Source organism: Macaca thibetana, chromosome 8 (assembly GCF_024542745.1).
Source record: "Macaca thibetana thibetana isolate TM-01 chromosome 8, ASM2454274v1, whole genome shotgun sequence".
NCBI classification, from domain to species: domain Eukaryota; kingdom Metazoa; phylum Chordata; class Mammalia; order Primates; family Cercopithecidae; genus Macaca; species Macaca thibetana.
The window spans coordinates 119,395,142-119,467,230 of record NC_065585.1 but is presented as its reverse complement, the minus strand read 5'-3'; the positions used below and the strand labels follow the sequence as shown (position 1 = coordinate 119,467,230).

The 72,089-nt window shown below is 36.6% G+C and overlaps 1 non-coding gene and 1 pseudogene across 2 annotated transcripts; one reads left to right on the top strand and one right to left on the bottom strand.

The window, feature by feature from the left end:
- The first annotated feature begins 44,437 nt into the window (after positions 1 to 44,437).
- LOC126961881 (U6 spliceosomal RNA) lies at positions 44,438 to 44,541 on the top strand. The gene has a single exon (XR_007728467.1). It is a non-coding gene; the product is annotated as a U6 spliceosomal RNA (small nuclear RNA).
- A 2,808-nt stretch (positions 44,542 to 47,349) lies between these two features.
- LOC126960584 (60S ribosomal protein L6-like) lies at positions 47,350 to 48,262 on the bottom strand (annotated as a pseudogene). Its single transcript, XR_007728064.1, has one exon. The product of XR_007728064.1 is annotated as a 60S ribosomal protein L6-like (transcript).
- Positions 48,263 to 72,089: the final 23,827 nt, after the last annotated feature.

The following is a 72,089-nucleotide window of genomic DNA, read 5'->3' as shown; positions in this document are numbered from 1 at the left end:
GCTCAGGAGCCCCCTTGAACAATTAGCAAGCCTTGTTGTGACTTTAGTAAATGCATTATCTTTGATGCTGAGAATCTTCATCACACATTGTGTCAATATACTCCTATCTCTACTGATTACCCATTATCTGTAATTTACTCATAGACAAGGACATGATGCTATTTTGTTCTTAAGTAACCAATTTTCTTCTTATTTTTGACATTATAGATTAAATCACTATATTACTTTTCCTTGACTCTAAATATATTTTGGAAGTAGCACCATTTAAATATAATTTTGATATTCTACTTTTTGAGTCGCTGAGAAAAAATATTTCCAATTATGCCTAGCCCTGGAGAACTGATTGTCATTATTAGCAATCTTGCAGCATGAGAGAGATTTTTTTCTTATTTAATTCCTAGTCATCTAAAGGAGACAGATGTTGATTTAGCAGGCAAATAACACCAAATAATTTCAGGCCTGGTGTCAGGCAGTTTTTTCTGTTGTCAGCTTATGAACTGGTGTGATCCTTCCTCCACTCCCAACTTCTTTTTCTCTTTTTGGGCACATTAGATTGAGTTAATCTGCCTCCCTCTGAGGCACAGAAAGGAAAAAGCCAACTGTATCCAGTTGACAGAATTCATATGAAGGCATTAGGATACTTGAGCAGAGTTTCTAACAGGGAAAAATCTCAAGACGTTTATGTTTGCAAGTATCTTTGGAAGCCCGATACCACAGAAATTTGAGGGTAAAAGGATATGTCCAGGTTTCTTCCAGACTGGTAGTTTTAGAGTACCTATCTGAATTTAAAAATCTGAATTAATAATTACTTCGAGGGAATGAGTATGTGCTACAAAAAGAACACTTGGATTGCTGTGGGGAATCAGATTATCATTCATCCTAGTATTTGTTTTTTAATAACCTTCCTAAAACGTATCTGTTGGGTGTCACTCCTCACACCAGGCTTAGCTGGGATGCATACTGGGCAGTGTACAATCAGACAAATGAGAGAAGAAATGGACTCAGCTGTGCTGCTGGCACCACATGGGCAACCAGAGTCAGGCATGCTCTGTGTAGTGTCAGCTGGCATCCATATTTGGGAAGGCTTACTCCAGCAGGTTGAATTAGCATTGAGATACAGGGAACAGGGGCCAATGGCCAGCAACTGAAGGTATTTGGGAGCAAGACCAGCTCTTCAGGAGGATTTCAAGAATGTAGAACTAGATAAGCTGGAGTCAGGGAATGAAAAGCACAGTATTCAAGGTGGGATCAGTGGACTGGGAACTTGGGCTAGGGGAAGGCTATTTGTGTATAATAGGGAGGTTGGGGGAGGGAAGAATGCACAAATGGGAACAGAGCTCGCTTAGACATACTAGATACCATTTGATGAGCATGAGGCTACTTTCAATTGCTGCTGCTGATGTACTATCCTTATAGTTTAATTTGGGCTTAGAGACTAACCAGGGGTAGGCCTGCAAAGGTGAAGGTAAGGCAGCCCAAAGTTGACTTTAGGTCTTATTCTAGCATCTAATTTCCCTCATATTCATTATCCTCACTCCTTTTACATTTTCTATTTCTTGCTTGGATTACATTTTGCTGGTAACAGTTGGCCGTGAAAAGTATAATTTAAACTCTTCCCATTTGGAGTGTTTCTCCACACATCTCTTTTCAAGACCTGCCGAGGGCTAATTTTCCAATCTTGTTTCTTCTAAGTCCCTGAAGTCCAGCTAAACCATTGGTCACTGTGCTTGAGTCACATACTTCTGGCCATCTCTGCGACTTCAAGATGTGCTTAAAGTTTTTCTTTTATACCACTTTATTTGCTGACAGAATGCTAACTTTTTGGCTTTGTAGGTCAAACAACCCCAGGATATGATGGGCAGCTCAAGTCGCATGGTGATTTAAAAGCCCACGGCTAAGCATTCCTTCTCTACCAGGGCCCAGTAGTAAGCCAGAAGCTGTTTCTCCAAAAAAAAAAAAAAAAAAAAAAAAAAAAAAAAAAAAAAAGATATCCATAAAGGATGGTATAGTTTTGCTTCAAAATTCTAAAAATCTGCAGTGTGATTCACCTAGAGATTCTTGCCAAATGCCTATCTGCCCCAGACATTTCAAGCACCATCAGATCTGCTGGGTCGTACAGCCTGACTGACAGAACAGCTTGCTTGACAGCTGGACAGGTGCAGAGCCTTTTCTTATTCTGCTCCCCACTCAGTATGCTGACAACAACAAAAAAATCTGGGGTTGGGCTTGTGGCCAAAACTGATCTTTTAAAATTCAGTAGGCTATGAAATACCTCATGAAGCCTTTAGAAAAATAGCTAATAGTTTTTCCTTGCCAATGAAATAAATTTTTTTTTTTTCCCCTGAGAACTTGGAGAGTTATGTTTTTATTATTTTCTATGTTTTTTTGAGTTTGCTACCAACTGAAACCCTTGGAGCATTTTTAAAAGATGTCATTAGGCCTGTATAGTAATCCTAACCAAGGGCAAGTGTTTAATCCTTTAAATTTGTTGAATTATTGCATAAGCAAAGAATCAGCCAATAAATACTTAGGAGACAAATGTTCATATTGCACAAATAGGTAGGATATATGGATTCAATATATATAGAATGGTTTATATAAATACTGATACCCTTAGATACCTAAAGAAATAATTCAGTTTTTGAAAATTTATAATTTGTGTTCTGTTATACAGAATGGATGTGAAAGATTGTTTATATATTTTAAATTTTATTTTTGGTTTTAGATTTACAAAAAAGTGTGTCAAGATAGTACAAAGAGTTTCCATACCCCACATACTGTTTCTTCTCTTATTAGTACCTGTCAGTACTATAGTACATTTGTTACAGCTAGTGAACAGATATGGATACATTATTCCTAACTGATGTTCAGATTTTTAAAGATTTACTTAGGGTTTTTTTTTTAAACCTAATGTTGCTTTTTTTGTTACAAAATCCCATCCGGAATACCACATTACATTTAGTCATCTTGTCTCCTTTGTCTGTCTTGGCTGTGACAGTTTCTTTGTTTCTGATAACCTTGAAAGTTTTAAGACATCCTGCTCATGAATTTGGTAAAATGTCTATCAGTTGGAATTTGTCTGATATCTTTCTCATAATTAGACTGGGATTCTGTGTTCTTGAGAGGAATACCAGAGAGGTAAAGTGCCATTTTTGTCATATCAAGTTCAAGGATATATACCATCAACAAGACTTATCTCTATCATATTAACCTTGATTATCGGGCTGAGACAGTGATTGTCAGATTTCTCTACTCTGATATTGTTCCTTCCCCCTCTTGCTCTACTCTACTCCTGGGGAGGAAGTCACTCTGCAAAGCCCACAGGTAAGGCATGGAGAGTTATACTTCCCACTTGAGGGTGGAGGATCTACATAAATTATCTGGAATTCTTCTGCATGGGAGATGTGTCTCTTCTCCTTCCATTTATTTAAAATGAATTCATAATTCAATTATTTATTTAAATGAATATGTATTCATGAATATTTATACTTTGGGTTGTAATCTAATACCATATTTTGTTCAAATTGTCTCAGCTTTGGCCATTGTTGGCCTTTGTGTTCCTTTGATATGCCATAGTCATTATGGGTTAAGTACTTCCTTACTTTCTATCCCTGCAAGATGCACTGGTCTCATCTTGTGTGTTTCCTGCCTTAGTCCTAAAATCAACCTTTTTTCCAAGGAGTCTTGGTAATAGAGGATGGTATTTTTGTTGGAGAATGGTATTGGAAACCAAGATCTGGATTCTAGGTGTACTCATTACTATTTGGGTGTCATTACTTTTAGGTCTTTTTGGCTGACAAAGCAAGAACATACATGTGTGCATGCTATCCTGGCACTCTCTCTCTCTCTATATATATATATCTCTCTCTATATATCTCTATATATATATATATCAATATTGTCTCTCTCTCTCTATATATAGATATTTATCAATATCTCTATATTTATTATCAATCTCTATATATAATTATCAATATTTATATATATAAATATATATATAAATATTGCTGTATGCAATCATTTGCATTTATATTAAGCTAAACATGAGGTTATACTAATGTCTCTATACCTTGCTTATCTGTAAATACCCATTCCAAAATATGAGAAACTTGACTTCTACCTTCTATCATAAATTCACTTAATTGTTCTATTCCTGTATATGTATATAATGGTTTGGAATTGTTAACCATGGGAAATAACTTATCAACTGGAGTGCAGTGCTTCTGCACACTTTCCTTTGCTTTACTCTTAGTTACTCGGGTCAGCACTTTCCCCCCATTACCATCAATGAGATTATTTTACGTATTTGTAGTAAAATTGATTCTTTTGTGACTGTCTACTTCTATCATAGGATTCCTCAACATGCTAAATGATTTTTAAATTTTTACATACATTAAGGTTCAATCTCTGTGCCATAAAATTTAATGTGTTTTGACAAATGCATAGTATCCTGTATCCAGAATTACAGTATTACACAGAATATTTTACTGCTCTGAAAAAAATATCCCCTGTGCTTCACTGATTCACCTTTGTCCACCCATAATCTACTGGCAATCACTGCTCAGTTTACTCTGTCTTTTGTTTTGCCTTCCCCAGCATGTCATATAAATGGCATATATTTGGAATTATATAGACTGATTTCAGACTGATTTCTTTTACTCAGCAATATGTATTTAAGATTTATTCATGATTTTGCATGACTTTTATAGTGCAATAACCATATTTTCTAGTTTCTGTATTTGATACTTTGATATCTTGAGATCCTGGAAACCCTGGAGGGATCTGCTGTGTCAAGCTAATTCCTAGACATAGCAGATCAGTCTTTACCTTTCGTATGGAAACTAACCCATCTGGACCCTATGCCCCACAACCTCCCTCTTTATCCTCTCACATTACAAGCTACAATCTCTTCTCTAATCATTCTAGGGCAAAGTAATTTAGGTCTATGATCTACTTGGGTTAATATTTGTGAAGGGTAAAAGGTGTTTGTCTATGTTTTTTTCTTTCCCCCATTTTTTTGCATATGAATGTCCAATTGTTACAGCAACCTTTGTTGAAAGGTCATTTTTTTTCTTTGCTGAATTGCCTTTGCACTTTTGTCAAAGATTATTTAGCTACATTTGTCTAGATCTATTTCTGCACTCTATTATGTTTCACTAATCTATGTGTCTATTTTCCTCAATGATACCACACTGTATCTGTATTGTAACTTTATAGTAACTTTTGGAATAGAATAATATGTGTCATCCAGCTTTATAATTTTCTCCTTTTAGGATTGTGTTGGCTATTCCTGGCGCTTTAATTTTTCATGTAAAGTTCAAAATTAGTTTGTCAACATCTAAACATAATTTGCTACAATTTTGGTTGGGATTGTGTTGACTCTATAGATCAAGTTGAGACAAATTGCCATCTTAATGCTACTAAGTCTATTAATCAATGAACATGGAATATCTCTCCATTTATTCATGTCTTCTTGGATAGTCTATTATTTTTCTTATTCCTCCTGCCTTTCTCCCTCCCAAGAGAAGTTCTTGGCCTTCTGAAGCTTCACTGAAAAATCAACTCTCAAAAGGCACATTAATAGGAGAAAAGACATACAAATTTATTTAACATGTATACACAAGAGGCTTCAGAATAGAGACCCAAGCCCCCAACAAGGTACAGAAGTTTATAGACCATCTTGAGGTTAAAATAATGGTCTCAGAGCATGGCCAAAAACATGTTATGGCAGTAAATCAGATTTGAGGGTCAAGACAGGTTATGGGAGGGAGAAAGGAAGAAGCTATGCTAGCAAAGTTGGCCTTGTTACGTAGATGAAGTCTCATAGGCCATAGCCCTCAGAGAGAATAGATGATAACTGTTTCTTTTCAAACTTTGAAAGATATCAGGCTCAGTCTCTACTAGAGCTTGGAAGGGCTGAGAAAAGAAAGACCGGGCTGCATTAATGGAGATTCTCCACAGATGCAAATTTCTTCTGCAAAAGAGAGCTTTGCAAGGTTACTTCTGTCTTCCGACCCCCACCAGATGCCATTTCAAAATGTGTCAAAGATAGATATTTTGAGGTAAAATACTTTTATTTCCTTCAAAATCATTTTTCATTTAGGTTAGAGTTTTTTATATCTAGTATTCCCTTTGATTCTTTCTTAGAGTTTCTCTCTGCTTACCTTTCCTATTTGTTCTTGCATGTTGTCTATTTTTTTATTACAGTTCTTAATGTATTAATTATAGCTATTTTAAATTCCCTGTTAGTTCCAAAGTCTGTCATATCTAAATTTGGTTCTGATGGTTGCTTTGTCTCTTCAGACTGTTTTTTCTTCACATTTATCATGTTTTCTAGACAATGTATCAAGTAATAGAAACCAGTTAAACCTCTAATGTGACTTTTTATGTTATATGGGTAGAAATTAGGTCGTGTTTAATGTTTGGTGTAGTTGTAGGTGCCAGAGTCTTCACATTCCTATAGTAGCTTTGTTTTTGTCTTGTTTTGTTTGGGATTCTCCCAGAACTCCATTTTTTTTTTTAATTTTGTTTTTGAGACAGGGTCTCACTCTGTCACTTGGGCTGAAGTGCACTGGCATGAACACACCTCACTGCAGTCTTGACTTCCTGGACTTACACATCCTCCTTCCTCAGTCTTCCATGTAGCTGAGACCGCAGGTGCTTACCACCATGCCTGGCTAACTTTCTGATTTTTTTGTGGAGACAAAGCCTCATTTTGTGGCCCAGGCTGATCTCAAACTCCTAGGCTCAAGCAGTCCTCCCATCTCAGCTGCCCAAACTGCTAGGAATACAGGCATGAACCACTGCACCCAGCCAAAACTCCATGCTTGATAGAGTCTATATCTTGATATTCTTTGAACTGTCGTTCACTGCTACTATACTGGAGATCTAATGGTGTTGCGTAAAGTCTGAGGGAGAGGAAGTATTCTATAATCTTATGATAAAATCTCAGTGTTGTAGTGGGCCTACCTCCTCAAATTGTATTCTTCACAAACGTTTCTTAGCTTCCCCCTCTTTAGATTGAACATGAAAGCTAGAAGGGGCTTGAGTCAGAGAAATGACTTTTTCCATGTGAGATGAGACTCTGGTAAAGTCTTTACTTTGGAGAAGTAGGCTTTCTTATGGATAAGGCTCTGTGTATTTCACAATGTCTTTTCTTGTCTGACCCCTGCCACAGCCATCTTTCTTGAACTTTCACATTGAGAACCTTGTATTATTTATGGCAATAAAGCCCAGAAAAGAGTGACAGCCCTATCAGACTGTTAACCCCAGGAGTTTCTCTCTTTCATGCTAATCTGCACGTAGCCTCCAGGAATTCATCAAAGTTGCCATTGAAGTGTTCCTCCCAGCTTTTGACTCCAGAAGGCTTCTGTTCACAGTAAGCAGATATCAGCTGTAATTGTTGGGAATTACCTGTGTGTCCAGATTTTGCAGGGGTAGTTTGGCATGAAACCTGTCTTATGCATCCAGTTCATGTTTTACTTGTTGTAACATAGGAGGGTTGAGTTCCAAACTCTTTACACATCATAGGTGACATTAAGGGAATTACTATCTTTATACTATTGAGTCTACCAATCCATGAACATAAGATGTCTCTACATCATTCACATTCTTATCCTTTTTGATATAACAGAGTAATGCTGAGGAAACATGTTTTTGTTTCCTAATGAATATATTAATTATCCCAAGGAATTAAAATCAACTATAGTATTTTTTTTTACTTGATGCTTTACTTGGTTTTCTGACTTTAATAAAAAATTACCGCTTTCCTCTCCAAATGGTATGCTCAAGCATTTCTTTTCTCTGAACTGATGTGCCTATATTCAAAATGTTTTCCCAGTTGCGAAAAATCTTTATCCCTAAGTTGATTTATATCTCTAACTTGGGTTATAGCTCTAGGAAGTGCCTACTAACTTGGGGAATGTAAATAAAGTGCCTTTCCTATAAAGTTTATTTTTTAATCCTATAAAAGTTAAATTTGCCATAGGAATAAAGAAGAAATAAGCCAGAGGAACTAAAATCTAAAACACTTGAAAACTTTTCTCCGTGTGACAAAGCATACATCTGTGTCTTTATTAAATGAAATTATTGCCCAGCAGATCGTAAAATTACATGATATAATTTCCCTGTACCACGAAACTTCCTATGACTCACACACATGAACTACCTTGTGTTTAACTAGCACTTGTTTTTTCTAATACAAACCTACAGCCAAATTAGTTATTAAGCTTCCAGGAAAATGAACAAGATTGTCTTTGCTTTTATTCTCTCTCTTTAAAACCACAAATTTACTTAATGTTATTTCTTCTTTCTTTTCAAATAAGAATTCCTTGCCAATTTTGATAAAAATCCAAAGCAATTGGCAGACATTGGTATTTCCTCCCTCCTCTGCATGTCTTATGCAAAATGACCCACCAATATGTCTTCAAGTAATTTACCCTCCCCATCTCTGGAAGCACCATTAATAATAGGAGTCCTCTAAGAAATTTCAATAGTTTCCCCTGCTTTTCAGGTAGCTTAGCAGTAGTCAACCAGGACAATATTCAACAATCTTCTTGTTACAATAATTCTATCACACCTTTTTGTGTGGAGGATCAGATTTTTATGTCTTTAAGAGGACAATAATGATGACCATAATTCATTAAGCAACTCTACTCTTTCAGAAATTTTGCATATGTAATTCTTATTTAAGTTTCACTGTAATTTTATGAGTTAAGGGCTGCAGCAGGCCCAACTAGATATGGCCAGACATGTTTTAGCCAATATAATCCAATTTTAAAGATGAGTAAACTGTCTAGAGACTATTTTACCCAAGATCTTTTAGCTAATAGTCAGCAGAACTGACATCTAAACCGAGGTGTCATGTCCTGCCAGGTTATCTTTGAACCCTTCACTTTACAGAAAGCTAGCAGCTTTCGGTGGGCAGTAAGTGTTTCAATTGGGCTAAAGATTTAATGGCAAGAGTCCCTAGAATAGTAATATAAGTGCAATTTTTTGATGCAATATTGCAAAAGAAGAGTAGATTAAAACCATCTACCTGTGAATCGAAAGAAACACAATTCGTGATCAAAACCAAGACAATTTCCTTATGATCAGACTTACAACTTAAGATTTCTTGGTTGAAGAGAAATATGAGCACAACTTTCTTGAACTGTGGATTTTTTTTCCCCCTTCCCCACCTTTCCTCTCCTTTTTTTCCCTCTTTTTGCTTTCTTTCTTCCTCTCTGCCTCCTTTTTTTCCCACTCTCTATTTTTCTTTCTTTTTACTTCTTTTGACTGCTTTGGCTTTGACTGGGAAATTATAAGAAGAGACTGCATTTGGCTACGTGGGCTAGCAGTGGCTGATGTGCGAAGTTTGAGGACCAGAGCATGCGTCAGGCTACATACTACCCACTGCTTGTTTTTGTATGATTCTATGAGCTAAGAACGCCTTTTATATTTTTAAATAGTTAAAAAAGAATTATATTTTGTGACACATAAAATTATATGAAATTTAAATTCAGAGTTCATAAAGTTTATTGGAACACAGCCACGCTCATTCGTTTACACATTGTGTCTGACTTCTGTTCAGCTACAATGGCAAAACAGGACAGTTGCACCAGAGACCACACGGACTCTATAGCCTAAATTATTTACTCTCAGGCCATTTATAGAAAAGTTTGGTGACCCCTGTTTTAAAAGGTTAATTCTAGCCTCCAGATCTTAGAATTTAACAAATGCTTGGAACGGAACCAGTAGGCCTCCCTGTTTTGGAAAGAGGAATTTTTGTTTGTTAAAATGCAGATCTTTCTAGAAGACAATTAAGCCTATTAGTCACTAGAAATGGGTTAGACTTTATTGGTTAGATCCTTAGATGGCATGTAACAAACAGCCAGGACTAATAGATGAAATATGTTGGAGAACATATGGTTTTCTCTAGGCCATTCTGACAAGATGGGGTAGACAGGCTCTGGAATGGGGTGAAAAAATGCAAAACACAGACATTTAATGCAGACTTACGATGTGTCTAACTCACTATAGCATTTTAGTGTACATTTTCTATTTTAATCTTCATAATCCTACCATGTAGATATAACAATATTAATTTGTATTAAGGAAGAAATGGAGCATCAGAAAGATTCTCCAGGGTATCATGTTAGTAGGATGACAATAGTTTTGAAAAAGGATTCAACCCAGGTCTAACCAATTCCTCTGTTACCATGATCACAGGTATAATTTTCCTTTCCTGTTAATACAGTTTTGCTTAGAACTGACTCTATTTACGTAATTGTGATACTGGTGTAGTTTCTATACTATCAAATTGCTACTTGCGATAATGAACGTATTACTAAGCAAAGGGTTTTGCTTTTTGCAGGAGGGAGAAGAGACTTGACCCAACCCAAACAGCTTTGGTGTAGTACATGGTTCTCTGGGGGTGGGGATGAGAGATAATGACTTAAAAAAATCACACCGTGTCCCAGCCTTTCATCCTGTCTTTCCCAGTTTACTAGGTCGAATCTTACAGAATTCTCATTCGAAGATAAAAATGGCTTGAAATTCAAAAACAATTTCAGAAGATGCAACCTGATATATTTATGTGCTATCAAAGAAAATTAACATCAAGGCTTGACAACTTTCAAGAAGGTTTTGTGGAATTGAAAAAGGCTGAGTAATTCTCTTAGCATGTTGTTGAGGCAGTTTCAAATCCACACTGACGTCTCTTACTGCCGTATGCATACATGTTCTCTTTACTACTTTGATTTCTTCCCTAAGCCACAGGTTTCTGCAATATCTGTCATGTATACCTATCCTCCAAAAACCCAATGGACCAGAATAGTTGCTTTTATTTATTTGGCTATGATGTCCTATTACGATGGAAGTCATATGATCTAATGTGAATCCATGTCTGTAGCTATTTCCCACATTAAGGATGGGACATGTCTAGATTCACTGGACTTAATTTTCACACCATTTCCTGCCCAAAATGCCATGGATCGCCTATTGATGTCTTCTCTATGTTTAGAAGCAATTAGCAATTGAAGTAAATTATAAGGTGTTCCATAAGCTTCCTTTAAAAATAGTTCCTCCCTCTCTGTGTGTTATTCCTTATAACATCCTTTTCACTTCTTCCCCACTCTGTGTGGGGTCATTTGTCATTGCAGTTTTTCTCATACACTGTGTTTTTTTCTTTTTTAGCTAGTCATTAATTTTGGGCTGCTGCTACTGATTTAAATTGTGGTTTTACTTTTTTCCTGGTTAAAAAAATAAAACAACATGCAAGGGAAGTTATCCATACAGATGAGTTAATGTTTACAGATTTTTTGTGGAGATAGAAAATGCTTTGCTTGCTGGCACAGGGGGGAGAGCTGGAGGCTGTGTGGACGATGTGGATCTTGAGAGAAGAAAAGAGAATTTCTAACTTCTTCCTTGGTATGGGCTTCCCGGAGAATCACTATGGTTCAGCTTACACAAAACCAATCTCTGAAGTTTTGCTGTTCACAGCCTAGATGTGTGGGTGATGAGAACCTGATGTCTCAGCCAAATAAGATAAGTGAGCAGCCGTCAAGATTAAGTCAACCTATTTGTGATTTTAACTTTGCCGACTGGACTCAAGTCACTGTTAGTTGCTTTTTCTGTGCTCAAGGTTAAATAGCAGCTGCAGGTACTTACTTAAAATTCACAAATAAGATCTTTGGTAATTTTACCTAAAATGTACAATTTAACTGAAAAGAAATTGTATAACCTCTTCTGATTCTTTGTTTACCTAGAATCACTGTTTAAAACATAAAGGGCTTTCAAGATACATATTTTTGCACTTTATATTAAGAAAGTGTATTAACAGGACAATGCCTTAGTAGGGTGTGAAACTCTTAGTAAATCTCAGTATTTCCTTTTTTTTTTTTTTTTTCAACCTCAAGTATTAAAGTCATGAAATATTAGATAGAAAAGAGGTCACAGAACATGGGATCTGGCCGGGTGTGGAGGTTCACACCTGTAATCCTAGCACTTTGGGAGGCAGAGGTGCGCGGATTGCCTGAGCTCAGGATTTTGAGACCACCCCGGACAACATGGTGAAACCCAGTCTCTACTTAAATATAAAAAACAAGCCACGCATGGTGGCGGGCACCTGTAGTCCCAGCTACTCAGCTGGCTGAGGCAAGAGAATCGCTTGAACCCAGGAGGTAGAAGTTGTGGTGAGCTTAGATCACACCACTGCACTCTAACCTGGGCAACAGAGAGAGACCCTGTCTCAAAAAACCAAAACTAAACAACAACAACAACAGCAGCAGCAACAACATGGGATCTAAGGACAGGTTGGTGAGGAACCCCAGCTCTAATTTGTAAAAATCCCAGTGACAGGCTAGACACAGAGGACTGACTGGCTTAGCAGCTTTGCCAGTCAACCTTCCCTTCAACTGTCCATCTGAGCAGGAACTCAAGCTATTACACAAGCAGACAAGGAAAAGAGCTTTAACTTAGAGAGAAATTTGAAAGTGTTCCAGAAGGGGGTGTTGGGTCCAGAAAATGTGATATTTTTGTTTTCTAAAATAATAAGGAAGACACAATGTCTGTATTATTTAATCTGTTTATTTTACCAAATCATTATACTACAGGTAATATATTTTGGCAGAAGTAGCATAGATAAAGGGAAATACAGAAGAACTTCACTAGGGAATATGCAGTCAATTTTGCATAGTAAGCGCCAACATTAACTGGTGTTCAGATGACTTAGAGTGAAAGGTGAAAAGGGCCTGGGATCCATTTACCTGGTCAGTGGAGTTTGGAAACCAGCAGCAACTGGAGAAAGGACTTTTGTTTTGTAAGGGGAGTGACCAAGGCAAATGCTGAAGATGGAGAAGGATGTGTGTGTGGCTGATTTGCTTGTGGGAATGGCAAGAGGCTGGTGAAGTGGAGTGAGCAAGGGAGAGGACAGTAGGTGAAGTAAGACAAATACCAGGGGAGCTACAACACAGGGACCCTGTGCCACTCAAGTGTGATCCTGAAACCCCTCAGCATCAGCATCCTCTGCGAACATGGTAGTAATGCAGAATCTTAGATTTCATCTTGACCTGTTCAAACACAACCTGCATTTTAACAAGTCCTCAGGCAAATCTCAGACGTTAAATTTCAAGGAGCATCGTCCATTGAAAAACTTTGGATTTTACTTTGGGACAGTGGTTGGCTGCCAATGATTGTGGTTGGATGAATGGGGGAATGTGGTCTTTTAAAAATACTGATGCCTTAGCCCCACACCCAGAAATTCTAGTTTAATTGGTGTGGAGTGAGCCTTGGGCATTGGGATTTTTAAACTCTCCTGGTGATTCTTATGTGCAGTAAGGCTTGAGGACGGCTACTCCAAATAACATAATTTGACTTTGTTTCAAAAAGGATCACCTACCCTTGCTGCTGTGTTAAGAAAAGATTGTGTGAATTCAAGAATAGAGATAAGCATGAGAATAATGGGCAAAATCCAATTCATACCAAGAAGAAAACTTTTAAATTGGCATAAGACTTCTCTTACTATATCAAATAAAAGTGGCAAGAGTGGTCATCCTTCCCTTGTTCCTTATTTTGGAGCAAAATCTTTTTTTTTTTTTTTTTTTTTTTTTTTTTTTTTTTTTTAACAATTGAGATCATGTTAGCTGTGAGTTTTTCTTATACAGTCTTTACTGTGTTGAGGTAAATTCCTTCAATGACTGGTATGTTGAGATATTTTATCATGAAAGTGTGTTAAATTTTGTCAAGTGCTTTTTCTGCATCTGTTAAGGTGATAACGTGATTTTTATCCTTCATTGTGTTAATTGTAGATCTCTTGCATTAATGAATTTGCATAGATTGAAACCATCTTTGCATCCCAGGGATGAATTCCACTTGTTGTGTGGTCCTCTTTGTGTGCTGTTGAATTTGGTTTGCTTAGCATTGTCTTGAGGGTTTTTGCAGCTATGTTTCTTAGGGATATTGGCTAATGGGTCCCTTCCTTCCTTCCTTCCTTCCTTCCTTCCTTCCTTCCTTCCTTCCTTCCTTCCTTCCTTCCTTTCTTCCTTCCCTCCCTCCCTCCCTCCCTCCCTCCCTCTCTCTCTCTCTCTCTCTCTCTCTCTCTCTCTCTCTCTCTCTTTCTTTTCCCCTGTAGGATCTTGATTTGGCTTTGGTATCAGGGTAATGCCAGCACCAGAAAATCGGTTTGGAAGTGTTTTCTCCTCTTCAATGTTTTGGAAGAGTTTAAGAAGCATTTATGTTAATTCTTTAAAGTCTTAGTAGAATTTGTCAGTGAAGCCATCTTGTCCTTGGCTTTTCTTTGTTGGGAGATTTTTGGTTACTAATTCGATCTCCTAATAAATTCAATTAGGAGCAATTAGACAAGAAAAAGAAAAAGTATCCGAATCTGACAAGAAGTAAAATTATCTCTGTTTGCAGATGACATGATCTTATATGTAGAAAAACCCAAAACTCCACACATACAAAAATGTTAGATCTAATAAATAAAGTTGTAGGATATAAAATCCCAACATACAAACATCATTTACATTTCTATAGACTAATAATACACTATCTAAAAAGGAAATTTAGGAAACAATCTAACTGATAATAGTATTAAAAATAAAATCTATTGGAATAAACTTAACAAAGAGGGGGGCTTAAACACTGAAAACTATAAAACATTGCTGAAAGAATTTAAAGAAGACACAAGGAAATGGAAAAATATCTTGTGTTTATGGATTGAAAGATTTAATAATGTTAAAATGTCTCTACTATCTATAGTTATCTACAAATTCAATGCAATCTCTATCAAAATCCCAACTGTGCTTTTTATAGAATAAAAGAAAAATACTAAAATTCATATGGAACCACAAGTGACCCCCAAATAATCAAAGCAATCTTGAGAAAAAAGAAGAAACCTGGAGGCAAAACACTTCCTGATTTGAAGATATATTATAAAGCTAGAGTAATTGAAACAGTATGGTACTGGCATAAAAATAGATATACAGGCCAATGGGACAGAAGAAAGAACCCAGAAATGAACCCACACATATACAGCCAACTGAGTGGTAAGAATACACCATGGGGAAAGCCTAGTCTTTTCAACAGATGATATTGGGAAAACTGGATAACCACATGCAAAATAGTTAAATTCGACCCTTCTTTTATGATACACACACAAAGTCAACTCAATATAGGTTAAAGACCTAAATGTAAGACCTGAAACTATAAAATTCCTAGACAAAAACATAGGGGAAAAAACTTCATGACATTGGCCTCAGCAACAATTTTTTTTTTGGACACCAAAAGCACAGGCAACAAAACAAAAATAAACAAGTAGGACTCCATCAAACTAAAAGTTCTGCCTTAAAAAATAAGAAACTTCTGCAATATGCAACAACATGAATGACCCTTGAGGACATTATGCTAAGTGAAATATGCTAAAGACTTAAATACTGTATGATTCCCCTTATATGAGATATCAAAAGTAGTGAAATTCATAGAATTGAAGAGTGAAATTGCTCTTCCCAGGGGATAGGAGGGAAGGGGAAATGGGGAGCTACCAGTAAATGAACACAGGTTTCAGTTGAACAAAGTAAATAAGCTCTAGAGATCTGCCGTACAACATTGTACTCAAGGTTAACAATACTGTATTGTGTATTGTATATTTTACTTGTATTTTTTATTCCTTTTTTCTTTCTTTCTTTCTTTTTTTTTTTTTTTTTTTTTTTGAGACAGAGCCTCACTTTGTCACCCAGGCTGGAGTGCATTGGTGCGATCTCTGCTCACTGCAACCTCTGCTTCCCAGGTTCAAGCAGTTCTCCTGCTTTAGCCTCCTGAGTAGCTGGGATTACATTTGTGTGTCACCAGACCTGGCTAATTTTTGTATTTTTAGTAGAGACAGGATTTCACCATGTTGGCCAGGCTGGCCTCAAACTCCTAACCTCAGGTGGTCTGCCTGCCTCTGCCACCCAAAGTGCTGGGATTACAGGCATGAGTCACCGTGCCCAGCCTGTATTGTGTATTTTAAAAAGTAATAAGGTGGATATAATGTTATGTGCTCTTACCACCATAAAAATAAGTAAATAAAATTTATTAGGCATCATAGAAAAATATGTAACTTTGCTGAGGGCATTGATAAAAATTTGAAAATAGAACTTCATAGCATCGTCTTACGATTCAAATTGTAAAAATGTCCATTCTGTTCTTATTAATACATTCATATAATTCAATTCTCATCAAAATGCCATAAGGTGTTGTTGAAACATGATAAAATGTTTCTAAAACTCATCTAGAAGCTTAAAAATAGGGACTTAGAGTTTGATAAAGAAGAATGAAATAGGAAAAGTAGTGGTAGGAGGTATTAACTTTTTTTTTTTTTTTAATCAACCCAAAATAGTTTTTTCAACAGATTTGTCAGTGTAGATACAATAGAAAGTTGGGAAACAGACAGAGTATAGTATATATAAGAATTTACTGTTTCAAAAAGGAATATTTCAAATGAATGATTATTTCATACTTTTTGGGATAACTATGTCTCTTACACATTTGCATACATTATAGACAGAAGAATTAAAGACATACATGTTAAAGCAATCTCCAAAATTGTGACTATGCATGTATATGCGTAAAAATAATTTTGATATGGGTAAGGATTTCCTGAGGGCAGGGGGTAAAATTTTTTAAGTGTGACAGGCAGAAAGCATAAAGGAGAAAATAAATTTGCTTTACGAAAGCAACTTATACATTTAAAAAATAACCATAAATAGGCTGAGAAGTGGCTCACACCTGTAATCCCAGCACACCGGGAGGCCAAGGCAGGAGGATCACTTGAGGCCAGAAGTTTGAGACCAGCCTGGCCAACATGAAGAAATCCCATCTCTACCAAAAATACAAAAATTAGGTGGGTTGGGTGGTGTGAGCCTGTAACCCCAGCTACTTGGGAGGCTGAGGCACAAGAATAGCTTGAACTTGGGATGTGGAGGTTGCAGTGAGCTGAGATTGTGCCACTGAACTCCAGCCTGGGAGACAGAGTAAGACTCTGTCTCAAATACATAAATAAAATGCGGATAAGACCCCATGTGAAATATTTGTCTTATATGTGTTAGACACGTATGTGTCTCATATGTATTTGAATTTCTGTCTCTCAGAAATACAAAATTCTTACATTTGTATTTCTACCTCTGAATTTTCTGCCAACCATTTCACATTGCACTACTAGGTGTTCCAACAGTAAGTTCGAACAGTAGTTTGAACATCTAGTAATGCAATGTGAAATGGTTATCAGAAAATTCAGAGGAAGAAATACAAATGGACAGTAAATATACTGTCATATGTCCAACTTCAGTACATTAAGAAATTCAAGTTAAAGGATGATAAACTACTTTTTGCCTATTAGATGGTATTTTAAAATTATCTCATATTAAAATTATGATATTTGATCTGGGCAAGGCTATAACAAAATGGATATTCTCATATACTACTTTTCAAAATGGATATACCCATTAACTCAAATGATAACTTTATGATAATTCTTATTAAAATAATTATAGCAGTGAACAATAATTTGGCTCCTGGTGTATATTTCATAGCATTAAAAATTAAAAATAACAACATTCTATAATTTTTGAGTATTATAAAAATTTATGATATAAGTAATAAAATATAGACATTTTATAGAAAACAGTTAATATTATTGACTATTGGGAAGATAAATGTTCTAAATCAATATTAGGCATGCAAATATACTCACCACTTTGAAATAAAATAGAAGATAACATGTATAGCATGAATTAAGAATAACTTTATAAAGAAAAAATCTGAAAGTGACAAAATTTGCTAAGTCATTTTTGAGTTCTTCCTCATAATTTTGTTAATCTGTACTTTCTAAATCTTCTATAATATGTAATAGTTGTTTAAAAATAAAAATTTTGGAATAATTTAGGTATAGAAAAGTTGCAAAGAGAGCAGAATGCCTGTGTGCTCTTCGCCCAGCTTCTCCTAATGTTAACATAATCTGTAATTACAGTACAATTGTTAAAAATAAGATATTGAAATTTATACATTACTATTAACTAAACTGGATACTTTTTTTGAATTTCACCAGGTTTTAACTAGTTCTGTTCCAGGATTTAAGCCAGGATACCATATTGCATTTAACTTGTTACTTTTCTAAAAAGAGGGAAAAAAACTCCAAAACTCATTGGAAAACAGTAATAACAACATAAAATTTGCAAATTGAGGGAAACTATAGCATTTGAGCATAAAATGGGCTTTATCTGGCTTCCTACTGTACAAGAAACTAAAGGAAAGATGATAGCGGACATAAGCACTCCTTGTCTGGGTACCATGTTAAGTCTACATACTTGAAGCAGGTAACAGTGACCAGGGATGGGAGTAGGGAAGTGAGGGTGGGATATACACACCACTATTCCAAACAGCCCCATTGAAAAATGTTTCTTCTCCTGTGCAAAGGTTATCTATAGCAATGGATCTTTGCTACTGGTTAAAACTATATCCAACTAAATATACTTATTTAATTCTGCTCAGAAACTTTGATTGGCTGTCATTCCTTATTCGTAAGAAATTGAAAAATGATGTATTAAATGCAAATTTGTAGACTTTTGAGTTCTGTTGGGGGAAACAAGAAAGATATTTGGTAATGAAATATTTAGGACTACTTACAGGCTAAAGAGATATTTATTGCCAAGGTCTTGTCTAAGATCTTGAATTGTGCTGGTTTCATTTCCATTTCTGTTGCTTGGCCCCTCAGTGACAAGGGGTATATCTTTGTACGGTAGCCAGTGTAAGACTTCCAAGCAGAGTAAACTTTGAAGGACAGTTTAAGTTTTGCATATCTGAGAACTACCTTTTGAATGGATTTTGTAACCATGGTATAGACTCATTTTGCCTCCTTCAGTATTTGACTGGGTATTAGGCGACCTACTCTTTGCCTCCCTGTAGTGCTCTATGATTTGGGGTGTTACCATTCACCTATAACTCTGGATTTATCTGACTTCATGAAATAGAGGATTTAACTGAGGGAACTTCAGAAACTCAATCTTATTGACTTAGAGAGTCTTCTTTCTATCAGAGTTCTTTCAATGAGTGGGGACTATAGGAAATTGTCATTGTGGAATCAGGCTAAGTAACTGAGTGTCAGATATGCTTTTAGGGCTCTCTGGAGCCTGAAATAAGTGGTTGACTGATTTCTTGAGCACATTCAGTATATTGATTTTCCTGGTAACCCACCCATTGTGGGTTAAATGAGCACCTAAGCTCTTTTAATCTAGGCAGTATAACTCTGGATAGAGCATATATAGTAAACAGTAGTCTCCAAAATCTAGGTATCAACAAACACTACTGAGGAAAAGGTGTATGTACAGACTTACCTTGGTTAGGAGGCCCCCACTGTGTAATCCACCCAGCACAGGCTTTGGGGTAAGGCAGAGCTGGGTTCAATTCTGGCTCTGTCACTTACTGTGGGATTTCTGGTTTATTCCTTACCCTCGCTGACTTTCATTTCCTCGTTTATCGAATAGGAATTCTAATATCCTCTTTGCAGAACTGTGAAAGTTAAAAGAAAAAAGAATATAAGATATTTGACGCATACAATCATGCAAAAATGGATGCTTTAATTATTCTCTCAGCCCTGCTTCTTCCCTAAAAAGAATGAGCTATCTTGGTCACAAAGATATAATTATATAATCATTTTGTTTTGAAGCAAGAAAAGGTAAAAAAAACAAAACAAAACATATTTCCCAATGGAGACAAGCAAATTGAGAGTTTTGGATGTCAACATCAAGGTACGTCCTTTTGGATCAAGGGATTTCAGAAAGGCAGGGTAAAATTGTACCGTGATTTATACTCCTGTCAAATTGAATTTTCAGAACCAGCTACTCTGCAGATACTTGGTGCTGATAAGTTAGTTTTTAGGTTCATTTAATCGGTTCTCCCACTAAGCCAGAACTAAATGAATCCCAAATGATTTCTAGCTATTCTAGGACATGTGTCATTTTCCTTAATGCCGGTCATTACACTTCTTCCCCCGTGTATTCCACGATTTTCTTGCCAAACAATTTCTGTAACGAAGACTACAAAAACCAAAAGTATTTACTTTCAAAATATTGCAAGCTACCTTAATTGAAAGAAGATGAGATATAAAAACATTTGATCTAAGTACACACTAACCCTAATATGATATAGTCATGAAACTTAAAATGAATGTAAAAATGAAATTAAGAATTTGTTTCATTGCATTGTTAGAAGTAAGGTAAGAGTAACTTTGTGATACAAATGTACCTTTCTTTAAACAAGTACACTTATTTTAATATTTCATGTTAAAAATCTTGATGCATTGCTTAATAAAAATGTGAATTTTTAGGTTTCACTAACAAAGATTCAGAATCAGTGGTGCTGAGGTAGAGCCCCTGGAAGTATGCCTTTCAAGAGAGCATGCATGTGACCTTCAAGCAGATTTCTTTATAGAATATTTTGTGAAATAATTGGAGAATGAAATTGTATTGCAGATGTCTTCTAGAAATGAAATTCCACTAACTTTTCACAAACTTGCCCCATTGGCTTGAGATTGTGAACTGTTTCAATCAACGTTAACATTCCACACTCTAGCTTCCTATGTTCCGAGGAGTTCAAGATGCTCTGAAGTCAATAATGAAACCAATGAACATTTTAAATTGTGTTAACAGTAAATATCCTGATGTAGGGTATATGGAAATGTTTCCATTGTTAAAAAAAATACTCTGTGCAAGATTATAGAGATGCTTCAGAACTAGCAGAATTAGTACGTAAGAGAAACAGTTGACTGGAGTTACCTAGAAGTACAACTGACATTAGAGAATGGCATCTTGCACACTGAATCTAGCCGTAACTTAATTTTTTTACCTAGAGCCTGTTCATGTAAACTGGGGCTACTCAAAATGTGTTCCATGGGCTGGTGCCATCTTTGAAATCCTTGTTACCAGTTGGTGACAAAATCAGTACAGAAATTAAAAGTAAGCTTTCAGGAACTTTGAATAACACTTTAAAAGAGTAATTTTATGTTTCTTAAATCTAAGAAGTAAAATACATTGGGTTCATATTTGTGTATCTTTTCTTTCAATTTCATTTTTCTAGTAATTCATGTTGATTGCATTTTACAAGGGTGTTGGACCATGATGGACTGGGAATTTTAAGTAAACTTGTTCTTTCACCAGGAGTAGGTTGAGAAGCCCTGATCTAGATCACTTCATTTGTGAAAACACCTCTTTGTTTATGGTTTTCCTTGAGATGGTGATTTATGATTGCTCAGAAATTGACCATTTTTCCCTCTCTGAGTCAAATCATAGCTGTTGCCAAGCCTGTTTGTAGTTAAAACTAGACAGTGAACGTAAGGACAGATATGTATTGTATTTTTCGCGCGCGCGTGTGTGTGTGTGTGTGTGTGTGTGTGTGCGCGCGTATTTACCTTGTTCTGGAAAAAAAAATTCAAGGAGACTGGCTTAGGGACTAAGAAAGCTGAGATGGAATGAGGCTCTCTAAATTTAGGAAACATTTATTTTGTTCTTGAAGAGTCCAGTGGCATTTGGATGGGAGCTTCCTTTCCTTTCTCCCACCCTCCAAAAGATTATTAGCATCTGGGAGCTGGTCTTGTTGACAGTGTGCTTGGATCCAGGTGGGCCTCAACTCTGGCTCTCATTTTGATGATGTGCAAGGCCACTTCTGAGGTGGAATGCAGAAAAAGCTATCCTGAAATTGAAGTATGACTCTTGTTATGCATTATTCAGTAGGTGACCTGCCTTATGTACAATTCTTAACTCTCAGAAATTAAGTTTTGGGAGGAGAAACATCACCTACCCATACTAATTACCAACTACACATTTATTACATCTCTGAGTCTCATGCCCCACCTAACCACTATCCCTAGTAGAAAGTGGTAGTTAGATTAAGTCCACGGCCAATATTTTCAGAGTTCATTGGACCATTCCTGTTAACCTGCAATAGCTAGGTGGATCCAATCTAGCTCTCCAAAAGATGCTTCCATAGAGTACTGCAAATGCTATAATTTTTATTAACCAATATTAGGTTTTTGTTATTATTGAAACAAATTATCACAATTTACTGCCTTCACAAAAGACATTTATTTTCTTACAGTTCTTGAGACCAGAAGTCGGAATGAATCTTATAGGGTGAAAACCAGGGTGCCATCAATGCTAGTTCTCTCTGGAGGCTCCAAGAGGAAATTATTTTTCTACCCTTTTCTGGTATGCGTCGGGGGTCTTTCCCAGCTTCTGGTGGCTGTATCACTCCAATCTTGGCTTCTGTCATCACCCTGCCTTCTCCTCGTAGTATCTCCCTCTACCTCTCTTGGAAGCACTTTTGTGATTACATTTAAGGCCCACTTGGCTAATTACAGATAATTTCTCCGTGTCAACATCCTTAATTTAATCACATCTGTAAAGTCTCATTTGCTATATAAGATAACATATTCACAGGTTCCAGGGATTAGGATCTGGGCAGTTTAAACAGCCACTGTTCAGCCCACTACAGACCTCAGTAAAAATCCCTTAATCCCTTTTTCTTAATCCCATCACATTTTTAAAATGTCAAAGCAGGGCTTTTTTTTTTTTTGTATGTGAGAGATTTTATTGGCTGCAAAATTAATATTAAAGCAGAAAAGCAGGTAAGAATACAAGCCTTAGTATTAGACTAAATGGGTTAAAATCCTAGCTCTGCCACTTAGTCTGTTTAACTTTGAAAATAACCACTTTGTGCCTATTTTTCTCACTTGTAAAGTGGATAAAGTAGTATCTACTCCATAGGCTTCTTATAAAGATTAAGTGAGTTTATACAAAGAACTTAGATCAATATCTACATACACAGGAAGTGTTCAACAAATGTTAGCGCTATCGTAGTATTTTAAAGCAAATATGTGTTGGTTCACCCTATGCCAGGCTCTGTGACAGCTCCCAGGGCTATTTTCACATGAATTACAGGATTGAGGATTTGTAGAAGTTGTGGTGAGTACTGATAACTGGCTTCTTCAACCTCTGTTCCACCTACATCCAATGTGTCTGCCTGAGGTCAGGCCCCTCAGCAAACTGACTCTGAGGTGAGTAATTGCATAGGGGAAGTTTATATTGGAGAGTGGCCATCATAGCAGCTGTGGGGGAATAAAAGACATAAGATTGTGCAGAGAAAGGAATTAACCTATAAGGCAGTCGTAACGCAGGATTATTCAGTTCATTCTATGAGGGCCTCTGTTGCTGGAATGATCCTGCCTCGAGCCAAAGGGTCCTTCCTGTCCTTCATACCCTCCTGCAGACCAGCAATTAGATGCAGTGTGTCCCCAGGACTGGGCCTCATCTGGATAAGTTAAGTTTCTCCAACTGGAGGGAACTTCCAGAGAAAGATTCAGCCTAGACAGGTTGGCCACCAATAACATCAGTCGCAGGAGGAATGAGTGGCTCAGTCCCACATAAGCATCTGTGCCACCCACCTGGAGGATATCATCTGCAGTGCTCTCCTAAACTAGACATTCTGACGTCCAAAGTCTTAGGGTTTCACACTCCCTTGCGGATGAAGAGCTGTGTGTGATTTTGGTTTTGGTGATCAGAGGTACTCCACGGAGGTTTTGATTTAGAACTGAGTGAAGTAAGGGACAGAACAGGCAGACATTCATTTGCTGAGGGGATCTGTGGCATAGACAGCATGATTTTTCAGTCGGAGGCTTCCTTATCTGGCACCTTCTCGCACTGATGGTGACAACTCTCCTGCAGTCGTGGTAGAGACAGTGTGATACTGGGGACTGGGAAGTGTTTCAGGGAGTCAGGTTAGAGCTGGCTCTCCTAACCTTCCTGTGATTTTTTTGTAAGCCACTTAATACCTGATAGTAAATTATTTCTACTTAATTTAGCTAGATGCTAAATTTGTGGCCACTGTACCATACCCAATTATAATAATTTTATTGTCATTTGTTATGCAGATAAGAAAACCAAATGTCATCGAGGTGCAGCGATGCTCATAGCACCATAGAACTTGCAACTTGCAAATGGCAGAACCCAGATTCTGACTCCAAATGCTGGGCTCTTTCCCCGTAGAGAGGTTAGAAAATATACATGACGTATGCTGCCCCTCATCTGTCAGCCCATGTCCCGAAATGGGCTTAGAATCCTTAGCACAGAGCTCCAGAAAGCCACAGCCAGTTAATAGAAGGTAACATGTAGATAAGTCTACTTCAAATTTAGCTCCATATCACACAATATTTAACTACAATAAAGGAGCAAGTCCGATTTCTTGGTTCTCTTTCTACCTTTGTTTCTCAATACATTTCAGGGCCTCTTCCCAGTCAAATGCTCTCAGATGTCAGTAGTCCTGCCCCTCTGGAAAGGTGTTGTCAATCTAACGTGTTATCCTCACATCAAGGATTTTGACACTTAAAGGGCGACCTCCAAAAAAAGGCAATACTTAACCCTACAGAAGGGACTAGTAACAAAGTAAGTTTAGAATACTCGAAGGGAGATGTTTCAATAATATCTGGGTACTGGCACTTCCTCTAGTACAGCACTTTACACCCTTTTGCTCGGTAAATACTTTTTGATTGGATGCTTTTCTAATTTGTCTGCTAATGTCTGTGTGGGCAAAGGCAGAAGACTTGGATTCAAAACAAAGAGCAGTATTAGGGTTAAAATGATTTCTTCCAGGGACAGCTCCCAGGGTAATATTCTAGAGCATAAATTTAGCTTGGCTGATATTTCGTGAAGGAAGTAGAGGAGTCTTTATTTATTTTGAAATGCAATAGCCAAGGATTCAGCCTTTGATTTCTCTCCAGATATGGTTGGAAGTTCTGAAAAGGTCTTCTGGGTGCCTGGATCTTGCTGCTCCAATGCGAATCTTCTTGGTGTCTCTCCTGGGTAGCTACAATCTGCCTTTGATCTCGCTCCCTAATTCTGGGTGTGTGTGTGTGCTGACATTTATAGTTGTAGACTTGTTTGCTTCCTTCTGCTTGCCTAATTGATCCATTTTCCTGCTGGGGGTCAATACCCAAATGCTATGACTTTGGTGGTAATGCCACTCACCCCATTCTCAAAGTGAACACATGTGTGTATTATATAAACAGCATGGTGTTATCCTCACTGCGGAACTTATACCAAAGCTGTGTGTTTTTACAAATGTATTAAATAAAATGCTGCTTAACTACATTGGTGGTTTGACAATGAGTTTAACCTTGAAGCAGCCATATTTTGACCTCATCTAGTATGAAATGGGTAAAGGAGGTGACATTTATTGAGTTTTATTTATGCTAGGCACAGTGATAGACATTGAAATACACAAATTTCATTTCATCCTCACAATGTTTTATGAGGTGGGGATTTTTATTCTGGGGGGTGAAGTAACCCAAGGGCAAAGAGGTCTGAATCCTATTGTGACTGCCTTGTCAGGACATCAGTTTGCCTGCTGGTGGTCTAGGTAGTCCCTGGTAGACCTGCTGGAAGTAACTGTGGAGATCTGATGGCCAGGGATGGTCTTGAGTTTTACCTTCACTCTATTCTTTTATTTACATTCATTCAAGTGCAAGAAAAAGTGAACCTGGGGCGAGAAGTCATGGATTCTTGCCCAAACATTGTCATTAGCTTGCTGTTTAACGTTGAACAAAACACTCCACTTGTCTGGGCCTCTCTCTTAACATCTGTTGGAATGTTTTGAGCTAAGTTGCCACTGGATCTCCCCTCCAATCCTCCTGGCTGCCTGGGAGTGGGAAATGCATCACAAAAAAGGTATTCCACTTGATCTTGGTCTTTAAGGACGTACAAGAGTTTACCAGCAAAGACGGAGAATAATAGCTTTGTCGAGAGAGAAAACAGAATGTTCACGTCTGTATGTATGGTGTGATAGGACACAGTCTTGGGGAATAGTGAGAAGTAAAGTATGCTCTATGGATAAGATACACTATGAGGTGGGGACAGAGAGGAAGTTTGGGACCCAGTTGTAAAGTGCCTGGGGATGACAATTTAAGAAGTTATAATTTCACCCTGGATGTAGGAAATCAATGAAAGTCTTTAATGTGAGGAAGTCATCGTCAGAGCTGTATTAAAAAAAAAGTTTTTCTAATAGCAGTACAGAGGATGGATTGGAGGGAGAAGAAGTGAGATGGGAAAAGCAATAGGTTTTGCATATTAATGTTCCAGAAGAAGATGATGAAGACTAAATTAGCAGAAAAAGAGAAAAAAGGAATGAGTTTCTAAAGATATATATGAGAGACAATACGTTCCCTGTCATACTGATCTGAGTTATCTTGTATATTTAATATATTCTAAATGTACATTTAAAAATATGTAAAGATGTTTGAAATTTAGATTCATGTTACCATTGGCTATCCTGGTTTAATTGCAGAATATTTTTTCTTCTTTCTAAATGCATAAACACACTGGTGAGTGTAACAATTCATGGAGCCATAGATTCAGCAAAATGAGATAAGTTACTGTCCAATTTTCTCATGTTCTCTGTATAAAATCCCTCTAACATCTTCTGGTCCAGTAGAGGTAAAAATCATTGCCCCTTCCTTATTAAATGGAGCAAAGTAAAAGGATAAAATCCACCTGGCTTTCCTTAGTAAGTAAAGGGTCAAGTTGGTTGGTAGTTGAAAATACAAATCCACTCTTTATTGTAACTATTTGTTTCTAGGTGAAGTCCATTCTCTGTCCTAAATGAAATGGCAAAATACTCAGATTCAGCAGAAGAGAAGTAGCACGAGATAATACAAAAATAAATCTGCTAAAAGCTTTAATTTCAAGTTCTGCCTGTGGGGCATTAGTTGTGTGACCTTGGGCAAGTCATTTCAGTCTCTCCAAGCCACTCAGTTGCCTTCTTGGTAAATATAGTTCCAAGATCAGTCTCATAAAATTGTTGGGTGGCTCAAATGAAATAATATGTTTACATAGATAGTGTAAGAGATAATTTGTTTACATAGATAGTGTAAGAGAATTTTTTTTTTGTTGTTAAACCATTATCTTGTTTGAATACTTTGTAAGCTTCAAATTGCCATGCAAAACTTAATTGCTACCCAAATCTGCATGCCCTGGTGGTGTGTTCATAGCCTATCAAAAACCTAGTATCTCAGACCTCCAGAGAGTCATCTTGTTTAACCTGTTTTGTAATTTGGCTCTGAAAGCACATTTTGATGGCGGATGTGGTATTAACAAATGTTCTAGAGGGGAGAGTGGTTTGCCAGGAAGCTTTGCCAATTAAAAGCAAAGTGAAAATTCAGAATTACAGAGATTTAATTTCCTGCTGAATAATTCTCCACAAGCTGTGTAAACTTCTCCTTACTGAACAAATACTCAGAATAAAATACCTTAGATGCTCTTTTCCTTTTTAATAAGAAAATGTTCATATTATTTGCATGTGGAGCCAAGGGAAGAAGAAGGTCTGGCTCTCCTGAGCTGAGTTTGTATAAGTCATCAAGAATCCTGCTGTGCCCTTGACTTGTGGAGCTTGGAAGGCTGGGTGAAAAGAGCCATTTTTCAAGGGCCTTTTGCCAGCAAGAGCCCCATAGATTGTCCCTGGGCTAGTTCCTTGCAGTCTGTTTAACTCGATACTTTTAAAAATGAATTAACCATTAGTGGAAGATGCTTTAGAATAGTGTTTGAGCACCTACAATGAGCCAGTCCTGAGGTCAAGTGGACAGCAAAACAGACATGGTCCTTGACTTTCCAGAACATAGCTTGGAAGGGGAGTCAACCAACAGATGTTCACATACATAAATATAAAGATAAAAATTGTGATAAATGTTAATATTAATGCATCCAAAAAAAGGCTATTTAAGAAAGGACATTTGAACAGGAACGTAGTGTAAGTGGGAGGTGTTCAGCTGCCTCCATCGTAGATGAGTGTTCAGGCAGTGGTAGTCTCTGTGCAAAGTCCCTGAAATGGAAACGGCTGGGTGTCCTTGAAAAGCTGAAATGAGGCCAGTATGCAGGAGATAGCATGAGGGAGAATGGTTCAAGAGAAAGAGAAATAGTCAGTTCCCAGATAATAAATCTCCCCTGGACCTAAGCACAGTGGGAATCCATTAAAGGGTTTAAATCAAGGGAATGGCCTGGCCAGATTGTATTTACAAAGATCACTTTGCCTGCTGTGTGGAAAACCACTGAAGAGCAAAGTTTGCAAGCAAGGAGAGTAATTAGCAAGCTCTTGTAATCATTCTAACAAGTGATGGTATTGAGGTGGACTAATGTGGTCACAGAGGTGGTTGGAGAACAGTGTGCAATTTTGAGATATATTTCACAGTCAGGATCTGCATGACTTGATTCTGAATTGGAAGTGAGAAGTGAGGGAGAAAGTTGAGACTCATAGTTGAGTCTCAGATTTCCAGCTTGAACACTAGCTGGGTGGATCATGAAGACATTTACCAACTCAGTTCCATAGAGGAAGGAAGGATGGACGGAAGACCTTAAAGCTGAGCTACAGGTCTTAAAAGTCTATTTAACTTTATATTTCATATAGACTTCTTATGGAGTTTGAGCTTCCCAGCACAGTCATAGAGTGCATACTACGTAAGTCTGGAGCTTTCAGCAGAATTCAAGCTTGGAGATGTAAATTCAGCAACTCATTGGACTATGGAGAGTTTTGAAAGCCATAGTATAATGGGACTCCAGGGCATTGTCACTAAGGAAGTTGGAGCCTCCTTCTGATGACTATGTAAAAATTAATTGAAGAGATTAGGTTAAGAGGACACAGGCCATGATCAGGAAGCTCAAATCGATCATTAAGCAATGAGAGTAATTGAGAATCAGAGCACAGACTTCTGTTGATGGGGGGGGGGAGGGAATAAAAGCAGCTCTGTCTCTCACGTAAAACATATGATAAAATAATAAGCATGTACCATGTAACAGGCACCACACAAAGCGTTTTGTAAACCTTTTTCCAATGTAAACTTTTAAAAAAGTTTACATTGTTATAAAATATATATATACACATAGGTTAAGGGGTTGAATAGGTCTACAAAGGCTATTATGAAAACCACTGTTTCCTCTGCCACTATTTCCAGCACCCACTCCTCATAGGCAGCCGCTTTCCATTCTTTTAGCTTTTTCTCTTGGTATTTCCATGTATGTCCTAAATAACACATTTTATGATGTTAATTCCTGATTTTTTTTTTGTTTGTTTCAGGCATTGTATTTTAGCTTTTCACCCTGAAAAATGAGGACTTAGCCTTTTTCTTCAGGCTCTTCCTCCAAACACAAAGGCACTGAGAGAATAGACTCTAAAGCTAGACAGTGTAGAGTGGAATGCACTTTTAAAAGCTTTCTGGTAGAGTTTGAATTGCCAGTTGCATCTCCAGGTAAAAGAGATGGCTTGATAGAATGTGAGGGCATAGCAGCAATGTCTCACCTACAGAGGACGCTTCTCACCTGGACAGGAGTGGTAGAAGGCAGTTGTGACAGTGACCACATCACCTTGCGTTTCAAACTTTTATGTCTTTGCAATGCATTTTCCCACTGACTTTCTAAACGGCTTCTGACATTCCAGTGAAGTAGGTCGGGCAATATTATTCGTATAAATTTTTCCCTCAAAAAAGAAATTGAAGTTAAGAAAATTTGGGTGATTAAGCCAAGATGAGTGACAATTGCAGTTACAGCAATGAGAGAAATCATTGATTGATAGCTATGTTTCAATACTAAATGAACACAGTAATCTTTACGTTTTTAATAAGCAGTATAGAGTACATATATGTATGTCCATAATAAATGTGTATTTGCATATAAATTATATAGGTATTTAACAGTGTACATATTTCACTGGCTATTAAAACTGTACATGTGTATGTATATATAATATATAGCATAAATTGGTACAAGACTAGAAGAAAATATGTAAAAACTGAAATAATTTAGTTGGAAAGATCAGATTGTGAGTGGTAGCTTAAAATTATTTTTTCCCTGCTATACTGTAGCTAAGCAAATTAAAATATTTGCTAAGCAAATTAAAAAGTAGTACAAGTTAGCAGGCTAAAATAATTTTTTATTTTCTTTTCTTTTTTTTCTTTTTTCTTTCTTTTTTTTTTTTTAAAACATGGAGTCTTGCTCTGTTGCCCGGCCTGGAGTGTGGGGGAGTGATCTTGGCTCACTGCAACCTCCGCCTCCTGGGTTCAAGAGATACTCCTGCCTCAGCCTCCAAAGTAGCTGGGATTATAGGCATGTGCCACCAAGCCTGGCTAATTTTTGTATTTTTGTAGAGACAGAGTTTTGCCCTGTTGCTCAGGCTGGTCTCAAACTCCTGGCCTCAAGTGATCCGCCGGCCTCAGCCTCAGCCTTGGCCTCCCAAAGTGCTGGGATTTCAGGTGTGAGCCACCATGCCCAGCCAAAAATTCAGACTTGTTATTATAAATGCCATGGACTGCTGTTTAGAAATCCATATGAATTAAATTGTTTTAAGAGAAATTACCAAGTGAGCATGAGAGCATAAGAAAGGGTAGGGATAGAATATTTCCTCATTTTACAGTATGCCCTTCTCAATTCCTATTTCACCATATATATAAAAATTGTAATTTTTTGGAGTATGTTAGCTAGTGAATCATGATTATTCATGAATCAGCATGTTAACTCATAGACTTACCATTGCCTGTCACACAGCCACAAGTGCACACCTGCTTAATTCACTGTGCCCTTCTGCAAGGCAGTCATGAAACTGCTAGCTGGGAGAGAGGCACAAAAAGATCTGTTGCTGTGAATTAATCATGAAGGTGATAATGCCTGGACAAGGGCATATATGGGAAAGAGTAAGGCAATAATTTGAAGACATCTATTTTTCCCAAAGAAGTTAGTTGGAAAAATCAGTATTCTGAAAACTGCTTAATATGAGTTTTGTTTTTCAAAATTTGGGCAGTGTAGCAGGCATGCCATTGGAAAACAATTGAATTAGCAATTGAAAGCATTGTTGAGAATGCCAAGTCTCTTCCATGTGGATGTCATGTCTATGAAAAATGCAAAGGTGGCTTGGGATGTGAAAACCTGTCTAACCCAAATCCCTGGTGAGAATATAATGCCTCCTTACTAAATATAATTAAATCAAAATATAATAATTGTATTTAATTTTATAATAATAAATTTATAATAAATCTATACTATTTTTATAGAAATAACTTTATAAAATTATAAATTTGTAGTAATTAATACAATTACTTTTGTTAATATAATAAGTCATAGAAGGCCAAATTGCAACTTTCTAGCATAACCACTAGAACAGTAAATTGAAGAGGAAACTAAGCCTTTCTGCATCATTCCATAATGGATGTGACACGCATTCAAATGGCAGTATCTACTCTGGGTGACACGGTATAACCTGCTCTCTGAATAATTCCAAGAAAATGGCTAGTTCTCCTTTTTTCTCTGTGGTATGCTCATCTCTTGCTGATAAATGCATTATTTATCCTGTAATGCTATATGAGTACTTACAAATGAATTCCACCCCCTACCTCCAAATAGCAGTATGCTACCCTCTCCACTGTGAAAATTTGATTTGGTGAGGAAGTTGATTGAAGAATATCCAAATGAAAATAACAGGTTCGAGCTTAGAATGATTAAGGAATTTTGCATTTCATCCATTTCTCTTTCTCTATTGTTTTAAAGAACAGTTTTCATCCACTTTGGATTAAAAGTTTCATGTCTTATTGATAAGTGCTAATATAAAACTGATATAAAATGTGCATATCCTTCCTCTTTGTATCAGTGATTACTGGTAAACAGTGGTCAGAAGACTTCCTTCTATGGACTCAGGCTCACTTTGTTCTTCTTATAGGCATTTTTTTTTTCACATTTCTACAGTGTAAGTAATGAACCTATAGGGGAGTAGATTGATGAAGAGTCACAGCGTCATGCTGAATGAAATGAGTACAGAGAACTGTTCAAAGTGGGACCAGTCATCAGAAACAAGTGGCTCCTTAGGGCAGACCCCAGGACCTCCTAAACCAGAACTGAGGAGTGGTTTAGGTTTTTATGGCCCTGGGTTAGTTGAACATAGCTGTGTCACCCACAGGACAGTAGGCAGGAGCGTCTGTTCATTTTCACAACAGAACAACCAAGGAATCTTTGACTTAAGACAATCTTGAACTCTAGAGTTAGATGGCAGGGGTACCTCATTTGGCCCTGGAAGGATGATAAAGGAAGGCCATTGTATGTTCAGTAGCACAACTGCCATCCAGTGGGTAACGACCTTTGCAGCACTTTGTCCTACAGTGGGTGAGCCTTGCTCCCTTTGTTGTGGTTTTTACAATCATGGAAGAAGGCAAACTGGTGAGGAGAATTAAAATGTTCTCAGCAATTTCTTTCTCAACAGACTCTTCCAGTCCACCATTTGTCCAGCCAGTGCTATTTTCAGGGTGACTTGTGTTTGTGCTTTTTTTGGGTTTAAAATCCACAGTCTGGCCTATTTCCCTGGCTATTAGCCTCTTCCTTCTTTGCTCTTCCAGCAGAAACAAAGCTGCTTTTTTTTTTTCTTTTTTTTTAACCTCTGTGACTTCCCAGGGACAAGTGCCCAGTCACACTCCCATAGCGTGTATTGCTCTTCTATAGTAAAATTAAGATTTAACGTACACACACATACACACTTACAAGTCCTTGTCGCCGATGTTTGCAGTTTGGGAATTCAAGTTCATTTTTTTTTTCATTTTTTACACAACTCTCTTTGAAGGTATAATTGCCAATTACTGAAAGCCATTTTCAATTACTGATCCATTTTCTTGATCAGTCACATAAGACAGTGGTGTGTGTGTGTGTGTGTGTGTGTGTGTGTATGTGTGTATTTAAATCTGATGGGCATAGATATAATCCTCCTACCGAAGATGACTGCACACCCTCCCCCTTTTCCCTAATGCAGCTGTTCCCTGTTTACTCTCAAGGATGCACCATCCTATGCCATGCCCCTCACAGACTTGAGCATAAGCTACTGAACTTGGATTTGACCATGTTTGTAGATGCTGCAGGCTGTGGCTTATTTCGTGCCAGTTATAATTTCACAAGAAACAATTTATTTGATGTCTTAAAATACCTTGAGCAGGTATGAACGCAGTACCTCTGGCAGGACCATTTTCTGCAGAACATTGGCAAAGCTGAATGGCTTGAGAAAGGTTCAATATTTGAACTTCCTATTGGGAGAGTTGGGCTTGGCACTGTTTTTAAGAGCAACCAAGGAAGTTGGAGGAAGAAATAAAAACAAAGTTGATGATTTGAAGCAACAGGCTAAAGCTTGGGCAGTGTCATACCGGTTAAATTTTCTTCTTAAAAAAATCCAAATAATTTTTATTTATTACCCACCTTTTTAAAATTACATCTCCTCTTGAATTATGGAAAGTGATACAATATACATTAAAACGTTTGGAAAATTCAGTGAAACATTAAGAAGAAAGTAAAAATCACTTGTTACCCAAATTTTAGAAGTAATTCCTGTTAACATTTTGATACTTGTCTGTGGATATTATACACACATATATATCCATGATGTGCAGCAATATTTATATGCATAATTATATTTGGTTATCCTGGTATGTGTTTATATATATGTGTATAAATTTGCATTGCACATAAGTACATTCATGGTTTTGCTATGTACAATTTCAGTGCATTTGTATTAAAGATGTATTTATATATGAATCCTCTACAATAATTTTAAATAGTTAAGTAATATTCCATCTTCTAATGTATTCTAATTCAATGTCGGGCATTCATGGAATTTCAGATATTTTATTATAAAAATAATTTGATGAATATAATAGCACATTTATGTTCATTAAGGGCTCTATTTCTACAAGAAATATGGTTAGCTCAAAAGGCTTTTTTTTAAATTCACATTCTTAAATTTCCCATCAAAATTGTTCTTACTGATGTCCCAGCCAAAAAATTTATGTGATACTTATTTCTCCACAGCCTTGCTGACATTTGGTATTAACATTTGTGTTGATAATTTTGTGAGCAACACATTTGTCTTTTCTGATGATTATTGAATTGGAATCACTTTATTCCTACTTGTTTCTTACTTTTTCACCATTTGAACACTTTATGTCTTTTACCCATTATTCTTTTGGGAATATTTTTTCTCAGTGTTTTGTTTATTTGTTTTTATACTCCTTATAAGACTGTAGCTCAGATATTTTGCCAGAAACGGTGAAACAGTCAGTGTTGTCTTCAATTTCACTGGGATGTGACAGACTTTCTCAATTTCATACAGAAGTGTTTTACTAGAATAAATGTCACTGTATTATAGCTCTGTTACTTAGAATGTAATTCATTCTTATACAACCAATCTTCATTACTCTTACACTGTGTATTTGTGAATTTGCTTACTTGATAAAATTTATTCGTAATCCCCAAATACTACTTGCAATGCTTTCACGGTCATTTGCAGACATGCACATCATGTGCTTACCAGCGAACACTTTGTTTTTTTCAGTATATTTAGTGCCACTTTTTTTTGTTTTTGTTTTTTGTTTTTTTTTTACATTTTTATGCTTTTCCTTGGTAATTTCTCCATTTAAAATGGTCTCCAAACATTGTACTGAAGTATGTCTGGTGTTCCTAAGTGCAGGAAGGCTGCAAGATGATTAAGGGAGGAATTGTGCATCTTAGATAAGATTATTTCTTTTTCCAGACATGAGTTGTAATGCTGTTGGCGGTGAGCTCAATGTTAATAAAAATTATATAGTGAATAAAGTGTCTTTAAACAAAGGCAGACATAAAACAAAGTTATGTACTGATGGATTCGTGAAGATACTGCGACCAGAGGTTCACAGGGCAGAAACCTCACCATGTATTTTACTTAGGGGTACTGGTTTCTTATTCAGTGGTTCATAGCCACTTTACAGAATATAAGTACCACAAATAATAAGAATTTACTGTATGTTCTTTAGGGTCATTGGTATTTTGAATCACTGAGCATTCGTCTGTTTCTACCAGTTTCTCATGTTTTTTCAAACTTTTGATCTCTTGGCTTTTTTTGAGAGTGTTGCAAATTTGATGCCACACCAGTGATTTATTATACCTCCAATGAGAATGATCAGCCTTCTGTTTTATTGTTTTTGTGAATTTCATCTATCCATATCTCTCCTCTCTCCGAGTATTAGTGTAAAGAACCAGGGCAAGTCTTACCAGGGCTTACCAAAGAAACATGATTATGAACTGAATGTTTGTGGATTATTTTGGTTTTCATTTTAATTCTTCAATGCATCACAAGGCATACTATACCAGAATGATATGCAGAAACGAAAATATTCTCTTCAATTTCTCCAATGTAAACAGTGCTACTGAAGAGTATTTCAATCAGCAAGATAAAGTGTAATTTTCCCCTAAAACAGAGTTATTTATATATACTCCATTATGGTCCCACTCTTAGAAACTGAAGGTCAATCAGTATCCTTAAAATTAATTGATCCACAGCAACATTACTCTTTGAGTATGGAGTAAAGTTGGGGGTAAGGGGCCAGGGAAGGCATCCATGATTTTCTTTTACCAAAAGAAACTCACCTTTATTGATTATTAATAGGCATTTAAGTATATTATCTTAATGATTACACACCCCAAATGGTATAGGCATTTAAATAGTCAGTGTAAGAGCTGGTCTTTGGTGGCGACAAAAGCTTATATTTGGATCTGGACTCTGGTATTCATAAAAATCGTAATTGGGTGTAGTTTATAAGGTTATTGTGATCATTACATGAATTAATCCATGTAAAACATCTAAAGGAGCTTCTGACATGTAGGAAAAAATAAGTGTTACTTTTATAACTATAACCTTGATTCAGGTGAAGAAAATAAAGCCCAGAAAGATGGAGTAACTCATTCAAGGTCATACAGCAAGTACATGGAAGCACCAAGACAGATCAAGTTGGTCTGTTTTTAGGTTCTTCATTTTTCCTGTACGATTTACTATTTTTCAAGACAGTAAATATTGTAAACCTATATTTGTATTATAACTGCATGCGCTGCAGGATTTCAGAAAGGCAAGCATCAGTGTCTTCAAAGTGATTACTTCTCAATCATGATAAAATTAAATGATCATGCATTTAAAAGGATTACTGGTATTATGTAAATGTTTACACACTTTCTCTGAAATGATGGGCTTCTGCTAATTTCCTCCTTCACTTTTGTGCCTGTCACCTGCTTACCCTACTGTGTAGCATGAATCTGCTATTAGTGCTGGCAGTTGAGATCTCTTTGACCTTTTCAGCTTGAGGGTTGGACTGAAGCATTTTCTCAGGAGGTAGAATTTGCTGTGCCATGATCCTGTCCTCCTTGGGGTGGATAATTCATGAAACCCATTTTGAAATCAGCTGTTCACCAAACACAGAAACTTCCTGTATGTCCCACCTTACAGATATTACAAAAGAAATCTAGTTGTTATGGAGGTATTGGAAAATGCTTCCTAAATCCTAAAGGCCATCTTCGTGGCTAATGTAGCCTTCTCCCCAGCCTTCTGACTTAATGAGCGGGGCTGTAGAATAGCCAAAAGACTACAGGCTGTAAATACCATAGTTCTGGCTACTTAATACATGAGAGACCTGAGGAAAATTACTTAATCTCTGATTAGCAAGTTTGTCATCTTGAAAATAGTCTAATGATGACTATGATTTAGAACAGTTGCACAGACTTACTGGGATAACACATAAAAGCACTCACCTACGGATTTGTATTTTAAAGATACTCTGTTTATCTTCTCATTGTGATTCCCACAGTCACGTGTGTGCAGAGCATGTTTTCTCTTTCTCAGAAGGTCTGATGAAACTGCAGCCTTTTTAAAGATTCAATGACAAAAAGAAAACCAGGATCCAGGAAGGAACTAACAGAAGGTATCACTTCAGACTAAAAGATTCTTAGGTAAAATGATGAGCTGAGAAATTTCTCCTGAATGCAATGATTGATTGCTGACTCTGATTTCCACATTTAGGAAAGTTCTTCTTGTTGTGGGAGCATAATTATAATGGACAAAGTATATAGATATGCTGTTTCTACTATCATGTAAGTTTCACACCAAGTTTCATGACTTGGACTGTATGTGCATAAAATAGAACACATCAATAATCAATGTAGTCACCTTAGTGGAAAAAAGAAAGAGGGTTTATTTTAGCCTCATGTGTTTACATATTTACACATGTATTCTAATACATGTGTAAATATGTGTAAACAAAATATTGGAACAATATTATTCCAATAATATCTCCCAAAGAACAATGTTATTGGGGAAACAATAATTCTTACACAGAATTAGAGGTTGAGCACCTCTAATCTGAAAATTGAAAATTTGAAATGCTCTAAAATCTGAAACTTGGTGAGCACTGACACCATGTCACAAGTGGCAAATTTCACACCTGACCTCATGTGATGGGTCATAGTCAAAACACAGGTACATATCACACAATTGATTCAGCATTCTCAAGGGAGAAAAAGCCCTCCCAGTCCCCTTTGGCTATGATATATTTTTTCTGTGCATGCCCAGATTCCCCCATGCAAATATGCCCCAGAAGTGTAATAAAATGGTATGTGTGCAGGCTGGACATGCCAATGGTAGGTTCACGAGGATGATCCACATGGGGCCAAGACCTATGTACATTACTCATTATGGGTTTTTTTTTTCTTATTCTCTTGTCTGTGGTGTAAAAATGTTGAAAATGTCTACAAATATCCATATGGGTAATGATAAGAAAAGAGGAAGCATTTATGATGATGTATAGCACAGAAAGTCAAGCTGTAGGAGAAATCGGACAGTGGTGTAAATGTAAAACACCTCATAGGACAGTATGGCGTTGGAATGACCACTCTGTATGACTTGAGGAAACAGAAGTACACAGTTGTATAGTTTTATGCTGAAAGTGATGTAGAAAAATCAATGAAAAATACAACAACACTGCATAAAGCTAAAAACAAAGATCTCCGTTGTGTGTTGAAAGAGTAGATTCATCAGCATTGCAGTGAATACATGGCACTTAATTGTATACTGATCATGAAACAAGCAAAGATCTATAACAGTGAACTCAAGATTGAAGGGAACTGTGAGTATTCAGCAAACATTGCAGAAATTTAAGAAAAGACATAATTTATTTTTTTAAGACTTGTGGTGATAAAGCATGCACTAATTATGAAACAGTAGAAAAACTGATGGATGAGTTTGCCACTGATGAAAATATGATGCCAGAACAAGTTTATAATGCAATGAAGCATCACTGTTTTGTGGTTATTGCCACAGAAAGCCATTGACTACAGCTGATGAGACATCCCCTACAGGAATTAAGGATGCCAAGGACAGCTTTACTGCTGAGATGTGCTAATGCAGCAGGCATGCCTAAGTGTAAATTGCTGTGATGGGCAAAAGCTTGCATCCTTCCTGTTTCCATGGAGTGAATTTCTACCAGTCCATTATAGTGCTCACAAAAGATATGGATCACCAAGGACAACTTTTATTTTTATTTTTCTTTGAGATAGGGTTTCACTGTGTTGCCCGGGCTGGAGTGCAGTGGTGTGATCACAGCTCCCTGGAGCCACAAACTCTCAGGCTCTAGTAATTTTTCTGCCTCAGCCTCCTGAATAGCTGGTACTATAGGCACATGCCACTATGCCTGGATAATTTTTTTGTAGAGAATTGGGGTCTCACTATGTTGTACAGGTTAGTCTTGAACTCCTGTACTCAGGTGATCCTACCACCTTGGCCCTCAAAATGCTGGGATTACAGGTATGAGCCACCAAACTTGGCCGGATATCTTTTCTTACTGTTTTCACAAACATTATGTACTAGCAGCTCGTGCTTACTGCTGGGAAGCTGGACTGGATGATGACTGCTATATTCTGTTATTACTTCACAACTGTTCTTATCCTCTAGCTGATATTCTCATAAAAAATACTTGCATCATGTACTTTTCCCCAAATGTGACTTCATTAATTCAGCCATGTGACCAGGGTATTCTCAGATCAATGAAGAGTAAATATAGAAAACACTTTCTTGAACACCATGCTAATGACAGGGAAGAGAGGCATGGGCATAAAAGGTTTTCAAACAGTCGAGCATGTAGGATGCCATATATGCTGTTGCAACACTTAGAGCACGACTGAAGATGTAGTTGTATATGCCTTGGACAACCTCTGATTTGAGACTATGTTTGGTAATGATGAACAATGTGGTAGCGTTGAAGGATTCTGCATTTCAAGTAAGAAAAAAAACGGTATCTTACCTTCTGATATAGGTAAATGTTATACCTTCAGAGTCCATTAGTAATCTGGAAGAAGTGGATACCAAATAAGTTTTTTTGTATGTTTGTTTGTTTGTTTTTGAGATGGAGTCTTGCTTTGTCACCCAGGCTACAGTGCAGTGGTGTGGTCTCGGCCCACTGCAACCTCTGCCTCCTCGGTTCAAGCAATTCTCTGCTTCAGCCTCTTGAGTAGCTGGGATTACAGGTGCCCATCACCATGCCTGGCTAAGTTTTTGTATTTTTAGTAGAGACAGGGTTTCACCACCTTGGCCAGGCTAATCTTGAACGCCTGACCTCGTGATCCACCTGTCTTGGCCTCCCAAAGTGCTGGGATTACACTAAAGAAGTTTTCAACCTCGACAATGAGGCTCCAGTTGTTCATTCATTGGTTGGTGGTAAAATAGCCGAAATGGTTTTGAATCAAGGTGATTGTGATAATAGCAATGATGAAGATGACATCCTTAACACTGCAGAAAATGTGCGTGTAGACAAGGTGGTGAAAAAGTGTCATGGGCTTAGTGAAGGGCTAGAGCAGCAAGCATTCATAACAGAACAAGAAATCTTGTCAGTTTATAAAGTCAGAGATGTCTAAGACAAAAACTATTGTTAGTAAGACCAGTGACTTGGGAGAAAAAATTTAAAGAGCCACCCAGCAGAATGCTTCCTCATTCCTAAACTGCTCTGATGTTTCTTTTCACCTAAAACCAAAATACAGCATGCGGTAACCTTTTAACTAAAACCCAGCATGGTAGGTGGAGACTGAAAACCTCCCTTTGCCTGTTGTCACTGCTGTCTAACAGCTGATCCAGGTACTCTGGGGATGACACCATGCTGGTTAGTTACCCTGAACACATTTTTATTTCCTGTATTAATGGTATGTTTTATATATTTATATATATATATATATATATATATATATAAATTTATTTTTATTTTATTTATTTATTTTTGAGACAGAGTCTTGCTCTATTGCCCAGGCTGGAGTGCGATGGCATAATCTCAGCTCACTGCAACCTCTACCTCCTGGGTTCAAGCAATTCTCCTGCCTCAGCCTCTCGAGTAGCTGGGACTATAGACACATGCCACCATGCCTGGCTAATTTTTTTATTTTTAGTAGAGACAGGGTTTCACCATGTTGGCCAGGCTGGGCTCGATCTCCTGACCTCGTGATCTGCCTGCCTTGGCCTCCCAAAGTGCTGGGATTATAGGCATAAGCCACCGCGCCCGGCCTGTATGTTGTATTTTTTACTGTTAAGTACTTATATGTGAATAAGTGTAAGAAGTTACTGCTTATCAGTAGCATATAAATTCAGAGTTAGGAAAAATGGTGATGCCAAACAACTACAGATCGTCCACATGGGTGTCTGAGATAGTGACATCTTTGCTTTCTGATGTGCACGAACTGTGTTTCATGCACAAAGGCATTAAAACTGTTGTATAAAATTAATTTCAATTGATGTGTATAAGGTACAAAACATAAATTAATTTTGTGTTCAGATTCAGTTCTGTCTTCAAAATATCTCATATATATGCAAATATTCCAAAATCCAAAAAATTCGAAACACTTCCAGTTCCAACCATTTCATATCAGGGATACTCAACATGTGGCTGGTTTTAGAAATAGGATGTGATCCTCAGATAACTAGATAAAGATGAAGACAAGTGTCTTTCAAGAGAGTGCCCTTAAATCAGAGATGTAGGAAAGAATTGCCTGTAGAATCTTAAATATATACTTATCTCTGGCATCCAGCCTCATAATTTCTTATTTGATAAATGTGGATGAGGCCTCAGTACCTGTATTTCATTTTATAGCAGCTTCATTGCTATAATTCAAGCTACCAAGTGGATTCTAGAATGCACATGTGACTCTTGATTTAGGTTAGCAATATATATGTTGCTTATCCATGTTCAATATCCATTCTTTTCTATCTTGTTCTATGATGGGGGAAGTTGATCTCTAGAAGTATTTATTCCTTTGCTCCTTCCCTGTCAAAAGTTTCAGTTCCTAGGCATCCCTTAAACTCTCTAGAATATGCTAAGGTCTACCTCCTTCAGGCCCTGGAGTTGTAATGGCTTTTCACTGCTCATGGACCAGGATATATATATTATTTCTAACCCCAGGGCACTTGGTTTTCTTAAACTCAATCAATACCTTGTGTGATTAGTTTTGTGTGTCAGCTTACTGGGAGATAGGAAAAGTTATCCTGTATGTCTGTGAGGGTGTTTCTGGGTGAGATTAACATTTGAATCAGTGGAGTAAACCAGATTAGCCTCCCTAATATGGGTGAACTTCATCCAATCAGCTGAAGGCCTGAATAAAACAAAAAGACTGCATAATAGGAAACTTCTGCTTGACTCCTTGAGCCGCGGCATTAGTGCTTTCTTGACTTCAGACTCATTCTGAAACATTGGTTCTTCCTGGGTCAGGAGCCTGCTGGCTTTGGACTGAAACTTACACATTTGGCTCTCTTAGTTCTCAGGCTTTTGGTCCCAGATGGGAATTGCAAATAGGCTCTCCTGGGCCTCCAGCTTACTGGGTGCAGATCTTGGAACTTCTTAGCCTTCATAATCACATGAGCCAAGTCATTGGAATAAATCTCATATATGTATATATACATATTATATATTATATAAAATTACCTTCAGGCTCTATGATTAAAGTGCACATAAAACACACACATATACACACACATATATACTATTGGTCTGTTTCTCTAGAGAAACTTGACTAATATATCCTGTAAATACTTCCTTTATTAATTCTCCTCAAGTATCACATTTGGTGTGTAAAATGTGATGATTAGTTCTTTCAAGACCCTGCCTGATACATATACTGCAGTCCAATGAGCAATAACTAATCAGTTACTCCATAACTTTTGTTTTGACTTTTGACCATATTTTATAAAAAATTCAATAAACCTATAAGAGTTGATATCATTGACATTACAAAATGATTTGTATTTCTACGCCAAAAAAAAAAATCTACTGAGGAGTTTTACAAGAATTTTTGGAGAAATTGATTTCCTTCAAGAGGGAAGTAAGTCTTTTAAAAATAGAAATTAGCTTCTTTCTAAAAGTGTTTTGCCTTTTTTTTCCCTTAAGTCCTAAAAGTAAGGGTAGATTTTGCTTCTTCAACATTTATTTCCATTTGTTTGTTGTCAGCTCTTCTAGTGCAGTGGTACGTGTGGGTCTTAGTGAAAACAGCTTAATTCCCAGTAGAAAAAATGTCCAATTGTTTTAATTTCGTTTATCACAGCTGTTAAGCAGCTCTTTTATCTTTGCAGTGGATCAACTTTTGTTGCATTTGAAATCCTTCAGAATTAAATTTAGTTCACAAAAAGAATATTGATCTTGGAACACACAGGTGCTGATTAAATGTGCAGGGTGGAGTAGGGAGATAGACTGACCACTCCATTGAGGGCTCTGGTGACTGGAGTTGTTGATCTCCTTGGAAAAAACCTGAACTGTCATCTGGGATTTTTATTGAATATTCAGCTCCTTACTCTCCCTGGTTCAACTCTAGTTGGCTTAAATTCTGTCCAGTATGAATCCCCATATTTTTCTTTATTTCTTTTTCAGAAGTGGCAAAGTTAGTTCAAGCAATGAAGGTGAGCACAGTTCTCTGAGCTTGAGTGATCAATGGTCTCCATTTGCCATATGTGTTACTGAACAGAGTTATTTTGTCTCTTTACGTTTATTTTCTCCATACATAAAAACCTAACTTTTCTACTTCAAAGAAGTCTATGCAAGGATAGGCATAGACTCTGGATATTAGAAAAAGTAGGAATTAAGCTATTATCTAATGTAAATGTTCTTATTCTGAGAGACACAGGTGGACATTAGGTGTCTGTGAACCCCTGGATTTAAATGTGTGAATGTGTGAATGTGTGATGTGTAGGGGGAAGAAGTTGGAAAATCCAGAAAAGCAACTTGTTGGTTGGTTTCACATATAGCTCTCTTTGAATCCTTGTCTTCCACATAGGAATCTAGGGATCTTCTGAGGAAAAGAAGAGTAGAATCAGGTCACATACATATACATACACATACACATACAAACCCTTGATGAATAAGGTTCAAGTGATATTGTCCAACCCGTATGGGATTCAAGGAGTGATAAGAAATTGGTCAGTCTATTTCCTGTTTAGAAAAAAAGGGCCTCTCTCTTGATATTTGGAGCACTCCATGCAGGCTGATCTCTGTCAACAGAATAACCTTATTTATGTTCTGTTTCCTTTTTCTCTCAGTCCCTCGGTCCCTTCAACCTCTTCTTTTTCTCCAAAGTTCTCGTCTCCTTGTTTGTTTTGGCATTTCCTCTAGTTCATGATTATTCTCTAGTTCTCTTCTGGAGAGGAAAAGAAAACCAGTTTTTGTACATAGAGAAGAATGAAAGGCAAGACACCAGGAATCCTGGCTTCTGGGTGAAATACCTAAAGACAACGAGACACTGAGCTTCCTTATCAACCAAATGATTAAATTATTAAAATGTCTGTTTCATGATTAACTTGATCTCAGAATATATATATGCCAGCCTCTAGGAAATAATGAGAAAACATAAGAGGAGAAACATTTGTCCAGCTTTGTGTATTATTCTGTTGAAAGGTTTACCTATCTCAAAAGAATATATGACCTGAAAGGGTTTGAGTACCACTGCTTAAATGGAAAATTTTCTTGTTACAGATAAGAAAACAGGTATTCAGAAAAATGGAGAGAATTGTCCAAACTCACACAGGAAAACACAGAAAGGTAGAGCAGAGCTATAATCCACATTCTCAGACTGTGTTTGTCATTCCAGTGCTCTTTCGAAAATACACTGAAGACTCTAATATCATGTGTTAAAGGAGGATGAAAAACAATTTCTTGAGGAAGATGATTTCTTTAAGAACCAATCCACCGGGGCCTGCTGGGGGGAGGGGGAGGGATAGCATTAGGAGATATACCTAATGTAAATGACAAGTTAATGGGTGCAGCACACCAACATGGCACATGTATACATATGTAACAAACCTGCACGTTGTGCACATGTACCCTAGAACTTAAAGTATAATAAAAAATTTAAAAAAAGAAAAATATATCATCTATTCTTCATAAAAAAAATCTAATTCATTTTCTTGTTAATATGCATTTTTCAAAATTGATTGCTAAGAAGTGAATGACTTTTTAGAGGATTTTTGGTGGGTTTATCAGAATCAGTTAAAAAAATTCTACCCATAATTGAAGGCTCTAGTTAAGCCTCATGTGCTTAACTAGAGCATTCTCATGCTCACTTCAGCAGCACATATACTAAAATTGGAATGATACAGCGATTAGCATGGCCCTTGCACAATGATGATGCTCAAATTTGTGAAGTGTTCCATATAAAAATATATAAAATTTAAATTTAAAAATATAAAAATTGAAAGAAAAGAACCTATCCTTAATTTCTCAGGGATTCAAGTTAAAGTTCTGGTTAACAGAGGACATAGGACTTTTTCTAATAAGACCTAAGTCAGAACCCTACCTCCTTTCCCCAATTAGGGAATAAAATTTTGGAATTAGTTAGTTTTTTAGGGAAGATAGTATAAGTAATAGTTACAAATGAGCAGCATCCCAATATTTAATCCATAATGGGAACTCAAGAGTGTCATCTTTTGTCTTGAGAGCAGGGGCCAAACAATGGTTTGTAAGTGGGAGGGAGAGAGGAGAAGAAGAGAATTTCATTTTCTTTTTTCTGGCTTAAATTCCAACAGACAGACACAAATTGATAAAATATTCATTTGTTTTCCACTCATGACCCATAGTTCTATGTTTTTAATGGATGCATATTGTAATTCACACACATAATCACAATTATAGACCTATATAGAAGCAAATTTGAAGATATTACCACTGCTAAAGCTCCTCAGTGATATCTTAACTCACTGATCTCTGATAAATCAGGCATCTGTAATGCTTCCCAAAGCTAGCTAATGTGCCTGTAACTACTTTTAGTGCTACTCCATTTTACAACAAAGCACTTTTTTTTTCTTAGATCATAGCTTTCATTGGAACTACTTTTTGATTGCATAAGAATCCCTAAACTAAAAAAATGTTTACTTCCGTGCTGCTTTCTATCTGTGAACCAGTTGACTAAGGCATATTTGAGACTTCCCAAACTACTACTGAGTTAGTGCCTAAGGCACATGTGTGCAGAGTGACTAGATATACTTTACCCATGCATCTGTCTGAGTATAGCTGAGTCATACTCAAGTGATACAGGCTGGTCCTACTAAGCAAATTTATTCTGGCTAGAACTGAATGGTTCACATATACCACTGGAGCAATGTCCAAGATTTGTCTGATTCTTCCAGCTGCCTCCAGAAATTACATGCCAACCACAATGCAATGCGATTATGCAGATCACAGAGGGCTGTCAGAATGTGACCTGGGCATCATTTACAGAATGACTGAAATAAGATAGTTTCTTAAATGCTTCATATGGCCCCTCTTCTTCCTCTTTACATATAGACACCTTTTTCAGGAGTCTCTCTAACAAGGAAATAAAGGCTTAGGCCATGACCTGATGCTTTGGTAGGAAGATCCAGGGCTGGGACGATACCACTGGTGCTCAGGGCATTGCTGGTTGACACCTCGTGATCCAGGATGACTTCTTGATTTCTCAGGAACTCTACAAATTTTATTTTAGTGTTCCTTCTAGAGATAATATAAACCCCTAATTTATCACTGTATACCTTGAATTAATATAATATCATTTCACTTATGTAGTAAGAGTCTTACAGCAATGTTTCAATTTACACTTCTATTTTTTGTACTATTGTCATGTATTTTATTGCTATAAATTATAAACCATAGGTAATGTTATTATTTTTGCCTTCCAAGAGCCAACTGACTTTTAAAGACTTTTTTAAAAAAGAAAACTGGTTCTTAATTTTTCTTACCTACTGATCATTTCCATTGTTCTTTATTCCTTCCTATAGATTTATATTTCTATCTTATATTTTATTTTACCTTTCTCTGAAGAACTTTCTTGAGCATTTTTTTGTAACGTCGTGTTACAGAGAACAAAGTCTGTAAGCGTTTATCTAGGAATGATTTTATGTTGTCTTCATTGTTGAAGTATTTTTTCCCCTGGATATAGAATTGTAGGTTGACAGTTCTTTTCTCTCACCTCTTTAAAGAAAATGTTCTCTTGTTTCGTGGCCTCCATAGATTCTGGGGAGAAGTCAGCTTTATTACTGTTACTATCTCTCCAAATGTCATGTGCTCTTTTTCCCTTGGTTTCCTTTAAGATTTTTCTTTTATTTTTGTTTTTTAACAGTTTGACTATGATGTGTCTATGTGTGGTTTTCTTTGTGTTTAAACTGCTCAGGCTTCCTGGATTAGTGGTGTGCTGTTTCTGAACAGTTTTGGGAATAAAATCAGGCAAAATTTTTTGAAGTATTTTTTATGCCCTATTACCTTTGCCCTCTCTTTCTGGGATTACAATTACATATGTGTTAAACAACTTAACACTCACCTGCTTGTCATTGAATGCTTTAATTCTTACCATTTTAAAATTATTGTTTAATGTGCTTCAATTTGAAAATTTTCTATTGATTTGTCTTCAAGTTCACTGGTATTTTCTCCTGTTGTGTCTAGTTTGCTTAAAATACCATCCAGCAAATATTTCATTTCAGTTGCTAAACCATAATTCTCAGCAAACTAACACAGGAACAGAAAACCAAACACCGCATGTTCTCACTCATAAGGGGGAGTTGAACAATGAGAACACATGGACACAGTGAGGGGAACATCACACACTGGATTGGAGCCTGTTGGCGGGTGGGGGGCTAGTGGAGGGATAGCATTAGGAGAAATACCTAATATAGATGACAGGTCGATGGATGCAGCAAACCATCATGGCACGTGTATACCTGTGTAACAAACTTGCACATTCAGCACATGTATCCCAGAACTTACAATAAAATAATAGTTTTAGAATTTTTATTTTGTTCTTATTTAGTTTCAAAACATGGAATATAGTTAGAGTATGTGAAGTTCTGTATTGTCCTGAAATTTCCCATTTTTTTGTCCATTATATTTTTTTCTATAGCTTCTATAACATATTTATCACTGTTACTTTGAAGTCCTTTTTTCTTTTCTTTTTTTTTTTTTTTTTTGTAGTTAGCTATTTAATGAGGTTCTTAAGACATTTAGAACACCAATTTTTGAGGGTAAATTCCATTCATCAGGGCAAACACAGATTGCAGGTAGCCCTGGAGCTGAGGAACAGCTTTGATTTTTGGTAAAATTTGTGAGTCCACAGCTTTCTGATCAATCTCGCGCTGCTCTGTAATCTCGTATTTTTCTTTTTCTGTGTCGAAGATCTCACCTTCCTGGTGTCTGGGCTTCCACAGCTGCTGCTTCTTGAAGTAAGCATGAGTAAGATGTTTTGGGATTTTTACATTGCTGATATCCATTTTGGTTGAGGGGGCAATGACAAATTTCTGGTGTGTTCTTCACAGAGGAACTCGATTGAGGACCAGAGGTCCAGTCACAAGTAACAAGCCACTAGCCAGCTGCTTCAGGAAAACCACCATCTTGCCCCTGTGGCTTCCAGTGAGGACGATCAGAACGGTCCCCAGGGTAATGCTGACTCGCAGTTTTCTCATGTGCTAACTGAAGGGTTTTTTCCTGTGGCTCAACAGCTTTCGAGGCACATCTTCAGTAGGATAATATCTAGGCATTTTGTGAAGTTTAACCACCAGGGTACCGCCGTTCTTGTCACCACCAACTGGTTTTGTAAGAGTTGCAAGAACATTCTCCTTCTTTTTCTTTTCAACCTTGGATTTAGCGGCTGAGTACTTCCTCTTGTACATGGCCTTTCTGGAATACATGGCAGATTGGGAATACCTGCCAATTCCTCTGACAAGGACAGGGTTGCGGCTGCAATGGGGCTGCCTCTTCTTGGGCTTCTTAGCCTTGAGGTTACCCTTTTTCACCTTGCCACCAGCATCAGCCTTCTTGGCTTCGGGTTTCTTCTCTTTAGTATCTGGCTTCTCAACTTTTTCACCCGCCATCTTGCAAGATGGGAAAGAGCTGAAGTCCTTATTTCTTAGCCCGATCTGGAGCACTGGGGGGCATTTGTAGTTTTATTCTTACTAACTCTTTTTTCTTTTTATCATAGGCCATGTTTTTGCAAATCTAAAGATACTTTATCTGAATATTGTAGATTATGTGTTTTAGAGACTTCGGATCCTGTTATAATTCCCTGGGGGGTGTTCAATCTTGACTTGGGCTCCTTGGAGTCTCATCCCATGCATACAGTGTGCAGGGTCCACAAAGAATTTGAGGGAAGTTTGCATCCAGATTTTGTAGGTCCCCTTCTGTGACTCCTTTCTTTCTTAAACTTTCTTAAACTCCATTCACTTCCAGCTATGTTGGCAGGCTCACATTCCATCATCTGACTTCTCAGACCGGTAATGCCATCTATGATTTTCCTTTCGGTTCTCTGCTTTAACTGCACTGTAGAAAAGGAAATGCCCTCAGCAGAATCAGAAGGAGGGTAAGAAAGGCAGGCAGCTAGGTTGTTAAGGTATGAGGAGGCATTCTTTCTCAGGGTCATGAAGAGCAGGGTCGCGACTTGACAGCATGTGCCTCCTTACATTTTATACCCCAGGTGCCTCTCATTCTTACTTTATTCTCAGCCCTGTCTGACCTTCAGAGAGAAAACTACATAAACTAGAAAAGGGAAAATAAAACTACAAAAGAAGACAAGAAGAGAGCAAGAAAGAAACTAAAGAAACATCTCCCTTTCCTAATAAAAATCTACTTTAAAAACCTCATTATATATCCATGTATCTATACAGCGCGCACTCTCGCTCTTACGCTCACTCGCGCTCTCCTCTCTTTGTCTCTCTCTCTCTCTCTCTCTCTCTCTCTCTCTCTCCCCCCCTCCCTCCCCTTCTCTCTCCACAAACAGAAAGAGAGCTGAGGGAGACTATGAATTAGAGATTTCAGTGGATTTGGGGCAAAAGAAAGCAGTTGGATAAGTGGGACGTGTCTTGCATTTTGCAGAAAGCTGAAATGCATTCCAGGGCCTTTAGAGAAAATGAAAATTAGAAGTAAGGCTATTTGAATCATAGAACCCTGAAAAAGCTGGGCAGGAAGGAGTGAGAGACACCACTAAAATCAGGGGGTAGGAAGTCTGTGTAATAATTAGTTAAACCTTAGCATCCCTCCTGCTTTCCCAAATAGATGATCATTTTTCTAAATACTTCAGAAGACACAGGATGTTATTCCTATGGAGAGGTGAGGATGCCCAGTCTTTGGCCAGAGGTTAAGCACTGTATAAGAAGTAAGAGGATTGAAAGAACATATATCTCTAGTGGGGATGTTCTTGGCCCTCTTTTAATACTCTTCATCCAGCATGCTGGCAGCCAGCCTTACATATCTCTTGGCAAGGAGCTGGAAGATTCTTCTCTGGAGAAGCTGGTCCAAGAGGAACGCCTACAGATACTAACATTTGAAAATATTCCAATGAGATGGTGGGGACCTGGCCAGATTTACAACAACAATCTGAGACCTAAACCCACTTATCTCAGAAACTAATAAACCAAATAGGAGAGAAAAAAAAAGACTTCAATTATATGAGAAACAAGTGAGATACATAACATCTTGTATTTAATAAACTGAGACTAAGCAAAAATTGTACTATTAATAAAATTCTACTGTGTTAGGCCCCAAAGAAAAATAATCTCCATAAATTTCCATAAAGGAAAATTTTTATAGACAACATTTAGCTATAAAACAGGAAATTATAAATTACTAATAAAAACTTCTTGGTTGCAAGCAACAGAACTTACTATGACTCTTTTAAGCAGTGGAGAAGTACATTGGAAAGATAGCAGGGGGCTTACAGAATCAACTATAGGCTGGAGAACCAGGCAAGATGCAAGAAAGTCCAGGTCAGACATCAGGAAAGATGGTCAAGGTCTAGTTCAGATGTCACATCGTGCATTGCTATTATTAGACACTTGCCACTACTGGAGTCTTGCTGCAGCCCTCACCTCTGCACTCTATACATCATTGCCCTTACCACTGTAAACAGTTCAACTGTCCCTATACTTTTTTCCTCCTTCCATATTCAAAATCTAGGACAAGAGCATTGAATTGGCTAAGTCTAAGTCATGGCCATTCCATAACTATCCTGAGGTGAGCAGAGAAAATGACAAGGCCATTCCACTGGGACCCACACAACATGTGCTAACCTGAAAATTAAAGGGGTGATTTGATGCTAGGTAGCACAGAACAACAAGCATGCACTATTAAACATAACAAAATAAAATAAAGATAAATGCCCTGTACTATCCATGTGAATTTTAAAAAATAAAATTTAAATAATTCAATGGATAAATGTTTATTATTTGGGAAAAATGAAAATGTGAGCAGAACATCAAAACCGATGAAGAAATACAGCCATGTGTCACTTAATGAGGGGATACGTTCTGATAAATGTGGCATTAGGCAATGTTGTTACTGTGCCAACATCACAGATACAAACCTAGATGCTGTAGCCTACTGCACACCTAGGCTACAAAACTGTGCAGCATGTTACTGTACTGAACACTGTAGGCAATTATAACACAAGGTAAGTATATGTGTATCAAGCAACTTCTAAACATAAAAAATGTACAGTAAAAACATGATGTGTTAATGTTATTGGAACCATGGTTTTATATGTGGTCTGTCATTGACTGAAACATCATTGTTTGGTGCATGACTGTATTTAGAGTCCAGTTTTTAACAAAATGCATATATTAGGAAAATGAAGATAAAGCATATCACTCCACAAGCCAAAAAAAAAAAAAAAAAAAAAAAAAAACAACAAAAAAAACCCAAAAACCGCTATCTCAGTAAGAGACAGAAAACCTGAAGATATTAAGAAAAAAGGAAAACAGAAAACATAATTGTACATTCATTACCCTAAGGAGGCAACCAATCCCAAATTATTGGAAAGAAGAGTCCTATCAAATCTTTTAGGAACAGAGAGTTCTATTGACACTATTCAAATGGAAAAGAAAGTTCCCTAAATCATTCTATGTGGCTTATGTGGTTATATAACTCACATGAAAATAACTGGATGAGAATAGCATAAAGAAAAAATAGATCAATTTCACTGTGCGCATCAATGCAAAAAATATGAGTGTGCTATTTTCAAATTAAATGCAATAATAGATTAACAGAATAACCACATTCCAAGCTTGGCTTATCCCAGGATTGCAAGAATGATTCAACAACTGGAATCTATTACTCGAAATTAACATATTAATTGAAAAACAAATACATTATATTATCTTCTCATAGACGCCACAAGGGTTTTGATAGCATTTAACATTCATTTCTGATTTTAAAAAACCTCATCAAGTCAAAAATAGAAAACAGCCCTTCAGGCTGATAAAACTCTGTATCACAAAATTACAGTACACATCCTAACAATTACTGAAACACTAAACATCCCTTAGAAAGTCAGTGTGGCAGACAATATTAGTTGTCTACTCATTATTCATTGCCCATTTTTTTGCTAGCAAAATATCAATGTCCTTTCTAGGGATCAAGGTCTAGTTGAATGCTCATTTTCTCAGCCTCTGTGGCTGTTAGGGCTGATCATATAATCAAGTTCTGTTTGCTTAATTGTGGGTGGAAGTCTCCTGTACGTTCTGAGAATGTGTCTTTCACTTTCTTGATAAAACGTGGTACCAGACGGTCCCTACTTGTCTTTCATCTTTTTGCCTTGATTATGAGAAAAAGCCATGCTGCAACCAAAAAGTAAGAAGCCTGAAGGATAAAAACCAACATAGTAAAGATGATGCAGAGAAAAATATAAACAGCTTGACTCAGTTTTGGCAGTTTTATTAAGCAGTTGTATCATAACCAGCTACTTATGGACTCCTAATTATAAAAGAAGAGAGCAGAGAGGCAAGGGAAACTTTAGTTGAGTTAATCATAGCGGAAACATTTCTAAGAGAAATACCCAGAAACAAGACAAGAATGCTTGCCATACCCAATACTATTTAGTGGTGTATATTACAGCCAATATAGTAAGAAGAGAATCATTGAATAAAATCTACAGGGACCGGCAAAGAGGCCAATTTCCACTTTTAGTGAACCAATATATGTTGCTAGAAAATTCAAGAAAAATTTAAAACCAAAATAATGAAAGAATAGTAAAGTGGCTGGTTACAATATCAACATAAAATGATCAGTAGCTTTCCTAACCAATATTTGCGATAAGCAAATATAATAAATGGTCCCATTCACAATAGTAACAAAATTATAAAATAACGAATAGGAAGGGTACAAGATCTGTTTGAAGACAACCATGAAGCTGTACTAATGACTAAAGACAGATATACTATGATCCTGGAAAGAATGATTCAATGTCTTAAAGATGCCAATTGTTTAAAAAATTATTTTTAAAACTCAGTGGAACACAAAGTTAAAGTTCCTAAAAGGGTGTTTTATAAAACTTGGTGAGAAGTTTTTAAAGTTCCAGAAAAAGATGAATTGGACAAAATAGGCAAGAATATTTGAAAACAACATTGAAATATGAATAAATATACCCTACCATACATCAGCATACTATAAAACCATAGTAATTAAAGCAATATGGTTTTGTCGCAGTAATAAATCAGTTCAACAGAACTGAATAGTCAATAAAGAGACCCATGTTTATGATCAAGTTGTGCGTGTGGATGTGTATACATGTGTGTATGCTAGCTCCTATGTCTAGAGTTAAAGACAACGTGACACTTTGGAAATTTTGTTATTAAGGAAACATCATTCAAGTGGTTATATAAAAGTAAGCTACCCATTGCCCTGGTGGAGGGGTATGCAAAGGTACTGGTGAGAATATTGTTAAATTCGAATATGGGAGAAAGGCCAGACCTCTGACCTCTTCGTTTTTGTGGTTCCGTGTTGTTCTGAGCTCTCTGGTGACTTGAGATTGTCTCACTCAGATCTATTGGAATCAGAAGACACCAAGAACCTCAGAAGGTGGTCATTGGGAAGGAGATTGCTTGTGAGCGGTGTGTCAGGTCGGGGAGGTCTTTTGAATTGCTGACCACAGCTCTGTAGCAGAGCTTGGATCCCCAGAAAGAATGGGAACTCTTTCACGCACCAACTGTGGCTGAGACTGGGAGCTCTAATGGCTGTAACACTCTGGCAAACTGCTATGTTTTGGACATGAGATCTGAGCATGTGAGTGTGCACTAACAGATCTGTACTGTTGGAGGGCAAAGCAGCCACTACTGCAGACTTTGGGACTCTGTACCAGTCCAGGCATAAATACAGAAGTGGACAAATGACCATCAGATTGTACAGGGATCAATGTTTAAGAGCAACACTCTGTGGCAGAGACAAAAGTGCTGATGGTGATGAACTGATCAGATGTTACAATGCTCTCTGCCTGGTATTTGGAAGTAGGCTTGAGAAAGACCCCTTTCCCCCATGCTGTTACAATTTAATGCTAGGAAGGTGGGAGGCATCAGGAAGATACTAAGTTTTCTACTGGTAAGATATTTAAGGCTTCATGAATGGAAAAACAGATATGACTTTGTATGTTTCCCTAATTGATAAACTCACAAAGGTGCAAAAAATTATAGATAAAATTAGATGTAATCTGTATTTTCCCATTAAAATTGTAAATGGAATCATAGTATGAATGCATTGTTATGAACTTAACTGTTTACATTCCATATGTATCTTAGACATTTTCCTATATCAGTATATGTAGATATTATCTATTCTTTTAAAGTATTTTCTGAGATCTTCTTATAGGGATATATAAAAATGTATTTATTTTGCCCACTATTGATGAACATAGGGATCCTTTCTACATTTTTGCCCTAAAAGAATGCAGCAAAGAATATCTTTGCAAATATATCTTTGCATCATTGTATAATTTTATTCATAAGTTGAATTCCTGGAAATAAAATGGCTATATCAAAGTGTATGTATAAAAAATTTTAAAGCTACTGCCAAATTGCACTCTAAAAATTTGTTTTAGTTTGTAGTAGCCAAAATAATGTTTAAGTGGGCCTGTTTCTGTATTGGCAAACATTGGATATTCTCAAACACTTAAATCTTTGCCAATCTGATATATGCAAAATTGTATCTCTTTATCACTTTGTTTTGAATTTCTTAAAACATAGGCTGAGGATATTTTCAAATTTGTTGGCCATTTGTATTTCTTCGTACATGAGTTGCCAGCAGTGTTCTTTACACGTACTTTTACTGAGCTAGTATTATCATTTCTAATTTTTAGGAATTGGTTTTACTAATGCATTCTTTCCTAGATTTTAACTTTCTTCTGTCACTCTGTTTTATGTGTTTCCTTTGGAAATAGCAAAGAGCTATGTTTTAACCTAAATACAATTCTTTATTTTTACTAAGTAAATTGTATTTATGTTAATGATGACTTTTGATCTGTTTGATCCCTTTGTGGGGGGGGGATATTACTTTATTTCACTTGATTTTATTTAAATTATGCATATCACATTTAAAATTTTATCTCCCAGCTCCCCTTTCCTTAATTAAATTAATTTTCTTTGTTTCTTCTTTGTTCCTTAAGTGGTTTGGAAAGTATACATTTCATGTATATTCAGGTAATAGTTATTCTTCAATATTTAACAGACATGTTTGAATTACCTATCAAAATGAAGAATTATAGCAGTAATAGCCTTCTCTTTTTGAACAAGAGAACTTTAGATTTTAGCCTGTTTTAACTTACTACATTGCTAGTCTCACCCTTATCTCAGTGCACCACTCAGGTTTTGCTGAAATAATTGAAATTTTAGCTTCAGGTTGCTATTATTATTACAACTGTTTTATATTTCTCACTTCAAATTTAAAAAATAGCAGTTAATTTCACAGACATTATGAGCAATGGTTTAGATACACTCTGTTTTACTTGTTCATAACTTACCACTATTTCTCCTCTATCACGTCTTCTTTCTTCTTGAGGTATTTATTTCTCAGATTCAGTTTTGCTTATTTAATACAGTTTTCAAGGTCTTTACACAGAAATATATTTAGAGTGTACTCTTTTAGTTTTTGTGTATCTAAGAATATCTTTATGCCTCCTCATATGGCAAAAAGATCAGCCTTTTCTGTTTGTAACTTTTCAATGTCATTTTCCTTGACCTGAGTCCTGAGGGATGAGTTTGAATTCTAGTGTTCATGTGACTGGAGAGAGGAGACATTCCAGACAGAGGGAAGAACATTTGGAGAATTTTTAGAAGACTAATGGCCATTAGATTTATTCTTGGATATGAAGGAAGAAGAAAAGGAACATATCGAAGGTAAAAATGTAGTTAAGGAGGGAAAAAAAAGAACCAAAGGTATAATATTTTATGACATAATTTTGCAGTTGAAATTGGTAGAAGTGGTGACATCATATAAGAAGCCAAAATTATATAAATAAAAAGCCAAGATCAAAGAGAAGAATAAGAAGTCTAGAAATCAAAAAGAGAGTGAGAAAACTGTAGACTTATAAAGATACATAGAGAAATAGGGAGGGAGAGATGGAAAGGGAGGGAAAAAGAATTGAATTTGGCTGGCAAGATGTAACTGGTAACTCAAAGAAGACAGTGAACATGAAAGCTATGGAGTACTCATTTGAAAAGCTTAGTTTAAAGGAAGGAAAGATTGAGACTGGTGTTTGGAAAAAATAATCTTCATGAAAAAATGGTGAAACAGCTGTGCATCCTGCTTCCCAGAATGTGTAGAAGATAAATCTGGACGTTTGAGGAGGTCTGATGTTGGGCTCTATCTACTTTTCCAAATCTTTCCTCACTCTTTTAATGTGTACTTAAAATAAACATTTTAAATAAAAAAAAAAAAATCATTCTGATGATTTCCCATGAACACCAGGAAGAAATGTAGATCCTACTACATAGGAAATATTTCTGGCTGAGGCACTAATTCCAGTCATGTGACAGCACCGACTCAGAGGAAGACTGCTCCAACAGGCCTCCTTTGCTTGTCTCTACTGACCACACACATTCATTTCCAGAGTAAAATAATTACTGAAAATACAAGACTCTTCCCAATAAATTTCCTGTGACATTCTTTGACCTCAGTTTACCCCCAAGCGAGAAATGTGAAAGTAAGAATGCCACAGAGACTGGGTTTAGCACAGCTCTGATTATCTGTCCTTGGTAGTGGAAAATATTTTCTCTCGATTTGGATGCTTGGATCTGGCCCCATGGGCTTTTTCTCTTCGATGAAGCAAGGACATCAGGCTTAGTTACAGCTGGGGTCTCCTTAGCTTATCTTAAATTGCTCAGGGATAGAGTAAATGGCATTGAGATGTCAAAAGTCAACGGGGCCATCAAGTAACAGTGTGAGTATTATATTCTGTTTTATGTGTCAGGCATTACAAAACTACTAAGCAATCTTCTATAATTTTTCCCTCTGTTTGCAAAGGAAAATCAAGTAAAGGTAATGAGTACATATTGATTCTGAGAGACAGGTATTTTAATTTTGGGAGCTACTCTATAAGATAGAGAGTTTGATATAACCTTGTCTTACTCCTGCCCCCTGATCTCTGGGCAGGGAATAGCCTGTCATTGAGCAAACACAGAGGTGATTTTGAGAACATTTTCTATTCTGTCCTGGGGTACTATTTCTCATTGGGTAGGTTTCCCTCCATCTCCCCAACACCACCACCTTTTTAAAGCAGTATAAATGCAAATGAATTGAGTGATTTACAGCTGCCCTCACTCATAGCAGCTGGAGAAAATTGCTTTTGTACAGAGCTGGTTCTCAGCACTCTTAGATATTTTCTGATTTTTCCACAAGCAAGCTGTGCTGACCAGGGAGAGGGGCTGGGCATAATCCTTCATTAACTTGACAGGAGAAAAGCATATGACAATGTCACAGTGTCCCAATTCTGGGCAGCATGTGAGAGGTGCCCTTGTCTCTTTAGAAGGGAGATGAAAATGGGAGAAGGTATCTTTTCCCCTGAACAAAAAGCTACAAGGAAAGAAAACATGTATTTATCTCTTATTCTGTATCAGGAACTATGTCAAATGCTTTTATTTGCCATTGGTTATTCCTTTGAAACTCTATGAAGTAGGTGATAGTGTTCCCAACTTTTTAGATGAAGGAACATCTATAGGGAGTTTAAGATACTTCCTAAGGCCACGTGGCAACCTTCTTTCACCTATAGCAATTGCCCTGTCCTGCAGAACAGGGAAACTAATCAACAGACCGGTTGACTCCTTTGGAGGGAAGAAGGGCTGTACTCATTCAGGTCAGGAAATGACAGGGTTCATTTGTTCCAAAAAAGATTCAAAAAGAGTTGAAAAAGCCTCTCCCACTTCATAATGTACACAGTATGCATCTTCTAGGTCAATGGGCTTCAGACTTTTTATAGAAACACATTTTATGATGTGACCCCTAACCGCACATGTGTATAATGTCTCTCAAAGTTGCTTATTTGATTAGAAAATGCTGGCTGGTGCTCCACTAAATTGATTTTATGATCACTCACACAGTGATCTGTCATTCAAAAATCACTCCCTAAACCACAAAAATGAACAAGTAAAACATTCAATCCCCACCCTCACCTAATTTTTAAAATTATTTCTCCAACTTTCTCTGATCTCATACAAATTACTCATTTCAAGACCTAATTACTCCATCCGCTTTTTTCTTCAGTCTTCTCTGATCATTGAAAGTCTTTGACCACATAGATGTATTTAGTAGAAGTTAAATCCTGGACTTACCTAATGAAAGGTTAAGTTTAGACTTGGCCTCTCAGAGCCATATATAACATCTTAATAAAAGGCACAGGCATTTGGTTTAACTTAGCTTTGTGGATTCCTCATGTCAGGACCTTAAACCACATAGCATATACTCTGATCCCTTGCTAGAAGATATCACAGATTTTTGAACTTAAAAATGCCCAATGGATGAGAGTTATGCAATGGTAGGAAGACCTAAAAGTGGAACAGAAACTGGTAACCTGTGTGGCCTGATTGATGGCTTCCAGTAACTATTTCGGTACACCCATAGGTTATCCAGAGCTCCTGGGTGCAAAGCTTAGAAGTCATGAATTATACTGTGAGGCTTATTGTGAGGTAGAAGGCTCAAGACTTCTCATCATGTTTCTTTTGTTTTTAATGATTTATGAACAGTCTTTGACCTGGGCCTCACCATTCTATTTCATTTAGAGAGTATAATAATTATAGAAGTGAACTGTAAGGCAGAAATAGTCCTATATAAATGCTACTATAAATGTGTGCCATTCTTTGCTTAAGCTGGGTCCTAGACCAAGCCGCAGAACCAAAAGGATTTCAAATGCATGTTGTTGGTGGCTCCAGGGGTTACTGGGGTTTCTGGTTTGCAGAGGCCCTGTAGGGGGCCAGGAAACAGAATCAGAAGTTCCATATTCCTCAGTGGTGAGGGTCTTATCAGACTCTAGTGCAAATCCTTTTTGCTTTTCTTCATGGAATTCCATCCATCTTATAAGCCCCACAAGTAAATGTCTATTCATAAATATATTAAGTACTTGGCTTTTAGAAACAGAAGAAAGAAAAGGGTATTAATTCTACTAATGTTTACCAGGATAAGGAATGTGAGGTACAAGCTGTGAGGAGCTTTCCCTAGATTTCTGCCTAAAGGAAATGTCCAATAAACTTATTAATGCTTGATTTCTACCTTCCTGAGGTTTTCAGGATTTCCTGGGCTGCCATCTCCTTGCTCCATCCATGTACTAATAAATCCATTGATTAATTGTACTTACCTGATATTTATGGATACCAGATACTGGCTAGGTTCTGCTAAGGAAAAATAATTTAATCACAGTCCCTTCCTACATGTAATGCAGAGTCTAGAAGCATGAAAATAACTCTGTAGTTCAAAATAGCATTCAGATGAGTAAAAGTCTATTAGAAAAATATGGGGACAGGAGAATCCCACAAAACTTCCCAGTGACATTGCTGCCTCTGTGGGGACAGATCCTCACAGAACTGTGAAGCAGGTAACATTTATCTGCCTGAATATGTTCCAGGAGTTTAGAGGATAAGAACAGGGCAAGTCCAAGCTGTCATTGATCTTTCAAGACTGGAACTATAGGAGGGCTGATTGAATGCTATTACTGATAATAATCAGAATTCAGAGTAAATGGCCCTGCGCTTTCAAATGTAATGCAGATAAAAACTAAATGCCTAAGTGATTTTTTATCATTAACACAGTCATGGCAGGCTATTTGATAAAGCTACTAGTTGTCCTGTTGTGGAAGCCCTTCTCCTAAGACACAGCAAGAGGTAGAATAGATTTTTTAATCCTCCATTTACGTTTCTTTTAACCTGGACCAGAGTAACTTACCCAGGCTTGGATGTCTTCCTCATACTGGTTTCTTACAAAGGACAAACCTTATTTAACCAACGATCTGCAAATGACAGGCTTGTTCCTGCAATCTATTTTTCTTTGTTGCCTTGGAAATAGATTAATATCTAAGGGAGATGAAAACTTTCTTAGAACTGATTTCTCTTTTTTTGAATCAAGAGAGATAAATAGGATGAAAAACTATAATGCCATATGTAGAGGCATTCAAGTTCAAGAATTCCTTGAACTTTTACTTAAAACTTGATTGAATGTGAGCTCTACATGGACAGGTATCTTTGCTTTGTTCACATTGATAACTCAAGCATCTAGAACCATGCCTTATACACAGCAGATGCTCAATTATACAAACCCTTGAATCTTCAACAGTCCAGTGTGATCTTCCTCAGGGACATGAAAAAATGCAACATGGACTTAGAGTAGAAATTAATCATCTAGAGGGAATTTATGAAGCATTTATATGTACTCATTCTATATCATTAAAAAATGTTTGTTGCAAGGAAAGGCATTGAGATTGCTTTTGGGTAAAATAGGAAATAGGAATATTTTCACTTCTGAATTCCTTTCTTCTGCTTCCTTACGAAATAAGTGTCTTTTGCTTATCATCCCTTTTCCAACCCATATCCCACCATTTATTCTTGTTCCAGGGAGACATAGCTCAATCACATACTACATCATACTATGAAATTATGGTGCAAGGATAAAGAATAGGAATGTCTAAGTAGGTCCAAATAAGTACATATTTTTTAGGGCAATGTTTTCTAACTTTGTTACTACTGACATTTTAGACCAGGTAATTCTGAGAGGTCCAACATGTGCATAGAAGAATGTTCAGCAACATCTCTGGTTTTCACCTACCAGATGCCAGTACCATCTCTATTTTGTCCACTTCCTCTCACCCTGTTGCAATAATGAAAAATGTCTCCAGACATTGGTCCTCTGGGGAGGGGGAGAAAAATGTCCTTTTGGTTGAGGACCACTGCTTTAGAGAAATGTTTGGTTTCTCCAAGGGTATTTATCATTATCAAGCTGAATATCCTGCTAAAGGAATTTCAGAGAACTGCAATACATATAATTGAGAGGAATTTGTTAGGAGGTCTTTTGAAATGCCTTTAAGGTGACTGTTTACTTAATTTACCTTTGTGAATAGCTATAATACAAAGACTCTTTCACTCTTGGACCTCGGGTTGGGGTTGAGTAAATCAAGCATCTATGGGTTATCTGAGGACTCTTTTGATTGTATATATGGGACTGGACCTTAACTTCACATTCGTCCCAGGTGACCTTACCTCATTTTTAAGCTTGTTGGAACATATCATGTTTCTGTTCTTAATGATGACATAATGGTGATGTTCAGATTATGATATCATCATGATAACTATAATAATGAGAATAATATTGATGAATGCTTTATATGTGCCAGCCACTGTGTTAAGTGCTTGATATGGAAATAATTCACATAATTCTGTCAGCAACACTGTGATGAATGATAACAACTGTGTTGTGTAGCAGATAAAGGAGATTGTATGCTCATTGTCATCATTATTAATAGCTGACTGCAGAAAATATGTTCCTGAACAATTGATATGGGTAGAACACACTGGTAAGTAAAAGAAAATATATCATACTCTGGCTGTTCTTAAATAGTTTGTTGTATTATTCATCTTTCTGCATTGTAATTATTTGTATACAAGTCTGTCTCTCTTCACTAGACTCTTAAACCACTTGTGAGGGTCTGACTTATTGCCTTTGGTATCCCCAGTACTTACCACATAACAAGCACTTCAATGTGTATTGAATGCGTAAAGGAATGAATAAGAGAATGGAGGCTGTGCTGTGTTAAAGAGGACAGCACAAGTGAAGGAAGCTCTGCTTGTCATTTCCAGATTACTTGATTCAGCCATCAGGACTCAAAAAACACTCTCTTCCACACCTCTTGTTGTGGGGATAAGAAGGTCTAAAAGGCTTACTACATAATGCTATACTTGTGGGTCAAAATGAAAAAGAGAGTAACATTTTTGAATCACATATTATGTGTGTGAAGCCCATTCTCAATTGTCATCTCATTTTATTCTTGCATAGACCTGGATAGATGGGTATTATTTCCATCATTTTGAAAATTAAACAAGTAAGGCTCAAAAGTACTATTAAATTTATTTTCTTTCAGATTGATCACTGTTCTTACTGGAGATAGCACTTTTACTGAATTCTTTATTTATGATGCAAGATGCACATTGATCTGACCTGTATCCTCCCCCAGAAAACTCTGTCCTGAAAAATGAGTGTACATTCCAATGTGTGAACTGAATTTCATTATTGCCTTTCCCTTACTGTGGCATTCTGCTGTCTCATTGTTTTCATTCTTAAATGAGCATTGTTCATTTCTGCCATCAGACCATGTCAGCGACTACTTTGAAATCCTTAAATGAAAGACCCTGCATAAACAACAAATATGGTATTCCAGTGACAGTAAATAATCAAAAGAAAGTAACTTTTGATTACTAAAAAGTTAGTCATCAAGGGCTAAAGTGTCAAGTTTAATCCTTTGCATTCTTTTATCTCCAAGCAGAACCAGGGTGAGTGTATCTTTCCCCAAACTTCCTGAGAACCACACTCTAAAGAATTGGGAATTCTGTTTAGTTCTACAGAAGAGTTAAGCAAATCACACCAGTACTCCAATGCATGGCTCCAAGGAGTCTAGGTACATCAAAGAAGATGATCAGACCACTGAGCCATGCCCTCCAGCTGTCCTAGGAAAACATTTCTTAGACTAAAAATGAACATCTTACTTGTCATCATTGGGCATCATGTAGCTTCCAGGAAAGCAAAGGCTGGTACTTCTTTTAATTTGTTTTGCTATTGTTAAACTTTGTTCATTCTTGTGGTCTACTTTATTTGTGTGTGAGAGAGGCTTAAAAAATACATGTTTTCACTTTATCTCTCTTTTGGTATTTATTTTCTTGGGGACAATCTTATTTAAGGACAATTGGGGATTGCCCAATGGTCAGTAGAGTCATGAGACTGCTATCTAATTTTCCAGTAGGAGGATAAGGTTTAGTAACTGTTTCCTTCTGAAAACTGCCAACCTGTGGGAATTTCCAGTCCCAATTTTTAGGTGTTATCTTTAATTTTGTGGAAAATATCATTTTGGCCCTTTGATGTTCCAGAGCACCTCTACCTTCTGCTATTTCACCCTGTGTGTTGATTGAGACTTTACCAGTACAAAGATGTAACAGCTGGAGCACAGCATTAATAAAAAACAGAAAAAACATCTGAATTCGCTTAAGCCTCTGGACATCTGCCTCTTCCCTTGTGTCTAATCCAGTATGCATGCATGAGTTCTGGGTACCAGGTTAGAGAATAAAATGTCCTAGGACATTGGTGTCTAAAATATTTTCCTTCTTCATTGTATCAGAAAAGATGAAATCATTCAAAAGGCATTTTTCCGTCTGTCGACTAACAATAGTGCAATAGGAATTAGGTTAAGTTCTGAACCAGCACTTTGGTAAAGCAAATGCCCAATCAGATTCATAGCGTTGGTGACATTCCTTCCCCCAACCCTCTTTGATGGCAGTTTTGACAATGGAAACATTAGAAATATGCACCATTGCGTAAAAAGCTTTTTTATCTTGGGACCAAAAGAAATGCTTTTATGGTTATAAATACACTAAAAGAAACCTCAAGAAAACCTGGAGCAAATTAGTCAATTGCTGTCAAAATGACAGAGGCTGGTATATTTGCCTTCTTACTGTCACTCCCTGGCTGTAACCTTCTCAGTTCTTTTCTAATAGCTTTGCTCCACTTAACCTACAATATTCACTATATTTTTATTTTTGGATATTAGGCATTCTTTACTTTTATCATTTGACATGCTAGTTGAATATTTGGACAAAGATGATTTTTGCCCCAAAATGATATAGCGAGGGGAAGTATACCATTGCCATTTAAATCCTAGTCTTCTCTGAAAGTAAAACTGAGTGTCAATAGTATTCTCTTTAAAGAAATAAAAAATCTCTGCACATGAAATCTGCTTGCATTATCGTGAATCTTTGAGTATCTGTGGTCTCCTATCAGTTCACAAAATACATACTTGTTCTGGTATTCAAGACCCAGGAAACCACCTTCTGTTTCCAAACTGGGTGACATTGAAATTCTTTCCCCTTGCCTACTCATCTGAAATTAAAGTTTCGGAAGTTACAGGTGGCCTGACAGTGCCCATGTGGGGCAATTAATAATAGAAGACAAATACCTCTAAGGAATGCTTGCTCAAAACAACTTGGTTCCAAACGTTTTGAGGGACAGGAGAAGTCCTGGGGCTGAACATGAGTCCAACAGCATATTTTCCTGGTTGGTTGCCCTCTCACATGGCTCAGTCTGTCTTCCACTATTCTTATATTCTTTCTTTAGAACATACTCAAATCCATTGGCTTTTGGTCAGCATTATGATTCAGAGATGTTCTAAACAACAAAAACCTTAAAAATAATCAAACATATTCTGGGTAATAGTACATTTCAATGAAAACATGAAAGTTTAATAAACAAGTTTTCCTGCTGAAACTTGTCTTTCCTCCTTGCCTCCATTGGTCATTATCTCCTTCCTTAAACATTTATTGGTTCCACTTTTCTCTCTTCTTTTTTACATTGATTCTTATAAGAATCTGAGATATGCCATTATTTTGATATGGATATTTTAGATGAAAAAACTGTTCTTGTTGGAGACTTGTGACTTTTCCATCTTGTCATTGATTGACATTAAGATTTATTAGGGCTTTAGCAACAAGCTTACCCTTTAGGTTTCTTTATTAATACTAAGAAGGTCTTAATTATAATCTTATCTGAGGTATTATGCTATGTAAAGCCCAGAACACAGAGTAATTTAATAGGACCCATTGCCGCAATATGAGCATAATTATGCTCACAGATGCACTTCAACATGACCTAGTAGGGATAGAAGTTGGATTAAGAATTATAACCCAACTCTTCTTGCTCTTAGTTACTCATTCAAGAAGTATTTATTGAAAAGATAGCCCTATGTGGCCATATCTTAGAGCAAGTCCTTATGTACACATAAGAATCACATAGAAACTGTCAAACCTCCTAGACTGGATCATGGGATATGCAAAAATACAAAGACCACTTCATATCATCTCCTATCATTGTCATATGAGAAGACGACATGAAATTCAAAATATCAGTACTCTTCATGTCAAGCCTATCAGAATGAATTTGGGGAGATAAAAAAAATTAGTTTAATCAAGTAGAAAATACAGGGGGAAAATCCATAATTCTTTATATATTGTGAAATTACAATGTCATTAAAGAGTAATGAAGAGATCAATATCGTGATTATGGGTCTGAGGATCCATGTGCCTATTGAAAGGCAAAAATGCTCAAGAGACTTTAATCTCTGAATGTGAAGCAAGTTTAGACTTAAGCATGTGGATATGCAAAGATAGCAGTTATATTTATATGAATTAATATTTACATTTACTTGTCTCATATGTCTCATAGACATATGTCTGTGTTTAGTATTATCTCTAAAAAACTTATAATTTAAATAGAGGGTGCATTGAAGAAATAAAAACAAATATACTCTCTGAGGATACAACGGTGACAAAGGTCTATGCTCTTGCTCGTGAAGTTAATCTCATCAGAGAATACAAGAGAGTAAAGGTTTTCCTTCATTAGTCCATATTTTATTGACTTAATAGGTAAGAAAAAATATAAGGACATGCAATTTGGTAGAACAGGCTACAGAACATATAAACGAAGCTGTCCAGTAAGTTCTTTTGTTTCTCTGAGCCTCAGTTTCCTCATCTGTAAAAATAAAGGTGTGATTTACCTACTCTTTAAGCTTACTTCCAGTTCTACAGTCTAAGGCTATATTGGATATGTATACTAATAAAATACACAAGCACACATAAATGAAAAGAGAAGTATAAGATGATATTGTTACCTTGGGTGTAGTCAAAGGAGCAGAAGGTGGACAGTCGCTGAAAGGTGTTTATGGAGAATCCAGTGCTGATGATTCACATCACCTTCCTCATTTTAGAAAGGAGAGCTTGGAGGAGAAGCAGAATGCTCAGAGATGGTTAGAATATTTGGCCAAAAGCTGACAGGTTGATATGGAGAGAGCAGCATAGGCAAAAATCAAAACTGGGTGAGAATTCTCAATGTATTTAGGGTGAGTAAAAGAAAATGTACAAAGAAAAAGTTGGGGGAGGATGAAGCTGGAAAACTGATTATGAGAGAGTTGCAGCAGTCTTACATGTTTTGATAAGGATCTTTAATTTATCTTAGTAGACAATGGGTAAACATTAACAGTTTAAGCAAAAAGTTAAGGTAGTAAAAGATAACTGGTAAAGGAAGGATGGTTAGATTTGAATTTGTTATCTAGGTCAGGGTTGCCATAATAGTATGCTCAACTTTGGTCCACTGGAATAAAGTAAAAATATATTAGAACTAATATTTGTTATAATGCTTTATTTTTTACTTAAGAAATTAGCCTTTTGGGCCAGGTGCAGTGGCTCTCACCTGTAATCTCAGTACTTTGGGAGCCCAAGGTGGGTGGATCACTTGAAGTCAGGAGTTTGAGACCAGCCTGGTCAACATGGTGAAACCCCATCTCTACTAAAAGTACAAAAAATTAGCCGGGCGCTTTGGCAGGCACCTGTAATCCCAATTAGGCAAGAGAATTGCTTGAACCCAGGAGGTGGAGGTTGCAGTGAGCTGAGATCACGCCATTGCACTCCCACCTGGCCAACAAGAGTGAAACTCTGTCTCAAAAAAAGAAATTAGTCTTTGTAATATTGCCTATACAGATTAGATGTAATATATATGCATCATTTATAAATTAATAGACATATATTGATATGTACTCTTTTTTTAAATTGAGGGTCATGAGAAAATTAAGTTTGGAAATAGGATTTGTCTAGATAGGTGATATTTACCTTGAGATCATTGACCCATTTTGGAATGTGATAATATCTATGGATCTTCAGTCAAAATATTTCCCATTTTATGTATTTTTATTTGTTTGAAATATAAACTAAAAGGAGAAAAGACATATTTAAATATAATATTTTAAGTACAATTTTAGCAGGTTTATAAAATATCTGAAGCCAAAATAATGAGAGTTTGATCTGTGGTTTAGGAAGTTTGGGGTGGAGAAAGTAGAAAAATTAAAGAAATATTTATACAGTCAGCAGAGATTTGTTAATAAATTGGGTTTTGTGAGTGGCGAAAAGAAGTAGCTGTGGTTAAATCTCACATTTCTCCTTTGAGCTTATGTAGAGACAGATGGTGATATTACATTAGATAGAAAAGAGAAGCATGTTTTGGGGGTATATGAGTTGGGTTTGGGATATTTTGAGTTTGTGAAATTGGAGAATACCAGCGGGAGTGAAAAGATCTGGGATTTAGGAAAACAGTGAATTTGGAGCTATGTATTTGAAAATGAATTGCACATATATGATAAAATCGTGGACAAAGATGAGATCCCCCACAAACAAAAATGAAATGTCCCAAGAGCATGCGAAATGTGAGAAATGATGAGGGTTCTAGTAAAGAACCCTAGTAAAAACCACGTTTAAGGGGAGGTCAAGTAGGAGGAATGAGAGTAAAAGAGAGAGACAATGCAGGGAAGGAAGAAGAGAACTAGAGTAATAACATCATAAATGAGTCAGTAGAGTAGACCATCTGTGAATATAAGGCCAGCATGTTCAAATGTATAGACATCAATTAGTAAGAAGCTGTTAGGTTTAAGGATCCTAAAAAGAATATTCTCAAAACTTTAAAAGATAATTTGTTATGACCAAAGAATAAAAAAGTAAACAGAAAATGTAGTTTATGTTTTAAGAAGATGGATGGTAAAGGAAAGAAATACATTAGGTTAGCACCTAGACAGAGAGGAAGAATCAGGTAATGTTTGTCTGTCTGTATTAAATAATTGAGCACATTACCCATGAGCTTTTAACTGTGAATCTCTGGATATATAACTCTTATTGATGGCAACTTCTCTTCACTCCCACAGCTTTATTTGATTAATGATGCTTATTCTTCAGGTCTGAGCTAAATAGTTCATTCTTTTTAGGATGTCTTCCCTGACTTCTTGAAATGGGTTAGAACTCTAGAATCTCTTTGGTATTCACCTGTAGGTCCCTCTAGCTTGTATTTCATGGAATTCATTATACTGGCCCATTGTAAGTTTTCAGTAAATGACAGCTATTACATTGAGTCATAGGTGTCCTTGAGACTTCTAAGCAGAGCTATCAAATACATAGTCGGATTTATCATCTTGGACCTCAGAAGAAATGGCTAGCTGGAGATAAAATTTGTGGGAGACAGACAAAAAGGGACAATTGGAGCTACTGGTTTTAACAAGATCTCTAAGAAGACAGTGGGATATAAGGAAGCCTAGGATTGAGCCTTGGCCCACACAGTTAAGTAACCCTGTAATCGAAGATGATTGTCCAAAGGAAGGGAGAAGCCAATGAGTTCCAATTCCCACTTGTTTATTTTTGTTTCTGTTTCCTGTGCTTTTGGTGTCATATCCAAGAAATGGCCAAGGCCAATGTTATGAAGCCCCCTCCCCCAGCAATCTTTTCTTCTAGGAATTTTATAATTTCAGGTCTTAGGGTTTTAAATCTTTAATCCATTTTGAGTTGATTTTTGTGTATGGTGTAAATTAAGAGTTCAATTTTATTATTTTACATGTGGACCCCTGTTTTCCTACCACGATATGTTGAAGAGACTATCCTTTCCCATTGTGTATTCTTTATATTCTTGTTAAAGAGCGGTTGACTTTATATGCATGCATTTATTTCTAGACATTTCTCTGTTCTGTTCCATTGATCTATATGCCTGTATTTATGCCAGTATCATACACTTTTGATTACCAGAACTTTGTAATATGTTTTGAAGTCAGGAAGTGAATTGCCTTCAACTTTTTCTTTTGCTTGACTCTTTTGGCTATTTGGGGTCCTTTGTGATTCTACATGCATTTTATGATTGTTTTTTTCTATTTCTGAAAAAATAACATTGGGATGTGGATAGAAATTGCACTGAATCTGTAGATGACTTTGGGTAAAATGGATACTTTAACAAAATTAAGTTTTCCAATCCATGAACATGGAGTGCCTCCCTGTCTTTGTCTTGGTTAATATCTTTCAACACTACTTAGTTTTTAGTGTACAAATATTTCACCTTGTCTTAGTCTGTTTTGTATTGCTATCACAGAATATCTGAGACTGGGTAATTTATAAAGAAAAGTTTATTTAGCTCATGGTTCTGTAGTCTATGAGGTTCAAGGGCACTAGCTTCTGGTGAGTGCTTTTATGCTGCATAATAACATGATGTAAGGTTAAAGGGGAAGCAGGTTTGTGTGAAAAGGGACCAAACACAAGGGAAAACCATGCCTTATAACAACTTACTCTTGTAAGAACTCATTTATTACCACAAAAGTGAGAACTCATTCCTGCAAGACGGCATTTAATTTATTCATAAAGGATCCACCTCCATGACCCAAACATCTCTCACTAGACTCCATCTCCCAACACTGCCACATACAATTAATTTTCAACATGAGTTCTGGCAGGGACAAATCACATTAGAATTATGGCACACATCTTGGTTAAGTTTATTCCTAAGCTTGTTTTTTTTTTTTTTTTGATGTTATTATAAATGAAATTGTTTTCATTTTCTTCTTGGATTATGTTATAAATTCATAGAAATTCAACTAGTTTTGTGTGTCAATTTTGTATTCTGTAAATTTGCTGAATTTATTTACTTTTAAAAGTTTTTTGTGATATTTTTAGGGTTTTCTACGTATAAAATGATGTCACCTGTAAATGTCATCATTTTACTTCTTCCTTTCAGAGTTGATGGCTTTCATTTCTTTTTCCTGCTTAATTGCTGTAGGATTTCCAGTGCTATGCTGAAAAGCTTTTAAATTGTGCACACTGCAGTTGTTAGCTGTGAACTTTTCAATATGGCGTTTATTATGTTGAGGCAATTTCCTTCTATTCCAATTTTTTTGAGGTTTTTTTTTTTATTATTATAAAAGAGTGTTGAATTTGGCAAAGGGTCTTTCTGCATCTATTAAGAGGATCATGTTATTTTTATCCTTCATTCTGTTAATAAGATTTATCACTTTGATTATTTTTTGTATGCTGAGCCATCCGTGAACCTTAGGGATAAATCCCACTTGGCGATGGTGTATAATCCTTTTAATATCCTGTTGAATTCAGTTTATTGCCTTTTCCTGAGGATTTTTTTTTCACCCATATTAGGAACGTTGGCCTGTAGTTTTATTTTCTTGTAGTGTTTCTGTCTGGTCCTGGTATGGGAAAAATGCTAGCCTTATAAAGTGAGTTTGGAAGTGTTTTCTCTTCTTCAAGGTTTTGGATGAGTGTGAGAGGATTGGTGTTAATTCTTCTTGAGTGTTTGGTGGAATTCACCAGTGAAGCCACCTGGTCCTGGATGTTTTGTTGCTGTTATTGTTGGGAAGGTTTTGAATATGGATTCTTTCTCATTATTAGTTATAGGTCTGTCCAAATTTTCTATTTCTTCAAAATTCAATTTTATATTTTTCTAGGAATTTATCTATTTCTTCTATGTTATCCAATTTGTGGGTGTATAATTCTTCATAGTAGTTTCTTATAATTCTTTATAGTTCTATGGCATCAGTTGTAACATCCCACTTTCATTACTGACTGTATTGATTTGAGTCTTCTGTCTTTTTTTCTTAGCTAGTATAGGTAAAGTTTTAACAAACTATTCTTCATTTCATTAATTTTTTCTGCTTTTTTTCATATTCTATTTCACCTATTTCACCTGCTTTAGACTTTATTATTTCTTTCCTTCTGCTAACTTTGGACTTAGTTTGTTCCTTTTCTAGTTCCTTAAGGTAAAAATTATGTTGGTTATTTAATATTTTTCTTTATTAATGTAGGCATTTACCGCTATAAACCTCCCTCTTAGTACAGCTTTATTGCATCCTGTATGTTTGATATGTTGTATTTTAATTTTCATTTGTCCCAAGATACTTTCTAATTTACCTCTTGGTTTCTTTTTTGATCTATTGGCTGTTCAAGAGCGTGTTGTTTAATTTTCACGTATTTGTGACTTTTCCAATTTCCGTCTGTTACTGATTTCTAGTTTATTTATACTGTAGTCAGAAAAGTTAACTGGTATGATTTGAATCTTCTTAGAATTTTAAAGATTTGTTCTGTGGCCTAAATTGTGACCTACAATGGAGAATGATCCATGAGCACTTCAGAAGAGTTTGTGCTCTGCTGTTGTTAGATGATATATTCTATTTTTGTCTTCTAGGTCCCTTTCATCTAGAGTGTTGTTCAAGTCCTGTTTCCTTATTGATCTTCTGTCTGGATGTTCTTTCCATTATTGAAGCTGAAGTTAAAATCTCCTATTATTAACTGTAATTTATTTCTCCCTTCAGTTCTATTAATGTTTGCTTCATATATTTGAGTGCTCTGATGTTGGCTGCATGTCTACTTAGAATTTTTATATCTTCCTGGTGAATTGAACTACTTACCATAATATAATGTCGACATTTGTCTGTTGTGACAGTTTTGATTTACAGTCTATTTTTTCTGCTATAAGTATGGCCCTTTTAGCCTTTTTTGGTTACAATTTTCACGGAATATTTTTTCCATCTCTTTACTTCAGCGTATATGTGTCTATAAATCTAAAGCAAGTTTCTTGCAGACAGCATATGGTTGAATCATATTTAAAATCCATTCAGCCTTTTCATGTCTTTTAATTGGACAATTTTATCCATTTACATTTAACGTAATTACCGATGGGGTGGATTATTATTATATTTTGTTAACTGTTTTATGTCTGTCTCTTAGTTTTTTTGTCCTTCTCCTCTCCTGCTATCTTCCTTTGTATTTTATTTATTTGTCATAATTATGTGCTTTGATTATCTTTTCCTTTTCTTTTTGTATCTTCTATAGGTATTGTCTTTGCGGTTATCATAGGGCTTACATAAAATGTCTTATAATTATAACCATGTATTCTGAGGTGATAACAACTTTAATTACATACACAAGCTCTGTACTTTTAATTTTCCCAATCTGGAACACTTTATGTTATTGATATCACAAATTACAACTTCGTGTATTTTATACCCATTTTACATATTTTATATGCTATAGTTGTTTATACTTATTTTTAACTTCTATACCAAAACCAAAATCGATTTATGCATTATTACTGTATAAGTGTATTCTGTGTCTGTCTATATATTTACTTTTACCCGCTAGTTTTATACTTTTAGATACTTTTGAGTTTCTGTCTAGCATTTTTAATTTCAGCTTGAAGGATTCCATTTAGCATTTCTTGGAAGGCAAGTCTGGTGGCGATGACATTTCTTTATGTGAGAAATTTTTTATTTTCCCCTATTTTTGAAGCATAATATTGCTGGCTGTAATAGTCTTGGTTGACAGTTTTTTTCTTTTAGCACTTCAAATTCATTACCCATACCTCTGTTCTTTAGAGTTAGTTTTAGAGACTTATT